This window comes from Pygocentrus nattereri, chromosome 19 (assembly GCF_015220715.1).
Source record: "Pygocentrus nattereri isolate fPygNat1 chromosome 19, fPygNat1.pri, whole genome shotgun sequence".
Lineage (NCBI taxonomy): Eukaryota > Metazoa > Chordata > Actinopteri > Characiformes > Serrasalmidae > Pygocentrus > Pygocentrus nattereri.
In genome coordinates, this window is record NC_051229.1 from 24,605,748 (window position 1) to 24,677,836 (window position 72,089).

The 72,089-nt window shown below is 41.0% G+C and overlaps 1 protein-coding gene and 1 long non-coding RNA gene across 2 annotated transcripts; both read left to right on the top strand.

Moving 5' to 3' along the window:
* Positions 1-19,171: 19,171 nt before the first annotated feature.
* rpp40 (ribonuclease P/MRP 40 subunit) lies at positions 19,172-34,897 on the top strand. The gene is made up of 8 exons (XM_017699284.2): positions 19,172-19,424; positions 23,682-23,826; positions 23,925-23,993; positions 30,418-30,513; positions 31,999-32,124; positions 33,357-33,555; positions 33,638-33,772; positions 33,886-34,897. Exons 1-8 carry the CDS (start codon positions 19,308-19,310, stop codon positions 34,082-34,084), a joined length of 1,086 nt encoding a protein of 361 aa, XP_017554773.1. The 5' UTR covers positions 19,172-19,307; the 3' UTR covers positions 34,085-34,897.
* Positions 34,898-69,659: 34,762 nt separating this feature from the next.
* On the top strand, positions 69,660-70,547 carry LOC108428273. The gene is made up of 3 exons (XR_001857915.1): positions 69,660-69,931; positions 70,019-70,067; positions 70,144-70,547. It is a non-coding gene; the product is annotated as an uncharacterized LOC108428273 (long non-coding RNA).
* The last annotated feature ends 1,542 nt before the right edge of the window (positions 70,548-72,089 follow it).

Here is a 72,089-nt window from a genome sequence, read left to right on the forward strand (position 1 = left end):
TACCATTTAAAACTGAAACAGAGTTTCTAGGTGAAAGTTTAAGAATTTTAAAGCAGATTCCCTGCGTGACAGCTGAGTGTCCTGCTGTGCCATCATTGATGTCAGTTATAATTTGAAGTTTTGAACATCCCGCCATTCATTCTTATGAGAGGTTTTTAATTTTCAACTTAATTTCATAAAAACCTCCAATCTGATCGACTCCAAAAATACATAGCACAAGTCACAGCACTGAGACCTTTGAAATGCAGTTTGAACGGAGTCTGTATGTTAAGTGGTTCTGGCTGTATTAATCGCAGAAAAGTGTGGAAGAACAATAGGAAGAAGTATGAGATATAACAACCCAGACAGCACAAATACGTTGTTACTACGTCACTGCTCTGTATTTAGAATGGTCGGCATTATGTAGCATTTAGGGCTTTTGCTCATTGGCACTATGTAGCTCTAAACACCCTCTAAAGCAGGGGTGGGCAAACTACGGCCCGTTGGCCCTTTTGATCCGGCCCGCGGAAGATTGGTACAGAATTATTCAAATCAATCATATCATAATTTTGACTGCGTTCGTTTATTCTTGTTCTGTAATGCCTGGCGTTCCACCAGGTGGCGCATTAGGCACAGCGATACATTGACTTGATTTTACGGAGCCAGGGGCTACTCTCCTTCATTACTCTGCTTCTGCTCTGAACCCATCTGTAACGATGAGTGGGCCAAAGAAAAGAAAAGTCGACAGTGAGTGCCGAGTGTTCAATAAGGAATGGACAACTAAATACTTTTTCACTGAAGTCCGATCAAAGGCTGTATGTCTGATTTGCCACGAAACAACCACGAAGGCGAGTTATTTGCTGGCATTCAAATTAGCAAAGACCAGCAAGCCTTTCTCCAAAGGGGAGTTTCTCAAAGAGTGCATGGTAGAGACAGCAGATATCTTGTGTCCTGAGAGCAAGAACAAGTTTGAAAAAATTAGCTTATCACGCAGGACAGTGACTCGTCGTGTTGAGCTAATTGACGAAGACTTAGCTAGCAAGCTAAACAAAAAAGTGGAGTCGTTTACATTATATTCCTTGGCACTGGACGAAAGTAATGATATAAAGGACAATGCTCAGCTTTTAATTTTTATCAGAGGGATAAATGACAGTTTTGAGATAACAGAGGAGTTTTTGGCCATGGAGTCCCTAAAGGGGACAACATGGGGAGAGGACTTGTACTACAGCGTGTCGGCCGTCATGGAGAGGCACAAGCTACCTTGGAGAGCGCTCGCCAATGTTACCACAGATGGATCGCCAAATCTGACTGGAAGAAACGTCGGGCTGCTCAAAAGAATCCAGGACAAGGTGAAAGAGGACAACCCGGAGCAAGAGGTGATTTTCCTACACTGCATAATCCACCAGGAAGCACTGTGTAAATCCGTATTGCAGCTTAACCACGTAGTGAAGCCAGTTGTAAAAGTCGCTAACTATATTCGAGCGAGGGGCCTTCAGCATCGTCAATTTATTAAGTTTCTTGAAGAAACTGATGCTGATCACCAGGACTTGCTTTACCACTCCAATGTCCGCTGGTTAAGTTTGGGGAAAGTGTGTCAACGAGTGTGGGAGCTCAAACAGGAGATTATCTCATTTTTGGAGCTACTTGAGAAAGGTGACGATTTTCCTGAGCTGAGTGACACAGACTGGCTTTGTGATTTAGCTTTTGCTGTGGACATACTGACGCACATGAATGAGCTGAACATGAAGCTACAAGGAAAAGACCAGTTCGTGCATGAAATGTACACAAACGTGAGAGCCTTCAAAACCAAGCAAGCTCTTTTCTCAAAGCAAATGTCAAACAAGTCATTCACTCATTTCCCCACGCTGGCTACACTGAAAGAGGCCCCTCAACATGTGAAAAAATACACAAAATCACTGGACGACCTGTATGGAGAATTCTGCCGTCGGTTCTCTGATTTTGGAAAAATTGACAAGTCACTTCACCTGGTGTCTTGTCCGTTCACACAGGACCCTGAAACGGCACCACAGGAGTTGCAGTTGGAACTGATTGATCTTCAGTGTGACACCGTCTTAAAGGAGAAGTTCAACTCTCTTAAACTGGATGAGTTTTATGCTTCATTAAGCACAGACAAATTTCCAAACATCCGGAAGATGGCACAGAGGATGTTGGTGTTGTTTGGCTCTACATATGTGTGTGAACAGACTTTTAGTGTGATGAACACCAACAAAGCACCCCACAGATCCCAGCTGAGTGATGAACACCTCAGAATTGCCACAACAAAACTAACACCAGACTTCGATGCACTGGCAAAAAAGGGGGATCAGCAACACTGTTCCCACTAAAAGTGACTAAGTTTTAACACTGTTATGCCTTTTATATGTTTATGTTTGACATGTATGCACCTGGAGCTGGCCCGGCCCGTCTGTCAAATTTTAGAAGTCAATGTGGCCCCTGAGCCAAAAAGTTTGCCCACCCCTGCTCTAAAGGATGTTCATCCGATGTTTCTCCGACGCGTATTCCAACATACTGACTTTAATCCTCCCTTTCAGTGACGTAAATTCTGCACTTCTTGGTTTTCTATGCATAGTAAGCCAACTAATTTCTATCTTTTCCATGTTTTAACGATTAAAAAAACTGAGTTCAACTTGTTTGTGAGAGGGATACCATCCATCCATCCATTTTCTAAGCTGCTTCTCCCTCAGGGGGGTGCTGGAGCCTATCCCAGCAGTCATCAGGCGGAAGGCAGGATACACCCTGGACAGGTCACCAGTAGAGGGACACACTTTTATTAGAAAAATTAAATGGACATTAAACCTAACATTAAAAACCAGACAATAAACATTATAAACATTTGATTAATCTCTGTGTGTGTGTTTCTGTGTGTGTGTGTGTGTTTTTCTGTGTGTGTGTGTGTGTATTCAATAAAAATAAAGGAAATAAAAGATTAATTAAAACTATCTGTGCCTTTTTAGGAGCCTGTCACTGGTCGAAGCCACTCTTAAAAAATCTTTTCTGCTTTGGCCTCCATTTGGGTGGGGAGCAGCGGGTTCCTCATTGCTGACACTGAAAAAAAGAAGAAAAGCTGATTAGAATACTATTGTGATTCATCATAAACATCATAAATCCAAATGAGTAACAGAAGAAATTGTTCCACAGTATTAAATATATCAATGTATCTTTCTCAAATGAATAAAAGTAAGAATGCAGGTACGTATTTCTTTACTCTAGCAAACTGAGTGAGACGGCAAATTGGGAGACAATTTGGGTCAGAAACAGAGAAAGAAACACCAAAATAAAATCTAGACATTCATTAGGTTTAGCTGGTACTTTGAGGGGAATTAGCAAAAGTTAAAGTAAAGTTATCAACTAGATATGCCGCAGAATCACCCACAAATATGAGATGAAATGAAATGGACCATAAACGTCTAACCAATTAGAAGTGTGTTTCCCAAAAGCTCTGTAAGTACTCAGTTAACTTGATTTAAGAATGTTGATTAATCAGAGAGTATTTCCCAAAACTCTTTTAACTTATGTAGGCTTGCTACATACACTAGCTCTTCATTCTTAACGATGACCTCTTTCTTTGGATTGTGCCTGCAATTCTTCACCAGAATGCCAGAGGGTGCTAATTTTAGCTATATGTATATATATTAAAAAACATAAAATTTTAAACTTTCTTCATTTTCTGTTTAGTTAATTATTATTAAAAAGAGTGTAATAATAATAGTAATAACTTTAAAATATAATCTCTGCTAATTACCATTATAATATAAAATATTGTATCATGGTTCTGTTTTATTATTATTATTATTATTATTGGTGTTATTGTTGTTGTTGTCCCATATATATTTTAATTTTGTCACGATTGGCTCCTCCCACTCCATGTGCCTTTTTGTTTTGGTTTGTCCATGTGCGTTTGTTTTGGTTTTGTAACTCCGCCCTGATTGTGTTCACCTGTCCCTCGTTACCCTTTGTTATTTAAGCACTGTGTTTGCCCTTAGTGTTTGCTGCTCTGTTTGTATCGGTCGTTGTCCTTGCCTTGTATGCTGTATTGGTCTATGTTTGTGTGCTTAAGTCTGTTTATAGTTTGTTTGTCATGTCTGAACCCCGATCTGTCCGTTTTGACTCTTTGACCCTGGACCGTTTTGACCACGACCCTGGATTTGCCCTTAATAAAAGTCGCTTACCTCTGCACATGCGTCCGCCTCATTGCTCCGCGTTACAAATTTCCCATTTTTTCAAATGATTAAATAGGCTATTAATGAAATATGTCAATTAAATTGAATGTTAATAAGGGGTGTTTTAATCAAAATGGATGACGTTTAGGGTAGCAATTATTTCCATCCATCCATCCATCCATCCATTATCTTCCGCTTCTCCGGGGTTCGGGTCGCGGGGGCAGCATCCTAAGCAATGAGGCCCAGTCCTCCCTTTCTCCAGCCACTTCCACTAACTCTCCAAGGGGGATTCCGAGGCGCTCTCAGGCCAGCTGGGCGATATAGTCACGCCAGCGTGTCCTGGGTCTTCCCCGGGGTCTCCTCCCAGGTGGACTCCCGAGGGAGGCGTCCAGGAGGCATCCTAACCAGATGCCCGAACCACCTCACCTGACTCCTCTCGATGTGAAGAAGCAGCGGCTCTACTCCGAGTCCCTCCCGGATGATCGAACTTCCAGACACCCTGCGGAGGAAACTGATTTCAGCTGCTTGTATTCGTGATCTTATTCTTTCGGTCATTACCCAAAGCTCATGACCATAGGTGAGGGTGGGAACGTAGATCGACCAGTAAATCGAGAGCCTTGCCTTATGGCTCAGCTCTTTCTTTACCACAACAGGTAAACTATGAGTGCAAAAAGTCCAAAAACTGAACACCACTCAGGTTCAGATCAGAGAGGCCATTCCTCCCAATCACACCCCTCCAGGTCTCACTGTCATTGCCCACGTGAGCGTTGAAGTCCCCCAGTAGGACAATAGAGTCTCCAGGAGGAGCACTTTCAAGCACCCTTTCCAAGGACTCTAAGAAGGGTGGGTACTCTGAAATGCTGTTCGGTGCATAAGCACAGACAGCAGTCAGGACCTGTTCCCCAACCCGAAGGCGTAGGGAAGCTACCCTCTCGTCCACCGAAGAAAACCCCAACATACAGGCACCAAGTCGAGGGGCTATGAGAAAGCCCACACCTGCTCAAAGTTCCAAAAGCGCACCAACTCAGGCTCCTTCCCCGCCAGTGAGGTAACGTTCCAAGTTCCAAAAGCCAGTTTCAGCAACCGAGGATCAGAACGCCAAGGCCCACGCCTTCGGACACTGCCCGATCCACAAAGCACCGAACCCCTACTACTGCCCCTCCCATTGGTGGTGGGTCGATGGGAGGGGGGACTCATGTAACTCCTTCGGGCTGGGCCCGGCCGGGCACCATGAGTAAATGCCCGGCCACCAGACGCTCGCTGGCGAGCCCCTCCCCCAGGCCTGGCTCCAGGGTGGGGCCCCGGTAACCCTGTTCCGGGCAGGGTACACAAATCCTGTTCTTGTCTTTTCATAGGGGTTATTATGGATCACACTTTGTCTGACCTGTCACCTAGGACCAGTTTGCCATGGGAGACCCTACCAGGAGCTTTTGCTCCAGACAACATAGCTCCTAGGATCATTCAAGCATGCAAACCCCTCCACCACAATAAGGTGGTGATCCATGGAGAGGGTAGCAATTATTTATTAACATTAAATTCTTCAGATTATTATTAACAGGTAGTGTAAAAAGCTAAAAATGTTAGTCACTGTAATTGTACTTAATTAACTGGAAGTTTTGGTTGACAATACAGAAGAAACATTTTTTTTCTGTCACTACTTGTTTTATTGCTTATTACCTGCCCAGCCAACAAATGTGTGAAATGGGCAGATGCTGGCTCACTAACACGCTCTGGATCTGTCACCACAAGATATTTGCACTTGAGCCACACCTCTCTGCGTCAACCTCTTGATCAGCAAAGCATCAAACATTCCAACACTACTGAAATGAAGCATGCAGCCGAGCTCCTCCACTATACAGGTAATTATTTCTCAAAGCACATTTCATTCTAGATGGCAGCTGGCATAGCAAAGTAGCTGAAGTAATTGTCTGTGAACTATGTATGTAAGTATTTAGGTAACTTAGTAAACCTCTGGTTTCTGAGGAATTTCCTTTTTATGCATTTGTCACATTAAAATATGTACATATACCTCAGAAAGGAGTGCACTACTAGACCTAGCCTGCGCTCCATTTGTCTATATTAATGTATCTTGGATTTTGTCAAGAGTACAGTACTCTTCATGTGCAACTGCACATGAAGTGTGTATTGAAACTGATTATTGATTGATTTTATTTCAGTGGAATTGAAATTAAAAACGAAGTGAAATGCAGTTATTTTTCAGTAATTAGAAGTAAACTTGAATTACTAACATAAAAGGGGAACGATCATCTTTAATCATGACTGTAAAAGCAATTTTTCACATGTTACTTGCTACCGGAGTCGTTCTAGTGAGCCCTGTTTGCTCTGGAACTGCAGAAAACCTGAGCTGATTTGCTTTTTTCTCCCTGTTGTGAATTCCTCTTGTTTTGCAAAATCAGCACCTCTTTCACAAATTATGTTTTTGTTCATCTCCATCTGATTTTTTTAATTGAGCTTGAAAATTAGATGTGGTTAAAAGTGATACTTATCGCCAGTGTAACCTTATATAAGATGGAGATCCTTAGGATCTGAAGGCTTTTGGTGTTCCGAGGCCTCTGAGACCAAGCGACACAGGAGGGTACTGGCCCAATAAGAGCATTGAACACAAGTAAAGCTTGAAACTGGATCCTGTAATGAAGAAGGAGGCCGCGAAGTGATGTGATCCCTTTTGCTGGGAAAGCTTAACACAGCCCATCCATCCATCATCTTCCGCTTCTCCGGGGTTCGGGTTGCGGGGGCAGCATCCTGAGCAATGAAGCCCAGACCTCCCTTTCCCCAGCCACTTCCACTAGCTCCCTGGGAGGGATTCCGAGGCCCTCCCAGGTCAGCTGGGCGATATAGTCACGCCAGTGTGTCCTGGGTCTTCCCCGGGGTCTCCTCCCCGGTGGACTTGCCTGTGACACCTTCCAAGGGAGGCGTCCAGGAGGCATCCTAACAAGATGCCCGAACCACCTCAACTGGCTCCTCTCGACGTGGAGAAGCAGCGGCTCTACTTTGAGTCCCTGATGACCGAACTTCTCACCCTATCTCTAAGGGAGAGTCCAGCCACCCTGCGGAGGAAACTAATTTCGGCTGCTTGTATTCGCGATCTTGTTCTTTCGGTCATTACCCAAAGTTCATGACCATAGGTGAGGGTGGGAACGTAGATCGACCAGTAAATCGAGAGCCTTGCCTTATGGCTCAGCTCTTTCTTTACCACAACAGACCGGTAAAGAGCCCGCATCACTGCTGACCCAGCACCAATCCGCCTGTCCGCCACCCTTACCATTGTAAGTAAGTGGAGAGCCACTCATAGTGTGTCAGCAAAATAAACAATAAACTCTGATTGAAATCATTATGAAGAAGAAAAATGAATAAAGATGGTAAAAAGAGAGGGCCTGCTTTTATAAACTTCTCATTAATGTGTATGCAGAAGGAGAATAGAAACAAATTTTCTGTTGTATGGCACAACAAATACTTTCCTGTTAAACTTCTGAAAATTTGCAAAATTCAGTGGCCTCTGAGAGCTTGTCTATTAAGTAGATGCCAAGTGTGGCTGAGGAAACTGGGTATTCAAAGAATGATTCTTGTTGGAGAAAACAAGCATATGCAATGTAAATCTCATTTCCGTGTAAAAAAATATTTCTCACTCTGGCGACTTTGTTACTGGTGTAAATAAAACTGTTGGCTTCATCTAATTTTAGAGAGAAACTCTTGTGTTCTCAGTTTAAGGTACTGGTTAGCTGTTTGGATAGACTGGAGAAGAGGGCCACAGACATGCTGTTTATATAACCCCATTCTTTTCCTGTTTTGATTCAGTTGTTTGGGTCTCTCTGACAGTCTTCTGACAACTTGACTGAGTGGGCAGCCAGGTTTTCTAATTAGCTTCTTCATCTGATGAAGGAAAGATTCAAATTTAAATGCACTGAAATTGCCATGTGTGCCATGTGTTTTGATGTCTTGTGCCAAGTGAACAAGGTTGTGTATGTTGTAGGACATGGATTTTTCCCCATAGAGCTCTTGAAAGTGTTTCACAAATAAAAGCAAAATATCATTTGCATACTCAAGATAGTCTCTGAGTAGCTTCTTGTTGGATAAAATAAACACCACTACAAAAAGTAAAAGAAAATTTTGGTATGTTGTTATGTTTAGGGTGTTGTTTAAAAGAACAGGCCCAGTGTAAAACAAAATCTGTCGGAACTCAGTAGCTTTCTATCTGTTCAATTCTCTTAGAGTCCTTGGTCACTGGGAGAATTCCATTGGAACACTTTTCTGGGTTTGATCAAGGCTGTTTGAAAGGCTGTCAACAGCAGAGGCATACAATCTGCAGTACAAGGGGACCCGAAGCCACAACAAGAGCAGCCTGCACATAACACCCAGGCATACAAGGTGCATGTAGTCTAAAGGAAAGCCTGTAAACATTTTTAATGATGTCCGCTGCAGTGATGTTGGACCACAATGATGTTCTTCACCTTGTTGAGCCCTGAACGACTCTCTGTTCTCAGAGAAGCATCAGTTTCAGGAAAAACAACTATATTGTCAATATATTTGCCCTCCTGAGCACACTTCCTTTTATGTTCTTTACAAAGGCACATGCTGGAGCATCACAAACTACTGTGCATAACCTTAAGGTCAGGGAGTCTCCTTTGTAATCAAAGCCTTTTTCAAGAGCAGAAATGTCTGACACAAAATCTTTCAGGAAGGCATCCAGTGATCCTGGTTTTTGGTTCCCACAAAACAAACCAATTATAACTGGGTTCTGGAAGATTTTCAATAATTCCTAGAATAGGCCAAAATTGTGTTGTGGAACTCTTCAATAAAGGCAAGCCATCAATGTTGACCTGGAGGTCCAGAAGGTGTGTTTCTTTCACAACATCCTTGTGTTCTTCTAAGAGATATGTAATAGATTCAAGCACACCAAAGTGATAATACTGACCCCCAACTATATCCTTGCATGTAATTTTGATTGAACGAACTGTTCCAAACAATGTCCTTGCATCATGAGGGAGCTCTTGATGGTAATCTGAAAGGATCTTTAAGGGACCATTTAACGCACAATGTGTAATGTTGTTCTCGAGGAGACATAACAAGAGACATACAATAAAACAAGTAGCTTAAACAGTATTCTACTCCATTTTCTGACATTTGAATGGGTACTTACTGGATGCAGATCAAAAAGTGAGATGTTCACAGAGAATTAGGAATCTGTAAGGTAAAGTAAGATGTTTTGTCTTTTCTGAATCATAACAGGTACTAAAGATACTATAGTATTACTTATTTCATTCAAGCTCAGCAGTAGGGAAAATGTATTATCAAAGATTAGTTGTGTGCTTGATTACATGTGTTTCTATAGAAAAGAAGTGTGGCTATAATTGTGTTGCTTCTAAACTATTTCTTCCTCATCAGATATTTGCTGTTCCTCTAACAGTATACTAGTTAGAAATTTGGACACACCTCATACATCTCATAAACACATTTCAATCTAAAGGCTTGCACTTAAAAGCTTGGGATTTGTTTCTTAAGTGAATATAAACCATGATTTTTATAAATGAAAGGCTATTTTAAACAATCAAAAATGTCAAATTTACACTACAATACATATTTTGATTTGGCAAATTGAAATATTTCATTTTAAATTCTTCTAAATAAGTGATAAGTAGATGGAAGGAGTAGAGGTCATAAAGGTGGATGACTTCAAATATCTTGGGTCAACCATCCAGAGCAATGGCCAGTGTAGAAAATAGGTGAAGAAGAGGTTGCAGGCAGGATGGAGTGGGTGGACGGGCTGGTGTGTGACAGAAGGATAGCAGCAAGAGTGAAAGGGAAGGTTTACAAGACAGTAGTGCGTCCTGCTATGATGTATGGTTTGGTGACTGTGGCTCTGTCTAAAAGACAGGAGGCTGAGCTGGAGGTGGCGGAGATGAAGATGCTGAGATTTTCATTGGGAGTGACAAGGCTGGACAAGATTAGAAATGAGCAGAGAGGCCAGGTTGAGATGGTTTGGACATATGTTGAGGAGGAATAGAGGATATATTGGGCAAAGAATGTTGGAGATGGAGCTGCCGGGTAGAAGGAGAAGAGGTAGACCTTAGAGAAGGTTTATGGATGTAGTTAGGGTGGACATGGAGATGGTTGGTGTGAAAGTTGAGGAGGCAATGGATAGGGCAAAATGGAGGCAGATGATCCGCTGTGGCGACCCCTAAAGGGAGCAGCCAAAAGAAGAAGAAGAAATTCTTCAAAATATCCCCTTTTGCCTTGATGGAGCTTTATATAGTCTGTTATCTAAAGAACCTTCATGAAATGGCAGTAACTTCAGTAACTACAGGGACTTCCATGCTAACTGGCCATGCTAGCTATTCTTAGGGTATAGAACTGTGTAATAAAACTTTGGGCCCACTGATGGGCCCTGGCCATTTAAGGGGTTAAAGCTTTGTTATGTAAAAAGATTCATATATAGGCATCAGCTCAACTATTTATATATAATAGTATTAAATATGGCATTTTTTACATGTGCTGAGAATAAAAACATACTGGAAAAAAAACATAAAATATGTCATAACTTTCAAATATATTCAATTTTTCCAGTACATTAAATGCAGCAAAGAAACAGTAATTTGTGCATTTAACATGTAGAAGTTTCTGGAGAGGATGTGTTAACTTATTTTCACTTTGAAATGCAATAAAACATCATTTGACCAAGGGCACACAAACTTTTGCATGTGACTGTATATGCTATATTAATTTTTTTATACATGAAGCCAACATGGCATACTTTTATTTTCTCTACTTATTTTTTTTTTTTTTTTCAAATGTCTTTTTGCAGTAGTCTAAGTTTGTGCATGGTTAAGGGTTGAGGGTTTATATTTCTGATTAGAATGAGATTATTACATTAGACATGCCTTGTTTAATTTTTCTTGGCATCATGTACAGTGTTTTACTTCAGGGCTTAAATGAGAATTTTTTATTTTTCTGCTTAATTAAAGTGTCATGATGTCACAGTGATTTAGAGTGGTTTGATCTAAAAGGCTCTGTTCTAGGGAAACTTGCTGAGTCAGAATCATACTTAGTGATGGTGGTAAGGACCAGGTGTATGAAGAGTTGTAATGCCTCTAAAAGCTAGATCACAGAATGCTATTACATGAAATGATTACAGATACTTAATGCCATGCCTAATGATTTGTTATACCATAATATAGAGATAGATGATTGAAGATTTTTGTCTAAACCTATTTTTACCTATTCATGGCAGAAAGATATTTTTTCAGATTTTTTCCACTATTATCATCACTCTGTATAAAACTTATTAGACACATGTAGGTTCATTGGTGGTTTTGGACAGTAAATAAAATTGCTATTAATTTGCGTTGTAGACATTGCATCCCCTGGCTTCTATCATCGCTGCTGTAAAGAAATTTGCATTAAAAAAATCTCTACAGCAGTGCCCACCAACCCTCCTCCTGGAGATTTATTTCCTGTAGAGTTTAGATCCAACACTAATACATCTGATCCAGTCAATCAAGGACATGCAAAAAAGTTAATTAGCTGGAGCAGGTGTGGCAGATTGGAACTAGACTCCACTGGAAGGTAGATTTCCAGGAACAGGGCTGGTGACCACTGTTCTACACCATTTCAAACCTCTCCGAATGACTTTGTATGCATCTTCTCAACCCTTGAATCATGCAATATTAAGAAAAGAATGTGGGATTCCCTTGAAGTATTTATGTCTGAATGCCTTAGACTAATTTAATGATGTCTAAACTATACAATTAGAGGGCTTTATATGAGTGTGGTCTACAAGCCAATGGGTGTGCAGAACGAATTTGAAAGTTGCTCTGCCCATACACCGCCTGACGTTACACGAGGTTGTGCACGGGGTGCATTGAGCAGTCTACGGAACATGCAAGAAGTTTTTTTTAATTAAATGCCGTTCATTGTTGTATTTAATGTTTAGGATCATGCCAAAGATAAATTTTACTTCAGTTGATCGTCAAGTTTCAGGGATAGCACAAATCTGTTTAACTTAGCTAACCAAGTTTGCTAACGTTATCAGAGTGGCAGCAGGTCCGGAGGCTCGGCGACTGGCGGCAGGTCCGGAGGCTCGGGCTTGCCGTGGGGTGCAGCCACGGGATCAGGCTTGCTGCGGGGTGCGGCCATGGGATCAGACTTGCAACGGGGTGCGGCCACGGGATCAGACTTGCCACGGGGTGCAGCCACGGGATCAGGAACTCCGGCTGCGGACAGCTGCTCCAACCTGGAGGAACAGACACAGAACCCTAAGTTGTGAAAACCGCATCTTCAGGCTTTTGAGGTCATGAAAATGGACGCATTTACCAATATACAGCTATTTGGCCTTCAGCAGTTTAGCTCTGCCATTCACATGAAGCTTGAAATTTGGCTTCGACCCATAGTGTTTTTAAATGAGACAGAAAACAGGACAGCCAGTTAGGATAAAGGTCTTCTACATATGTTCTAAAGGCACAGTAACACAGTCTGTTTAATTTTGAGGGATAAAGAAGGGGCTGGAAAACAGCTGTGTAAAAATTATGACTGCTCCTTTTATTTGTTCCTCAGTTATGACTGACTCTCGGGGGTAATAATAAAATACAATAAATGTAGGATGGTCCATTTAACACTGGCTTAAGCCCAGTCACCCAAAACAGAGCTAACTGTCTTCTTTCTTTGTGTAGCTGAATGGCATGATGCTGATTGACTTGATCAAGTGTTCCTTCCTGCTCACCTGCTCACCTGCCCACCCTGACTCATTTGACAACCTTAGAGCCTCCTGCAAGTCAATTTACTCTCTTTCTGTGCAGAAAGCCTTACCTGCATGCTCCATTCACCCACTTGAATGCTTACCTGGTCATAACATGCCCTCACAGCAATCTTTATTCAGATGAGCATTCTTTTTTAATGGCCTCTAATGGGTTTCTAGATTCTAATATTTTTGATTACCTTTGCCCCGCGACCCTGACGGAGAAGCGGCTTAGAAAATGGATGGATGGATGGATGGATGATTACTTTTGCCTAATTAGCCTCACTTCTTTATTCACTAGCATATATTTCTCAGATGCCTCTTCACTTATTACTCTTATTGCTTGTTCTTCTATCTGGTGTTGACCAGTGGAGGATGGGTTCCTCTTAAGTTTTCTCCCTCTGGCACTGTGCGAGTGGTTCTTGTCACTGTTTTTCTTTGCTTGGTCGCTTAGGGCTTGGACATGGGTTTTTGTAAAGCTATTTTGTCAGTGTCTTGTGAAGTGCTATACCAGTCCATTTAATGTATCTGATCTACCCAGGTGTAGCCACTGGAACTCCAGTTAGACTTATGTTGTATTTAAACCTTATTCTCTTAAATGTGGCAATGTCTAAACATTTCTCTCAGTACAGTTATTCCTGAACATTAAAGGTGGCCGCTGTAACTACATGCAGGATCACATTTAAGTGTCATATTTGGCATGATATATGCCCAGGATGTACTCTTCTATTTCAGCTAGATCAAAGTTTTTTAAAATAAAGATCTTTATTTATTGTAAGATGGTTAACCTCCCCATTTTTATATTTATTTTTAAATGACTCTACAAGTTTCCATGTAATGATGACTTCTTGGCACCACCTGAACCTCCTGTTATCTGCACCTACTTTTTTTGTAAAGCTCAATGTTGAAGTGATGGAAATTGTTAAATACTGTAAATCTGTTTTGTTTAGTGTTCTTGCTAAAATGGTTAAAAACATTGTATTTCTAACTGCCAAAATAAATGTACTGGACATTTGTTAAAGAAAGGACACAAACTTGTGGTTAGCTTTGAAAAATGTCACTGCGTTTGATTTTGGTTGCTGTGGGATAAATAATGCAGGGATATGTCTTGAGCTGTTTAAGAAATGCAGAATTACAATGAATTAAATGGTTGAAAATGTTGGTTCTGGTACTGTTCTTTGTGGTTTCTTAGGTGTTAAAGTGGGGATTTCAGTGCTTTGCTCAGCACAGGGTGAGGGTTTTTTTTGTTGTGTAAAACAATGCTATAATACAGGTTCAAATAAACACGATCAAGATAAATGAGCCAGAAAAGGGATATAAATGTGATCTTCCGACGTTCCGCAGACGCATGTTCAGCAGAAGAGCAAAAAGCGGCTGTTCCACATTTTCCCTACGAATATCTTATGTCTCAAAATAGAAGGTGATGCATTTTCTCCACTTCGATGTTTTACCGACATTCTGCCTCTGTATGTGTCCTGTCTGGGAACTCTAATTAAGCAAAGTACAATAACAGCTCTGATAAAAAAACAGTGTTTTTCATTAGTCCAAATTCCACAAATCAGTCAAGATTTACTTATACAACATGTGTTGTCACAAAGCAGCTTTAAAGAATATCCGAGTCCAAGCCACAAAAGAGCAAGTCAAGGGCGACAGTTTCAAGGAAGAAATCTTGAACAGGACCAAGGCTCAAACTAGGAACCCACCCACTTTTTGTAGACACCAGATAGCAAACAACAACATAACAGCAATATGAATAAAAAAGTAAGATTTTACCAAAAAAAAAAAAATAATAATAATAATACAATATTCAATATAGCCAAAAAAAGCCTGTCAATGGACAGAAGTAACCTAACACAACCTATTTTGGCTAAATAATTTTTTAAATATTGGAATAATTACAATAGTTTTACACAAACAACAAATACATCTTTGGTACAAAAGAACACAAACTTTTTAGCACCATTCATGTACAATTGCACTGAACATTATAGGAAGTGCAATGTTACAGTTTGCCCCATGAGTGGGGTTAATTGTAACACAGAAAAGTAACCAAAAACCGTTGAAAAAAAATTACTTACATGCCTTGAAAACATTCTTCACATCTTCTTTAAACGCAGACAAATGGGCCTGAATTTTCGTGAGAGACAATGGCTAGGAAATGTGGTAATGTGGCCAAAAGCACATGTTGCCAAGGCGCATAATTCTATAACAACATAAAAAGTGTCTTAAATTGTGCCCCGTGTTAGTTTATTCCTCATGCTCTATGCTATCATTAGTTATGAAAAACAGATCTATGAAAACTAGTTACCGTTACTAGTGAAAACCTGTGACTCTTGTTAGGAGCATATCACAGTGAAAATTCAGAGGAGTTACATCCAGAACATCATTTACTACTGTTAGAAGTCTATCATGATGGATTTGTAACATTAACTGGAAGACACAGCTATTGCACAAGTCTATTAAAGAGCGTTAAACCCACAGGTATGCCGTACATAAGCTCAACATTACTCCAAATGTTCACTGTAAGCCTCAGTGATGTCCTGCCTACTCCGCTGTCAGCTTTGGACTTGTGTCTGCTCTTTCTCAGATCTCAGCCCCAACTGACTCAATAATTCATAACCTGCATAGAACACAGATATGGGCTAGCCCCACTCTCAGATTGAGATTCCTTATAGAAAAACCCCATCGTGAAAGCTGTAGAACACATTAACCTAACCCAAACACAATATGTATATATTGTGTGTATTTTGTCCTTACTGGAATTTTGTGAAGCTGCTTTGTGACAACATCAGTTGTGAAAAGTGCTATACAAAGAAATTTGATTTAATAAGTATGAATATGTGAAGAGCTATGGAGGCGCTGATGACGTCCTGTGTAAATAAAAATTATGCGTGGCCACGACTTAGTAAGGTGTGGGGATGAGATGATTAAGTCATGGCAACAACATAATCATGTAATTCCCATACCTTACTAAGTCATGGCCACACATTAGGATCTTGTTCCCACGCTTTAATAAGGTGTGCCCATGCGTTATTTTTATTTATATAGGATGTCACCAGCAGGGCTCCTTAAAGAGCTCAGTGGATTGTGAGGCAGGTGAAATAATGTCTGTGTTTAAGTAGCTGTAGTTTTAGTCTGTGCGGGCACCTCTCTCATCAGGAGAGTCAGTGGGGCATGGGGATGAAGCTTTTTTGCCTAGCAGGGGACTGATTGGACATACAGGGAGTTCCATGGTGGTAGAACTGGTCCAGAAAGCAGGCAAGTAGGGGCACCCAATCAAGGCAGATGAAGCAACAGCATCAGTCTGCACATGATTCTTTAACTCGGCAAAGAAACATAGTTCTGTTTGCGGTAACAGGGCCCAATACAAAGTGTTAACAGAGTAAAAGTAGTGACACCCGCAGGCCTAGATATTATGGCCTAACTCAGTCAGGAGGCTTTTATTCTATGTACCCAATGGCAGTCCAAATTACAAATTATGTTCCTCCAGGAACAAGGTGCAACATGGAGCAAAATAGACAGTTCAAAGTGCAAATGTAAGTGCAAAAAATTTTAACTAGAAACAATACAATAAATACGATAAATAAAACAGAAATTAGACACAGTAAACAGACAGGACAGTGCAGCACTGATATAACACTCATTTCTGAGCAAGAGGTAGAGAGAATAAGATGCAAAGATTATTTAACATGCTGTGATATCTGAATTTATGCAGTCAGATAACATATATGTGAGCACAGCAGTTCCTGAGATAGGATACACACTGTAATTGAGTAAATAAAGTGTGAGCACAGTGTTAGCAGCAATGTTCCAGATAGTGCAAGTAAAGCATCAAAAGAGGAGTGTGTGCATATGTGTGTGAGTGTAGAGTATGTGTGTGAGAGGGTGTGTATTAAGGGAGAGCCATAGCAGAGAAGTGAGTTTTGGTATACAGTGAAGGCTAAAAGAAGTGTTTTATTTTTAATAAATAGGCTTGATTATGTCTAGTAATTTTTGAGTAAACTGATAGGATTTGGATCTAGCATGCAATTAGAAAGTTTGGAGAATGGAAGTAATTTAACAAGCTCTGAAAGTATGGTTAACGATTCCAGCCTCTCAGCAGTAGCTACAGGAATTTTTTACTTAAAAGTTTGTATTTTATTATTAAAAACGTAAAAATGACATTGTTTGCAGCTGTAGGCTGATGATACCTGGAGTTCAGTAGCTGTTTGGTTCTTCCCAGGAAACATGCCCATGTAGGTCCAATGTGGGGCCACCACAAGCTGCCCATAGTGGGACCCCAGTCAGTCATGAAACCAGCGGACAAATGCAGGGCCCCATGTGACGGCTGGATGTAATATCTGTTCTGAATATTGAATGTTGAATATTGATCAAATATAAACACAACTATACATTTTTTATTAAAAATTAAACTGTTACTTGTAAAATATAATTAGGATAAAAAGCTTGAAGTGTCCACAGATCACCAAGAAGAAGCCTTCTAACCCCACAAACCTTAACCAAACACATGCTCACAAATACTATGAAGGATACTATGAACAGTTTATCTCTGCATCCACAAATTCAAGTTAAAACTTTTCAAAACAAACTGTTCATAAACAGGACCTAGAAACACCGCTGCTTACTCTGGTCATGAGTTCATTTAAAATGGACTGAGGCGAAGCGAAAAAGTGTCAATCAACATTTGAATTTTTTTTTTCTTTTAAAAACTCTAGCAACACTGCTGTGTCTGATCCACTCAAACTGCCCACATACCCCATGGAATGATGGCATGAAATTGGGCCAGATGTGGTTGCCAGAACCCAGCCTGTTTACTGCCATTATAGGGCCACGTCTCAGCCACCTTTAAACCACCAGTACCAGAACTGACCCTGAAAAATGAGGTCATTACAAAAAACTGCCCTGTTGGGTGGGAATGTTGCACAGTACTATGAGGCTCAGGGAGAGGTAGTGTTTAACACTCTTGGATTACCAGCTGCAGGTGACTATAGTGTTGATTGGAACTGAACTCATGATTTCCTGATAAATGAGCAAATGCTTGGTCCAGTGCACTACTCAGGTACTTCTGTTCACAAGCCTATGTCTAAAATGTGTACTACACCAAGAAAAAGATTTGTTTTATTTAAAGTGAGGTGTCTGACATGATTTTAAATGTTTAAGTTCAGGAAACCTCAGATCGATTTTGTTTGTTTAATGAACACAAAATTTTGAGCATCCACAAATCAATGTAAACAAATCTGAATTAATCTAGGGTATGTGGAAATGTATCTAGTACTGAAGCAGATTGTGTTGAATTAAGTAAAATGAGCATTTTGACCTGGTATTTCTCTTTTTTGTAATAACAAATAAAATATCACAAAATCTAAATTATTTTAGGTTGGATGTTTTACAGTGTACTGTGCCATATATGGCCAAGATCTGACTGTAAACTATGCTCCCTCAAAGTCCTTTTAACCCCAGTTTAAAATACAAATGATTATCATGTAGCATATATCAGCATTGGCAATGCTTGTCAGAAGTGGCCCAGATCTGCTTTGGGACATGTGGGCCATATGAGCATTTTAATATGTGGGCCACTTTTAGTTCACATGTAGTTAGCCGGTGCTGACCATGTCACGGCCCACATCTGCATGCTATCTGGGAATAGTCTGACTCTATGACCAACTAATAAACTTGCAACATCATTGCAATGGCCCAATACAACCAAAAACAATTGTTTTGATTTTGCACAGCCCTGAGCTGCACAAAATTTATACAAATCTTTATACAGTCCAGTCTTCTGAAAGTTATGACAGAGAACCTGGAAAAAGGAGGACTACCACTCTGCCATATCTTCTAGGTTTCTCAAACGTTAGATGGCGCTCATGAGCGGGTCCAGAATGAATTGGTTAAGATGGAGTAATTGAGCAAAAACACAGTCTATAAATGTTTAGACATTTTAAATATAAAACAAACATTCAATTCATTATATGAACCCCACTAATGACAACTGTATAAATAAAAACGTGTGTCAGCGCATTATTTTTGTTGTAAAAATTATTATCCATAGTTCCTATCACCAGCATTGTAAAAAAATATCCAAGTCAAAAAGATTCTCTACAAGGCACCATTTCACATCAACACGTTCTGAACGGCTTTGATTACACCTCAAACAGTATGCAAATATTTAGAAAAATCAATGGAATTCCCGTTTTGGACCTTGGCCTTCCGTCTCCATACTAGGGAAATGTTCTCCTCCAGTGCAGTAGGGGGTGGTAATGCATTGTTTTTTCGAATGCCCACCGCCATTAAATAAGAAGAAGAAGACGTTTGTGCAGAAAGAGCAGTATTGCTAACAAAAAGGCTTTCTTTAATTGCACTAGGTACAGTAATGACACATTTACTTCATTGATATTAAAATGTCGCCAGACTTGGGGAAGTGCTCGAGAAGCCTATTAACGTGCGAAAAATCGAACTTCCTGAATGAGCAATCACGTCATGAAGTGCACGTGTCAAGACACTGTTTCAACTATAAGGTAAGCTAAGGTTGCAAGTTGCAGTTAAAGATAACTTGCAAAGCGATTGGGCTCGCTGGCAATTCAGAACCCGTTAACTAGAAAGCTTTTGAAGAGGAAAGTTATATTTGTTTATGGAATTGTGTTTTGCGCATAGTTGCTCACTGAAACAGTAAAATAGCCTTTGCATTAATGATGCGCTTAACAAGCTCAATAGTATTTGTAAAATTTTTAAAATCCTGTTGTTTTTTTTCAAGTACACCAACCAATTAAATGCAATTTCTATGTTTAAAATTTCTGACTGTAGCTCATTGCCACTGGTCAGCCTACAAACCTTAATGCAAAAAAACAGTGGGACAGTATGTTAAATGCAAATATAGAAAGGAAGTCCACTTTGTATTTAAAAGAAAGGTTAAACATTTTAATCTCTGACCTTCATTCAGCCTGCAACTGTTTTATTTTATCGTAGTTCTTTTTCTTATATTTCATTTTACTTATTTTTAAAGATTTTTTCTTATTGTGTTATTTTTTTTTATGCTCTTTTGCTTGCTATGTTTTAAATTACATATTACTTTTATATTTTATTTGCTTTATGTTCTTTATTTACTTTGTATACATTTTGCACATTCATATCTTTAGAGCCGTAACACAGGCATGAGTGCCGTAGGGGCAGTCCGTGGATTTTGGCATCCTCTCGGTGTCCAAGTACAATTTCCCAGGGGTGAAACACATTCATAACATAGATATGTTTTATAATAAAACATATAGTGCTTCCATTTAAATGAGAAGAAAAAATCCAAAGGAATTGTTGCATATCTTTGATCACATCAATAGAAAACATGAGAACATCTATTTTTAATCATAACCTCATCGTTATGTTTTCCATGTAGTAAATACCCTCAGCGTTTTCCCTCCATATTGTTATTGTGGGGGGCTGCAGTCAGGACACTGTGATTATCTTCTAAGCAAATAGACTCTCATGACATTATTTATCTTGTACATCTTTTGGTAATATTCCTTATAAAACGTATGATGGAATAGGGGTAGCTATACATTACAGCCTTTATTACATTTTATATGTTTTGCCAGGATTTTGATCATATTGACATTCCCAAAATGTGTGTGTGGCTTTCTGCTAGGCCACTGCCCCTGCAACACTGATCCAAGAGGAGTCCTGAAGAATTACATCTTAACTTTTCATTCTGTTTCCTTCCACGTGGGGCTATTAGTTATTTTACGACCCTCTCTGGATGACAATTTCCAGTTTTTGTCTGAAATTATGTTGTTCATCTTCAATTCACATTTTTCTCTAAAAGCCACACTGTTATCCATTAGCTTTTCTTGTAATACTGTATCTTCTATTGGTTGCAATATAATTTTCTTCTTCTCAGTAGTCTCTTTAATTGTTAAAACAAATGTTCTACATTGGATGGAGAATTACAGTATTTTGTCCTGTTCTTTGTGTCTCTAAGTAATATCTCAGCTGTAGGTACAGTCTTCTTCTTCTTCTTTCGGCTGCTCCCTTTAGGGGTCGCCTCCATCTTGCCCTATCCACTGCCTCCTCTACTTTTACACCAACCATCTCCATGTCCACCTTCACTACATCCATAAACCTTCCCTGAGGTCTACCTCTTCTCCTTCTGCTCAGCAGCTCAATCTCCAACATTCTTTGACCAATATATCCACTATTCCTCCTCAACACATGTCCAAACCATCTCAACCTGGCCTCTCTGGCCAAACTGCTCCACCTTCACTGTCCCTTTGATCTGCTCATTTCTAATCTTGTCCATCCTTGTCACTCCCAACAAAAATCTCAGCATCTTCATCTCCGCCACCTCCAGCTCAGCCTCCTGTCTTTTAGACAGAGCCACAGTCTCCAAACCATACAGCATAGCATGACGCACTACTGTCTTGTAAACCTTCCCTTTCACTCTTGCTGCTATCCTTCTGTCACACATCAGCCCTGACACCTGTCTCCACCCACTCCATCCTGCCTGCACCCTCTTCTTCACCTCTTTTCTACACTGTCCATTGCTCTGGATGGTTGACCCAAGATATTTGAAGTCACCCACCTTTATGACCTCTACTCCTTGCATCTTCACCTTTCCACCTGCCTCCCTCTCATTCACACACATGTATTCCGTCTTGTCTGTACTGACCTTCATTCCTCTCCAGTGCAAACCTCCACCTCTCCAGATTCTCTTCCACCTGCTCTCTACTCTCACCACAGATTACGGTGTCATCTGCAAACATCATGGTCCATGGAGCCTCCTGCCTGACCTCATCTGTCAACCTTTCCATCACCATTGCAAAAAAGAAGGGGCTCAAAGCGGATCCCTGATGTAACCCTACCTTCACCTTGAAATCATTTGTCACTCCAACTGCAAACCTCACCACAGTCTCACTATCCTCATACATGTCCTGCACCACCCTAACATACTTTTCAACTACACCTCCCGTACTCATTCCTCAATACCACAGTTCCTCTCTTGGCACCCTATCATATGCTTTCTCTAGATCCACAAAGACACAATGTAGCTCCTTCTGACCTTCTCTGTACTTCTCTACCAACACTCTCAACGCAACAATTGCATCTGTGGTACTCTTTCTGGGCATGAAACCAAACTGCTGCTCACTGATCTGAACCTCTCGCCTTTGCCTTGCTTCAACAACTCTTTCCCATACCTTAATGGTGTGGCTCATCAAGTATTCACTATCCAAATAATTGAATTCAGGTGTTCCAATCACTTCCATGGCCACAGGTCTATAAACCCAAGCACCTAGGCCTACAGACTACTTCTACAAACATTTATGAAAGTATGGGTCTCTCTCAGGAGCTCAGTGAATTGCAGCATGGTAACATGATTGCATGCCACCTGTGAGTGGTATTATAACAAAGTGGAAGCGATTGGGAACGACAGCAACTCATCCATGAAGTGGTAGGCCACGTAAAATGACAGAGCGGGTCAGTGGATGCTGAGGTACATAGTGCACAGAGGTTGCCAACTTTCTGCAGAGTCAATTGATACAGACCCCCAAATTTCATGTGGCCTTCAGATTAGCTCAAGAACAGTTTGTAGAGAGCTTTATGGAATGAGTTTCCAAACCCGAGCAGCTGCATCCAGGCCTTACATCACCAAGTGCAATGCAAAGCATCGAATGTCATGGTGTAAAGCACCGCCACTGGACTCTGACTGCATTGTGCCAAGTGTAAAGTTTGGTGGAGGGGGATTATGGTGTTGGGTTTTTTTCAGGAGTTGAGCTCGGCCCCTTAGTTCCATTGAAAGGAACTCTTAATGCTTCAGCAGACCAAGAGATTTTGGACAATTTTATGCTCCCAACTTCATGGGAACTGTTCGGGGATGGCCTCTTCCTGTTCCAACATGACTGCGCATCAGTTCACAAAGCAAGGTCTGTAAAGACATGGATGAGTGAGTTTGGTGTGGAAGAACTTGACTGACCTGCGCAGAATCCTAACCTCAACCCAATAGAACTCCTTTGGGATGAATTAAAGCAGAGACTGCGAGCCCGGCCTTCTCATCCAACATCTGTCTGACCTCACAAATGCACTTCTGGAAACACACTCCTAAGCCTTGTGGAAAGCCTTTACAGAAGAGTTTAAGCTGTTATAGCTGCAAACAGTGGGCCGACATCATATTAAACCCTATGATTTAAGAATGGGATCTCACTCAATTTAATATGTGTGTGAAGGCAGACAAGCAAATACTTTTGCCTAAATAAGTCATTGGCTGGCAGGTTATGTTTATACTGAAGCTGTTTAAAAGACATCAACTCTCTTCCTTTAAATATCAGATTAAACATGATTAGACTACAAATTTTCTGAAAACATTTTGGGTATAAAAAGAGCATCCAGGGAAGGCATAGTTCTTCATAAGCAAGCATAGGTTGAGGCTTACCGCAAGGATTTTTAGGTATTTCACTCTCTGAGTATTAAACACTAACAAAAGAATCTGGGAATCTGGAAAAACCTTTGTGTGTAAAAAGCACTCTGAATTGTACTCATACAAGTCTTAATCAAATGCATTTGTGTTTTGGGACCTTCAAAACTAGAGTTTGACACATTTGCATTAATCGTTATAGTTTGATAACTGAATATCTGTGGTAGTGTGGTCCTGTGACAGTACATGCTGTTGTTAGTAAGAAACTAGCTAAACTAGAGTAAGGACATCCCCAAACTGTTTACAGGTATATTTTATTCAGTGAGTATTCTCGTGCATTATAAAAATAAATTGTGGTGAAATGTTTTCTAATTTTCAGATTTCTTTACTGTTACCTGAATGTGAAGTGCTACCTGTCAGGGTAGAAAACGTGATCCATAATTTTAGCTCATATTACCTTGTACGAGATCTGCCAGTTTATAAATTCCTGGAAGAGAAATGGCTTGCAACAGTTGTCAAGAAAGGTAAGAGTAGAGAGATGGACACTAAGCTGCTTCACCTTTGCATTGATGCTTTTCACTTTGGTTTAGACCTGACGACATTTATCATTCTTTTATTACAGGCAGTTTTTATGCACTGTCTTGCAAAACCAGAATCGATGAAGACAACGTTTGTGCACTTTTGCCCAGTGGTGAGTATGTTTAATAATCTCTTTGTCGTGGAACAAAAAACTTAATTGGATTTTGTGGTAAAGGTCAACAAGGTCATACAAAACAACATATCTATGAAATATTATTTTTAAATACAGGTGCATGTTTTAAATACATATCCAATTGCTCTCCAGGCGCCGTGGATAGGGCTGCCCACTGCTCAGGGCAAGTGTACTCACTGCCCCCTAGTGTGTGTGTTCACTAGTGTGCATGCATGTGGGTTTTTCACTGCACAGATGGGTTAAATGCAGAGGTTTAATTTCACAGTGTGCAAACACAGTGACATTGTTGTAAATTCTAAATTCTAATGTTTTATGGTCGTTTTCAAACTGGTCCTCAGGGACCTCTAGACAGTCCACATTTCTGTGCTAGGTTGGAGCAAAAACTGGATAGTATGACTATGTATTGAAACTATATAAAGCTATTTACTTATTTTGGTGTGTAATAATTGTGTAAATATACAGGTTTTTTTTCTTTTCAAAGTTGGTATTTGGAAGAATTGTAAGTGAAAATTGTACATCTAAAAAACTGTGGTTCTGATTTCATCAAAAATCGTGCAGCCCTAATTCGAAAATTTTATTTTTGGCTTTTAATCCTGTGATTAATATGACAAGGAACATTAAATAACTTGGTAAAAAAGATACATTTTGATTTCAGTTTAACCATAGCCTCTTTCTGCTGAGAGAAGTGAAGTTGCTATATTATAAACTTAGAACGAAAAGTAAGGAAATTTGTTGTTTGGTAAATTATTACTTTGTTGTAACAATGCTTCTTGGCAATAAATCTTATACTGTTGAAAAGCCTGCTAATTTTCCTTTTAAATGGTGCCATATTTGTAAGGAACATGCATTTGTGGGATGAGCAGTAGAGCTGAGGATATGGATTGCACCCATGAAAAATTTGCCAAATCTTCTCTGCCATTGCCAAACAGCTTATTTTGCTGTTACTGTTGACACTTGTTTTGAGCTTCTGGTATCCCCAGGTGCTGCCAATCATGGGCCCTGCTACAGTGGTCAGTAGGTGTATGCGCCAAGAATCGGCATGCCACATTTGACTGATCTGGATAGGGCAGGTGTTCCGCCAAGTTCCATATATAACGGGGGATGTCAGAGACAGGCCATAAAGTGGCCTCAACCCCATTGAACACTTGTGGGATCAGCTTGGGAGTTGCTGTTCATGCCAGAATGACCAACACAACCACGTTGGCTGACTTGCGACAAATGCTGGTTGAAGAATGGGATGCCATCCCACAGCTGTGTGTGACCAGGCTGGTGACCAGCATGAGGAGGAGGTGCCAGGCTGTTGTGGCTGTGTATGGTTCTTCCACACACTACTGAGGCTCCTGTTTGTTAAATGAATAAATCGTTAAATTGCCAGTATGTCTTGTTTCTTCAAACTTCAATCATCCAGTCCACCAAACGAGTCAATGGCAGAATAAGCTGTTTGGCATTAGCAGAGAGGATTTGGCAAATTTTTCATGGGCGCAACCCACATACTCAGCTCTAATGCTCAACCCACAAATGCATGTTCCTTACAAATGTGGCACCATTTAAAAGGGAAATTAAAAACGCTTTCTAATGGTATAAGATTTCTTGCCAAGAAGCATTGTTACAACCAAGAAATAATCTGCCAAACACAAATTTCCTTACTCTTTGTGCTAAGTTTATTATATTAGATTATATTAAAGCTTTGCAACATGACTGTCAGTGTTGTGATAACTTCATAATATGTCATTTTTATTTACTTTTCTGAACATAGTGTAGATATTGTGACTTTACAACTGCATGCTTGATTATAATCGGAGCATTATTAGTCCTATTTGTTTGGATTTTGAACAGCAATTTGTGAAATGTTGAATATAAATTGGATTCAGAGTTTTTGATAGTACTTTTTTTAATGTGGTGCTGCTGCTTATCATACTTCAGTAAAAGTAAGTGTCATGACATCAGATATTGTAAAAAAAAACTTAGTAATGCACTGTTTAATAGTTTTGCCATATTGCTAACCTCATATATTATATTATTAACGTATATTGATGGGCTTAAGTATGGAATAATAAAATATCTGAGCTGAACACTTGCTTCAGTTACAGTTAACTTGCCTTTAACAAGATTCCTTACCCATAGAATTTGTAGTTTGATAATTGTGATCTTATGGGTCATTCCACCGAATGGGTGCCATTTGCCTGCTGTAACTCTTCCAAATTAAACTTAATTTTGTATCTTTTTTCAACTCTGAATCTAATAATACATATATTTAACTCTTCAAAACATGTATTGGTCAATCTCAGGCTGCTTTATTTAATTTTTTACAAGGTTTCTAAGCTGAAGATGGTTACATTTTTCTCAGTCCTGTTACTAAAACTCATGTGACATTTAAAAAGCATATTTAATAGAATGGCAACTAATTCTTTTGATTTTCCCTCAAAAAAGTGTTTATTTTAAAGAAATGATTGACTACATGTTCAAATAATTGATATTTATGACTAAAAAATCACTAAATATGCATGCACGTTGTATTTTTCTAAAACATGCAAAGCCATTTTTATCTTTTCAAGAAGACTCAAACCTAAAATTGATCAAATTGTTTGTCATGTAATTTATTAAACAAATGGATAAATGATGGACCAAACATAATTGGGAAAAAGTGGTTTATGTTTTTTTTTTAGAAAAAATCATGTAACAGGAATGAACACTCGGTAACAGAGACATGTGTCGTGTGTGTGTGTGTGTGAGAAAACAAACTTGTCAGGCCTTTTCTAAGAGATCTTCTCTAGTGTGGCCCAGAGCTCTTTTTCGATTTCCATATAGCGTCCTGTGACTGGCCTCAGGGGTGGGATGATACACAAAACATCCTCAAAAAGGTACCAAAGCAAGTCTTCACGAAAATCTGTTGACCCCCATTTTGTGCATGCAACGGATCTCAACATGTGTTTCACTTGTATCTATGATGATGCCAGGGTATAGGTCACCCTCATACTTCACCACACACCATTTGCCAACAACTTCAGCACTTTGCCACCGAACTTCGATGGCTGTGGGAGCCGTCTGTTGATGACTGAACGTGAAATGCTTTGCATTACAGCAGTCAAAGGTCAGGTTTTGCTTTGTTGTGCACAAGCAGCTGAAGTCCCTGTAAGTCAGTTCTCCTTGGGCTAGGGTCACTGCCTGATGCATCCTCATGGTGGATGGAATTGGTGGCACATCATTGGGCATCTACAAAACTGCTTTCTCAACTGCTTCCTCGGTGACAAAAAACAACTTGATTGTTGTTTCTGCCTTTTGCAACACGGCATACAGCTCTGAAGCATTAGGAATATCTGTCCCTTTGCTGACCAGACTGTCAGCTCTCCTCTTCAGGGCTCATCCCACACCATCTGGGGCACCCTTCCCATGGCTCACCTCAAAGAAGTTCCATGTCCCTGGTATCGTCTGAACAGCTCAGTACAAAACATGAAAAAATTCCCTCACTGTCTATACTGAGTGCATGGGCCATCGCTGTAAAAATGGATTGTGGAGACCTCTGGATGTGCACTCTGCACGTAATTAAGCACTGGTGACAAGTGCTGCCAAATTGCTGGTGGGCCCTTTTGTCTTGAGGGGTACAGAAGGACATCGGGCGGGGGGATATATGTACATAAAGCACACCCGTGTGCAGTGATGCTCCAAAGTGGACTGCCTGTATTTCTGTACTATACTTGCAGAGGTAATTTTCGGAAAAGTCAACATGAATTAGACATTCATGTGCTTTCAAGCCATGTCTCAGTGCCCTGTAGTGGCTAAACTGATTATTGATGTTATAAGTGTGTCTCTTAAACCTATGCAGTTGCAGGTTCAGCAGTTCTAGCAGTTCTTCTTTTGTGGTCTGGAACTCTTTTTTTTTTTATTGTGATTTTAGATGTTTTGCCAATGGGGTCATTCTTGTGTTCCTTATACACTATTGCCCACTGCAGATAAGTCACTTGACTCTCTGCATTGTACTGGCTAGAGACTGGGCAAGAAAGGTCCTTGCATTCAGAACATTCTCCGTACATGCACCTAATGTTTTCTGTGTCACATGTGATGACTTTCACAAGGTCAGGCAGATTGACTGTGCTGATCACTTTCAAGTGGTGCAGCTTCTGCACAATAAAACCCAGATTCTCATGCATCTTGCACATGCGTGTGTCCCGGTCACTCAGAGTTGGATGAACAACCCAAAAAGGTCGAAGCAAACAGAAGAGTGAGTAAAAGATAGAGCTTTCTTCTTCAGCCAAAAACTTTCTTGTACAAATTTTTCATGGTATCCAAAAGGAACCGTTTTTGCTTTTTGTTTTTCTTCCAAGTGATTGTCTGCCTCTTTCCAGTTGTGATGCGACTCACATCATCCCTCGAGTAGAAAGCTCTCATTCTGCTTAACAAACTATCTCTAACCCTGTTGTTCTGCTTTCGCTGGTAGGTGTAGTTAATCCTCCCATTTTTCTCATTCTTCCATCTTTTCTTTGAAAAGCCCAATGAATTTTGAGCCAATCGTTGCAGCCTGTACTTTTTCAGAACTTTTCCTGTTGCTATTTTTGAAATTATTTGCCTTTCCCTTTCCCCCTGTGCTGCTTTGTATTTATTTCGGATGTCCTCTACCAGAGCCTCATGAAACAGAGTCTTCTGAATGGCCGCACGTGGCAGGTGTCTCATCTGCCTTTTTACTTTTGTGCGCGGAGAAGCATTATTCTTTTTAATGCGCTGGACTTGTTTCTTGTACTTTTCTATTTTTTTGGGTTTGTTTCTTTAACAGAACCTGTAATTCTTGAATTTGCTTCTGAAGATTCTTTTGTGTTTTTCGTCTTCTTCTCTGCCCTTGATTATGTTGCCTAAAACACACATGTGAATCACATTAATTAACACATTGCAGTTGTTAAAATGTACTGTTACGTTATCTCTGTGACCCGGTAAGTAGAATTTCATACTGTAATGCAATCATGTCTATTTCTATTAGCTAATTTCTAAATACATTCTAACATTTGGTTGTTGCACGACTAAGTTTGCAAAATTAAAAGTTGGAAACTTTCCATGGGAATTAACTGGAATAAACTAGAAATTTGCAAAGTTGTAGGTTAGCCTTTAACAGGGAAATTATATGTAGTTTAATTCCTCCCGTGCACTGGTCGTTTCTCTATCACATGCATCATTTCTACAATCCTGTTCACTACAATCAGAATACTGGCCTTAATATTTTTTATATATTTGATCTATGGCATTAAAGTTTAACCAGCAAAAAATAACTCAATGTATTTATACAAAGGCTACCTAACAGAGATGTTAAATGAAAGCTAGCTAACGCCATTTTATTGACAGTTTGAGTCTGGTTCTGCTTGAGGTTTCTGCCTTCAAGGTTTGCAACCCTATGCACAACACTTTATTACATTGCAACAAACTCACACACATGCTCTATTGCCTCCCTTGCACACTTTACCCATTTCATAAACTACACCTGGAAGTGCTTTAAATCTCAACAACTTCAGTAATTTCAACTGTAAAAGTTAAAAAGGTGAATATCATTACATTGACTAATATTCACACTAATAAATTAATAAACCAGAGGTTTATTGTTACTGGCACTCAGTCCTGTTACTCTTTATATGAGTAACAGGACTGAAAGTAACAGGACTGAGTTTTTAGCATAGAATTAGCAAAAACATGAAATATAGCTACATGGCGGCTATGCTAATAGTATGAAGACACTGAGCACATTCTAGTGATTTTCCCAAAATATGTACTTTAAAAATAAACAAATAACATCTAAGAATGAATTTAGGTAACAGGACAGAACGTTGAGATTGACCTCCTCAGTCATAGTTACAATATGATCAAATATACAGAACAATAAAGGAGGGAACTTACTTTTGGTCTTCCCATGGCCTTCAGAAGATCCAACTGATGCAACTTCCTGTTGAACATGTGACTTGTGGAATGTTCCAGATTTTTCAGATGGGGTAATGTGTTAGGACACAACTAAAATGTGTATTTTAACTTAGATATTATGGATTTCTTATGAAAAAAGTATTTTTGAAGCATAGATGGGATTTGGAGTCACACAACAATACAAAAAAAATTACATCTCTGAAGGATTTTAATAATTATATTTCATGGTAAAGTGTATAGTTAGAGAGCGGGGACAGGTAACAAATGCTATTTTTTCAGTGTTCTTGGTAGTTTTTATTAATGTTTTTAATTATATATCTTAAATTTGCAATTAGGTCAAAGTACAAGACACTATGCTTAATAATAAAATGTATTTTACAGTTAATTTTTGTGCACATTTATACATGTAATTTCCTGGGGACGGAAATGGCACCGATTCGGCGGAATAGCTCTTATGCAATTGTTGAAAAGGTGCTGTAATGGGTTCTGATTTTTTTTTTCCTTCCAGGTCAGTTGATACTGTCACTGGACAAGGACACATATGAGCACCTTGGCTTGGAGGGAAGACCATCACTATACAGTCATAAAAAGGTCATGAGATATGGTATGGCTTTGGCAACCAGCATTTGCATTATCTATTAAATACAGTGTTTGTAGAAACCTGCATATTACAGTTCTTCGTTTTATGGTCCTGTTGAACACAGTATCTGGCATAAATATTCACACAGAATAAATAAAATTATTTGTTGTGGCAGAAATAATGTCTTGAAAAAATTAAATGAACATATTTAAATGTAGCCAAGTTAATTTGTTTTAACACTAATACAGTGTACTGAATGATAAGCATATGGTACCTTGCAGAGCTTCTTTAGAAACATTTGACTTTCGGCATCACAAAGGAAACACAAAAACATTTGTGACTCAGCATCACAAAGAAAAATGAACACAAAGGAAAAAATTTTATGTTGTTAGAAGCAATGTAATAACACAACAATATGTTTCTTTTGTGACGAGTATTTATAGAGACACACATTTGAAGAAATAGTGTTGTTCTGTCATTGAAACATTTCTTTCACAGTACTGCGAAGAAATATTTGCGCCTAACCGAATTTCTTCTATTTTTGCTAATTTATCAGATGTAGGTGTTTCAGATCATCAAACTAATTTTAATATAAGATAGACAACACAAAATATAGCTTTTAAATGATCATTACATTTATTGAAGATTAAGATTATTTAAAACCTGTATCACCTGTGTGAAAAAGTACTTGCCCATCCTAAACCTAATAGGGCCTAATAATGCTCCCCCAGGAGTTGCAGATAGGACTGCCCACTGCTCACTAGTGTATATGTGGTGTTTTTGCTGCACAGATGAGTTAAATTCGGAGGTGAAGTTTCCCCATTGTGGGACTAAAAAGGGTCACTTAATCTTAATAATATCTGGTTGTGCCACCCTTGACAGTAACAACTGAAGTCAAAGATTTGCGATAAACCTTAATTTTGTTTCTTTTGAGCCATTCAGTGGTGGGCTTGCTTGTGTGCTTTGAATCATTGTCTTGCTGCATACCCAAACTGCGCTTGAGCTTTAGGTGATGAACTGACAGACAGAAACATTGTCAGGATTTTCTGACACAGACCAAAATTCATGGTTCCATTGATTATGAGTCATCTAAGTCAGATGTAATGGGATCTATGAGTTATCAATGCACTCTTGGTGATGTTTTCACCAAAACTTTTGTTTCATCTGTTTGTTTCTTCTGCTGTATTTAAATCTCTTTAGAATTTGGCATTATGTGATGCTTTGAGACATTTTAACCTACTTCACATTGCCAGAAAGATTTTATCTAAATGTTTAGATTCAGCAGGTCAATTTTAATTGAAGGTGTCATTCTTGTAGTGTTTTTGTGCAATGTTGACATAAGTAGCTTATGACCATAGTTTTACCCATTTGTCTGGCAAACGGAACCATTACAGAACATAGTGATGCGTTGCCAATTTAAACTCTGTAGCAATATCAAAAGATATAGTCGTGTAATAGCATTTAGTTACACACTGCACTACTTGTCTAATTGAGTGTCTGTTGTTTCAGTTGTTTCTGTGGACCTCACAAATAAATCTTTGGTCCCTGGCACAAAGCGTTACCAGCAAGTTCTACTGTGCTTAAAAGAAAGGGTGATGCTGAGAAGTGACTTCCTTTTGACAACATGCCACCCAGGTTTGTAGCAGTAGTTGGAACAGCATGTGAAATGCCATGAAACTGTTTGACCTGTGTTAAATTGAAAATAGTACAAAAACACAATATTTTATCTATTACCTTGAACTTTGTTTTTTCCAAATTCCTCTTACTGACACAACTATAAATCCTTCACTCACAGAAAGATCCAATTTCTTAACATACTTTACCAGTTCACCACTAACCAGACAGACCTGACTTCCACTTTACAAGTCTTCAGTTGTCCAACCCTATGAAGCAACAGGCAGGCAGCTCTAGTATCTGCACTGTGATTATGCATCTATGCTGTTGCAGTACATGCAGAATATTTATTGGTGTAGTCATGTTGAAATGAGCATCGACAGCCTTAAAAAAGATGGTGTTTAAAAGGCAGCTTAAAAGTGCTTTCATGGTTAACCACTGACACATCCCCATACCAAGACAGACCCTGGCTTTTTAACCTTAATAACAGTGTAGATGATCCTTTGCTTTTTTTTTGGCTTAGAGAATATAAATTATTTCCATAAACATTTTGAAAGACCACACAAATGGGTATCCATTTTGGAATGAGCATATTTTTTATATTGGGGGCAGTCGTGGGCTGGAGGTTAGGGAGCTGGCCCTGTGACCGGAATGTTGCCGGTTCGATCCCCAGGGCCGACAGTTCATGACTGAGGTGTCCTTGAGCAAGACACCTAACCCCCAACTGCTCCCCGGGCGCCGTGGATAGGGCTGCCCACCGCTCCGGGCAAGTGTGCTCACTGCCCCCTAGTGTGTGTGTATTCACTAGTGTGTATGTGGTGTTTCACTTCACGGATGGGTTAAATGCGGAGGTGGAATTTCCCTGGTTGTGGGAACAAAAATCACTTATTTACTTATTTTTGCAAAAAATAAAAAAAAAGGTAAAACACTAAATATCTTATATGAACTGTTTTGTTTAAATATCTGTTTGTATAAAAAAGGTTTTGTTGTATTTAATGTAAATTTAATGGTATTCTGTGAACATAAAATTTGTGATCTTGTTATGGCCCAAACCACTCATAAAAACATTGTTTTAAAAACAACATTGTAAGTTTGTTGTTAATAGTTTGACACCTAGTCGTTTGTCATTAGTTTCACAATGTGTTCTCCTGATGGTGTCCTGCACTAAATCTCTCTACAGTTGATTTGTATTACTTTTACTGTATGTTAATTCAGATGCATTCTGAAGATGTGCTAATGTGTGCCATTCTCAGGAGCAGATAAAGACGGAGCTCTACATAATCTGCTGTCTCAGTACACATATGAGGAGTGTAGACCTACACTTCACAGCCAGACTCTGAAAAATCTATTCTGCCCGTCACTTCATCACTCAGACCTGCGGGGAAAGGGTCTTTCCTGTACTCCAAACCAATTCCTGGAGTGGCTAGGAGCAGTGAACTTGAATATCAGCTGGTGAGTAGGCAGTGGAACTCAATGTTTAGGTGTTAATGGCTTGAGGACTATAAAGGCCAATGCATTGCTTATTTTGTTGCAGTGATAATTCAGCTGTCAGTTTCCTGTCTACGTATATGTGCCCAGAACCTAGAGCCCCTGTGAGTCAGTCTGTGCTCTGCACAGTCACTGGGCTCATTCCTCCAAAAGATGTCTGTAGACTGCTGAAAGAGCTTAGGTAGGCTCGCATTATTTAACATTGCATTTCTCTGTTCCACAATGTTCTTGGTTCTCAAAATTCACTAACAATTAAAGAATAATAAATAAATAAATCTCTCTCTGATCATACAGATGCTATTTTGCTGAGCCAAACTTTGCAGCATGGGTTTCACTTACTGTGCATGGCTTTGTGGATTGTCCTGTATCCTGGGGAGCTGCAGAGCATGGATTCTTTAAAGGTGGAGAAAACCTGTACAATTTTGTTTGCTTCAAGAACCAGGACTACTGGTTATACAAAGCTACTGGTTCAGAAGATGCTTGCCCTCCCTGATGTACTGGACCTTGATTGGAGAAAACTTGCATTTTTTTTTGTTTGTTTTTTGCTTAACTTTATCTTGTTCCTTTCGGCTGTTTGTGTCTTGTGCAAATTGTCTCCTGAAGGCTGACTATATTATATGTATACATTGCTTTTTGTTAAGAAGCATATGCTCCTTTTTTCTGGATATCTTAATGTTATTAATAATAAATGAGTGAAACTTTTGTCAACAAAAAATGTACATGTGCATATTGTTAGGGTTCATAGAAATCAAATCCAGTTGGAATGAACCCAGTCCCAAATTTAGCATAATAGCTACAAATGAAAAGGGTTTATCTCAGCTATATTATTTTCCAGGCAAACAAGTGGTTCTCAGTGGTGTAACTACTGTCCAGTTTTTCCTTCCTCTTAATCATGATTCATCCGATCCATGGCAACCATGTTAAAACAATTTTTTACAACCTGTTTATCCTTTAAACATTAACCAGCATAAATATGTCTATTTTCTAACTGTCTAAGCACCATATCATCAGGAAATCGCAAGTTCGATCCCTGGTGATGCTACAGGCGTTCGTGGTTGGGAATTCAGGTCACGCTCTTTCTGGGTGGGTAGGATGCCCCCCCCTCCCCCATCCCCCAACCCTCCAAGTCTATGTGCCTACAGTTGGAGAACCAGTGGGCATAACAAATGGGCGGAGACACTGTCAATCAAAACTTGCATTGGCCAATCACAAGTGTGTGTGTGTGTGTGTGTGTGTGTGTGTCCCGTAAGCTACTTCCAGTCATCTGCGTTGTGTGTGATGCTGTAATAAAACTCAGGACACCGGATATCAGCTTCAGTTTGTGTGTTGTCACCTGCATATAAATCATTTAGAGCAAAGCAGAAAGATATATCAATGTCAATAGCTTCTCAGAAAACCTCTGTCAGGTTCACTGCAGACTGAGTGCACCAAAATTTAATTCAAGTTTATTTGTATAGCACTTTTTACAACAATGTTGTCACAAAGCAGCTTTACAGAAGTTTGAAAACACAGTTATAACATATCTCCCAGTGAGCAAGCCAGAGGCGATAGTGGCAAGGAAAAACTCCCTCAGTCTGGAGGACGAAACCTTGGGAGGAACCAAGACTAACAAGGGGAGACCCATCCTCCTCTGGTCAAACAGTATTTACAATTTGATAAGCTAAACACCAAATAAAAGCTAAGAGGATCTCTGTTTGAACACTGGATGGTAAAAGCTTTAGAAACTGCACTGGTAGAGGCAGTTTCTGACTGAGTCTTTATAAAAAGTGGGAATAAGCTGAAACAGTCCCATCCTATCTCAATGCTGATACATCTGAGTGGCGCAGTGATGTAATTGAGGGTGTTGCAGTTGGCACAAATGAACAAGAAAGTAGGTTGGTGATGGTGAGGAGGAGGCCCTGATGGTGAGTCTTCAGCAGGATGGGAGGGCAGTCATTATCTCAGGAAGAATAAAGAGACAAAATTAGTTCTGCTCAGGAGTATGACTGTAATAAATATGATTTCCCCCAGAGTGTGGCTGGTGACTCCGGCAGATCTAACTATAACAGCATAAACTGAAAGGAGAGAACCAGAAGGTAATGTGGTTATGAGAGTACCCTGAGACACTGGGATCCCCCCACTCCACCATCAACAAACCTGTGTGATGGCGTGAAGTAGTGGTTCAACAGCACCAACATCTCAGTTTACCATAAGCCTCTATGCCCATGAACCCCTGGCCTTTATCTAAAGGGGAAGGCTAATTATCAAAATCTAAACTAAACAAGTTTTCAGTCTAGACTTAAAGGTTGAGACTGTGTCAGAGTCCCGAACATTAACTGGGAGATTATTCCACAATTTGGGGGCTTTGTAAGAAAAAGCTCTTCCACCCATTGAAGTCTTCTGAATTTTAGGAACCAGTAGAAAACCAGCATCCTGGGATCTGAGTAAGCGAGGCGGTTCATAATGGGAAATAAGATCTTGCAGGTACTCCAGTGAGAGACCATGCAGGGCTTTATACGTCAATAAGAGAATTTTGTAGTCAATGCAGAATTTGATAGGAAGCAAGTGTAATGCTGATAAAACTGGGCTGATGTGATCAGGTTTCCTGGTTTTAGTGAGTACTCTAGCTGCAGCATTCTGAAGTAATTGAAGTTTATTTAGGTTCCTGTTGGCCCGCGACCCTGACGGAGAAGCGGATTAGACAATGGATGGATGGATGGATAGGTTCCTGTTGGAGCATCCTGACAACACTGCATTACAGTAGTCTAGCCTTGAAGTTATAAAGGCATGTACCAATTTTTCAGCATCATGTAGGGATAACGCATTTCTTAACTTTGAAATGTTTTGGAGGTGAAGAAACGCTGTCCTTGTAATATTACTGTAATGATCGCAGAAATGGGCATGGGAGTGAGTTGGGAGGCGGGGTGGACCTCCGGCGCAGTGCGTGCAAGTAGTACGGACACTATAAAGCGGGGGACTTCCGCTGTGTAGGGGAGGCAGCAGTGTGTTTGTTTGCACGCGCGGTTTTAAGCTATTGGACCGAATGGCTGCGGTAGTGGCTTTTGATGATTGTGAAGACGACCACGGAGACGGAAAAGACCGAATGGCTGGCGGTAGTGGCGTTTGATGACTAAAGACGCCCACTGAGACGGAAAAGACTGTTGGCCACATTGATTGAAGCAAATATAGCGCCGAAGCGTTGCTGGTGTGACTCACTGCTGCTCTGAACGGGTGGCCTGGGGCGATTGCCAGGCCACGTGTGACGCCGGTCAAGGTTGTGGGGTTATTAGAGGACAACTAAATGCCGGGACAGTTTGCTCCTTTTTAGAGATATTATTAATTGTAGGCCAGTGTCACCTCTTTCTAGAGATTTTGCCTTTTTAAATCCTTCCAACCCTGGTGTAACTGTATTTGTATCTTCGTTCTTAAATTTTAGTGGCTACCTTGTTGATACATGATACATGGGAAGCTGTAGATTGCGGTGTGGTGTTTAGTGTGTGGTATTGTTTTAAGGCTGTGCTGTGGAGCATGCTGTGTAGATTTGGATTTTAAAGTATTGGGGTTTATGATTTCTTATTTGTTTTTTTCCTTTGCTTTCTATTTGTCTTGGCTTATTTTAGAGTACTTCTGGTGATTTGTCCTCCCAAATAGAAAGTGTTTTTATCCAGCCATTTGCATCTGATTATATTGTGTGAGTAAAATCTTGATAATATATGTTTATGTTGCAAGGCGTGGTCTTAATCCTGTGAACACTCAGTTTTGCCAGACCTGACTGGTTTAACAAAGGTGGTGGCAGCAGGTACGCTACCGTAGACTAAAAACACTCCATTACCTATGTGTTGATTAAACGTCAGATCTGAATCAATCGTCACAGCTATTGAACCAGGTATTACAGAGAAGTCAGCAAGATTTAACATTAAATCTGAGCATTTATTCCGAGCAGCCTTTGGACCAAGAAGGAGAACTTCTGTTTTAGTTGGGTTTAAAAGAAGGAAATTCTGCAGCATCCAGTTTCTTATATCTTTTACACAATCTTCTATTTTATTTAATCTGGATTTATCATCTGGTTTGGCTGATATCTACAGTTGTGTATCATCAGCATAGCAGTGCAAACTAATTCCATGTCTATTTATAACTAAGTCTAATGGTAACATTTATATAGTGTGAATAACAGAAGACATAAAACAGAACCTTGTGGAACTCCATATTTCATAAACTGAAACTGGTCAGTGAGGTAGGATGTGAACCAGGATAATGCTATTCCTCTAATTCCAACCATGTTTTGTAGTCTGTCTGAGAGAACAGAATGATCTATAGTATAATGTTGTTCTTATATAGACAGGAACAGAGTTGCTGGGCTACAGCTTTTTCTAAAATCTTAGAAATAAATGATAAGTTGGAAATAGGTCTGTAGCTTGACAGTTCGCTGGGGTCAAGATTTGGCTTCTTTAGCAAAGGTTTAATCACTAGTTTGAATGATTTGGGTACATGACCTAGGCTAAGAGAATAATTAATTATTGTTAAAATAGGTTTAATTATAGCCGCTAGTACTTGTTTAAATAAGTTTGTTGGAATCATGTCAAGTGTGCATGTTGCAGAATTTGAGTAAGATATATTATTTTTTTTCTAGTTCTGACTGCTGAAGCGGACAAAATGTTTCCAGTCTCTCTTCTACAACCACATTTTGTGTTGTTTCAACCAAACCAGATGATGGGTAGGTTACTGGTATTGGTTGAACTTTTTGTCTAATATTCTCGATTTTGTTATTTAAAGTCCATGAAATCATTGCTGCTATAGTTGGCGGGTATTTGAGGTTCAGATCCTGCCTGGTTTTTCGTAAGTTTTGCGACTGCGCTAAATAAGACTCTAGGATTGTTTTTGTTGATTTCGATAAGTGAGGATAGGTATGCTGAGCATGTTTTGATAAGTGCCTTTCTGTACCTGCTAAGGCCATCCTTCCAAGCAGAGTGAAATACTTCTAGCTTGGTTAGTTGCCATTTGCGCTCTAATTTCCATAGTGTCTGTCTTAAGGTGCGTATTTCACTGTTGTACCATGGAGCGAGCTTTTTCTGTTGCATCATTTTAATTTTTATAGGTACAATGTTATCTAAGGTTGATCGTAACATATTTTCTAGGCAGTCTGTTCATCTGTCTAGCTCTGTTGGGTCTGATGAAGGAAAAGCTACGGTTGATAAGCCTGGAATGATTTCAATAAAGTGTTGAGCTGTATCTGGCATTATTTAACGCTTCATGCAATAATGGATTGAAGTATATACATTTTCACTAAGACCTAGTTCATATGAGATTAGGTAATGATCTGAAACTACTGAAGTTTGTGGAAGAATGGTTAGATTATGTATGTCAACACCTAGAGTCAAAACTAAATCTAAAGTGAGATTACAGTAATGTGTAGGCCCTATTACATTTTGAGTAAGGCCTACAGAGTCTAAGATAGATGAGTGCCTTTTTTAATGGATCTGCTGTGTTCTCAAAGTGAATGTTAAAATCTCATGCAATTATTACTTTCTCGGTGCTCACTGCTAGGTCTGCAACAAGGCCACTGAATTCTTTTAAGAATTCAGAATAAGGTCCTGGTGGCCTAAAAATACTAATTAGGTTAAGTACGCTATTATTTGTGATTGGATATGTTTATGAAAAGAATCTCAAAAGAATTGAAAGTGAGACTGTTTCTGATTTATGTCTAATGAATTTTAATAAATTATACCACCTCCTTTGCCAGTCTAGGGCTGTGTACATAATTATAACCTACAGGGGTGGCTTCATTTAATGAGAAATATTCATTAGGTTTAATCCATGTTTCTGTGAGACATTATACATCAATTTTATGATCAATTATTGTATCGTTTACAATGAGAGCCTTTGAGTTGAGTGATCTTATATTAAACAAACCAAACCTCAGAGATGCTGCAGTTAGACACTGGATCTGATATTTTTATATTCATTAAGTTATTTAAACAAACTGATGGAGATTTTCTAAGTTTGTGTTTAATTCGGGGCAGTGAAACAGTCTTGATAGAGTTATACCTAGGTGACGTCTCAAGGCAACGAGCAGACTGTCGGTTTAGCCTGTTTGTCTGCTGCCTGGTCCCGGCTCTGGACAGTCAGCAACTATCTATCCTGCTCTGCCGACTAACTAACAGACTATGGGCTATGCTGCACGATAGCAACGTGGCGCCCTCCTGTGTGGGGTGAACACCATCCCCCCCTACTAGACCAGACTTCCCCTCAAACTTGGACCAATTATCTATAAAGCCCACATGATTTTCTGCACACCACTTGGACATCCAGCAGTGTAGTGCCCAAAGCCTGCTGTAAGCTTCAGCACCCCGTCGTCTTGGAATATTACGGCATCGGACATCATATGGGCTATTTTGACCACCTCTTTAATATTACTCTTAGTGATTTCAGACTGCCGCATACGAATATCATTGCCACCTACATGAACCACTGTCCTTGAAGATCTGATGTCGCACAATAGAACTTCCTATAACCAGAGCACCTCTGACAGGCTCGTGAATTCACGTGACACGTGAATAGGTGGAGTGTGGTGCTCAGGTGGGCTAGCTTTAGCTTTTGCGCACCTTTAACTGATTCACCTTCTCCACCAGAGTAGAAATTAACTGGCACTTCTCACAAACTGAACCACAATTGTTATCACTAGTGGTGGAGAGAGGATAATCACTATACATGCCACAATCCACACAAGTGAAGACAGCCATAGTAGAGGATAGAGGTACTTACTTCTTCACTGGATTTAAATCTTACCACCAGCTTTTGTACGAAGCTAAACTGTAGTCTTCACTCTGTAGGAGGTAATACTGTGAAAACAGCCTGTAAGGGTCTACAGATGATTAGTATACAATAAAAACAGATTAAGCAAACAGATGAAGCAAACACTCAGAATGAATACTAGAAGATCACAGAGCCACCGATCCACAAATCTGGCCAATCACCAGCCTTGCTTAGCTTCCAAAATACATAGATATAATAGTATACATATCTTTATATCTATATATACACATGTAGTCATTAAATTGACTATAATGCCTGTGTTCAATTTATTATGTCACAATTTCTAATTAGTAACAATGTATATTAAAATTACATTATATTACCATAGAATACATTCTGATAGATGCATGTAACTGAGCATATACATAATAAAATATATAAGTGCAAACTCAGTAGTTTTTCTTAATGTGACATTGCAGAGGTTTTGTTTGTTTCTTGTAAATTTAACATTAACCAGCTGATGAATAAATGAATCTAGCATTATTTATTCAATAGAAAAAGGGAAAGAAAGGGAAAAAAATGACAAAAACCCTCACATGGTGTCTGCCACACAGTATATCCCCTGAAAACAAGCACATCATTTAGAGCAAAGCAGAAAGATATACTGGCGTCAATAACTTCTCAGAAAATGCCTAATACGAACACAAGCCACAAAGGCAAGGAAGCAAAACACCCATCAACTAGAGGTGTGCGATCCTGGGAATTTTGGTATCGATCTGATACCAAGTAAACACAGGGCCAGTATCACCAATACTGATACCGATACTTTTTAATATTTAAGCTTCATAGATCCAAAGGATCCAAAAGACCTAGGAAAGAATTTCACAAAACATTGTATATGACAACAAATACTTTATTCTAACAATCAACATTTTGTTTAGAAACAATGCAACAGTAACAAACCAAAGTTTGCCTTAACATTAGGAAAATAAATCTTTTTTGAGGTAAAAACAACCTAAAACAAAATCTCCAGAGGTAGAGGGCTGACAAACCACAATGCAAAAAAAGTAACACACCACAACAAATACTGTAAACAGTTTCAAACTTATTCTAACAATACAATAAAATAATACAAAAAATAAGGGATTTCTTCCATTCAGTGCACTTCTGGCTTTAAACAAAATAAAAACAATAAGTGAAAATTAAATAAAGTATAAATGAAGTTTTTTTCTTAAATAAAGAGTGTAGAAAATATAACAAAGCTAATTAAAAAAAACTAATTTTTGGGTTTCAGTGCACATCGCCTGATGCTCAGTAGCTGTCCTGCCTTTGAAAAAAGCCTCTCAGCTGGCACTGAGGTTGCAACAACCCCTAAATGTCTCTATGCAAGTTTTCTCAGACGGGAATGTTGGTGCATTGTTTTTCTACCAAAGTAGTGGATCCTGGTCCCTGGTAATAGGCCTTTCTTCTGTGTATCTGCGCATTTCAATTAGCACATCAGTGCCAGCTCTCCGATGGTGCTGAGACAAACGGACTTCCGAGTCAAATTCTGCCCAAATTCCACCTTTTGCTGCAGATGTAGAAGTTGCAGGAGCTGGAGCAGAGCTGGTGGCAGAGCTAGTGGCATAACTAGTGGCAGTTGAAGGTCTGACTCATTGTCTGCATCTCTGTGATAAGTCGAGCCTTTACAGGCTCAACATTTGATGAGTCACAGAACCCCATGTTTTTGAACCTGATGTCCAAGTGAGTGCTGACAGCAAGACCATAAAATGTTTCAGTGGTCCTGAAACGGCGTTGACATTGTGCCGACAGCTCAGCAGCTAGCTTGCTGCCTTCTCGCTCAGACGCAAATAGGGTTCTTTGAAGCAGTGACACCAGGGGTATGACTTTTGAAATGGAAACATGTTTTTCAGACGATATTTCCCTGGTTACCTCCTCAAACGATCTTAGTGCATTCAGGGAAAGACTGATTTCAGACCATTCTTCCTGAGTCAAGCAAAGAGAGCTTTTGCCAAGCAGACAGAGGACCATGATAACTGCATCTTTTTGCTCGGTCAGTCTCTCCCACATGTAAAATACTGAGTTCCATCTGGTCTTGACTGATTAAAGCAGTTTTTGCTCAGGAAATTTCTGCTGCTTTTTGAACTTCCTTGAGCTTGGATGTAGCAGTGTTGCTGTGGTGAAAGAAAGAAACAATTGCACTTGTTTTCTTTTGGATCTCAACCAAGTCTGGGACAGCTTTGAGTGCGTCTTTTACAACCAAGTTTGAGGTGTGAGCAAAACACGGGTAATGTGCCCAACCTGCCTTGCGCACAGCAGCAACCATGTTGGCACCATTATCTGTTATCACTGCCACAATCTTGTCCTTTATGTCCCATTCTTCCACAGTTCTTGTGAATTGGGAACAAATATTGTCAGCTGTGTGTTGACCGGGGAAACCACATGTTTCAAGTACATATGCTTGCATCTACCATTGCTGATTTATAATGTGGGATGTGACTGTTAAATAACCTTCTGTGGCTCTTGATGTCCACATGTCAGTTGTCAGTACATTATCCACTTCACTCAATGCCCTTCTAACCTTGGAAGAGCAGTCTTTATAAAGAGCCGGCAGTTTCCCCTCCATTAAAGATTTCCGACTTGGAATTCTATACCTCGGGTCAAGGGTCTTCACAAAATCCTGAAAGCCCTCATCTTGCACAATGGAGATTTTTGGTTGCAAGTCCCTCACTATCAATCCTGCCAGGCTCCTGGTGATCTCCTCAGCTCTTGGGGAATCGGCTGAGGGAAATAATAATATAGTAAGTCTTTAACCTGTATGTAATCATGTGTTGTTTTTTTTTTACCTCTGTTATGTTTAAATGACTGTGCAAATATTCCTTGGAGATAAATTGTTCTGTTCATAATGTTTTTTCTAGTCAACTCTTATGTATCTTTCAATCCTTTTGTAATTTTGTTTCCACTGTGTGCACTTTAATTCTATAAAATTCCCTGTTGTGGGATAATTAAAGCTTTATCTAATGTTATCTTAGATAACACTTTACAATGGAATAAATGTACTAGGCTATTTCAGTATCTAAATTATATATTTTTTTTAGTTGGCTCCAGTAACATATGACTTAAGTAACCTGCACTTTGAAAGTTGATATGAACTGATGCTGAAGATGACCACTCTATATCTACCTGGATATTCTCTGCTGTTAGACTGAAAAGCCTCTGCCAGTGACTTCTGTCTCTGGGTCGAGGGTCTGGGTCTGTCTGGGCCAGAGAATGGGGGATTCGTTTCTGCAGCTCCTTGTTTTCGGCATGTTTTTTCATGTGTTTGTACAGGTTTGCCTTATCGCAAACTGTACAGCTTGCTGTATTTTCATTCTCTGCACTAAAATACAGCCAAACGGGGGTCGCTATGGAACCGCGAACCAAGATGGCAGCTTAAAGTGGATGCTCTGTGTAGCCTGCATCGAAAATTCAGAAAAATCCAGGATTAGAAAAGTAAACTGAATTGGAAAATGTCAAAAACGACTACCCTCAAGGACTGTGATATTTTCACTCGAAAACGCGGTCCCCAAAAACAAACTAAAACCGACATTTCGACAACAGATCACGACGAGGGGGCCGCTAGGGCTAGCAGCATGATCGATCTTAGCACGGTGTTAGCTGAACTTCAGTCACTGCGTTCCGAGTTCAGTGGATTCGGAACCAAGCTGGACAGCATAGATAACCGTATGGGTGAAATGACGAAGTCAGTTGCTGCTCTGGAGAAAAACATGACGGAGGTACAACAAAATGTAGCCACTAATGTTACACGACTGGAGGAAGCTGAAAACAGAATCATGTCGGCAGAGGAGCTCTTGGAAAAGAGCATGGCCGATCTTAACAATGCCATGAAGCGAATATCCCACTTGGAAGCAAAGACTGACGACCTAGGGAATCGGTGTCGAAGGAAGAACCTGCGCCTGTTTGGCCTCCGGGAGGGCGCCGAGGGGCAGCAACCGCTGCTGGAGTTTGTACGGTGGCTGGAGACCGACAGATCCTTCATCATTGAGAGGGCTGACCGTACCCTGGCACCTCCAAAGCCAAACCAACACAGAGCTGTCCTTATCCGATTCCTGAACTTCCAAGATCGGGAGTTTGTTTTTCGCTCCACAAAGCAACGTAACATTGAACACGACGGAATCAGACTCTTTTTCGGCCGAGACCATCCGACCAGCGAGCCGAGTTCAGCATCACCAAGAAAGTGTTCGTTGAAAAGGGGATGTTCCGCGGGTTTCAATATAATCCATGTAAAATGAGGATCCTCCACGATGGGAAGATACACCTGTTTCGTCTCCAAAGGAAGCCGAGGATTTCCGCCGTAGACATATTGGACAGGACTAGCTGTAGCGGTGAGAGTTTCACCTCCTGAATTATAGATTCAGCTGCTCATAACTAATAGCAGTACTTTAAGTTATGTGTGGTAGCGGAGTCATAATATTCAGTCTTTATTTTTTTCTCTCTCTCTTTCTTGTTAATTTACTTATTACTTTATTAGACATAGCAGATAAGAAAACATTTTTTTTTTCATTTTACTGACTTGCAAGATATCTTTTATAATGTTTTAAAACGCCGCTAAAAAATATATATATACATAGATGCCAGGTGATACATAGAGGCCAGGTGATACACGCATCATACAATAACTATGCAAGAGGTGTAATTATTTTGATTCATAGGAGCATACCATTCCAAATGATAAAAACAATAAAAGATCCTGCTGGTAGATATGTAATCGTTCAGGGTAACATTCTTTCGATTACATTAAATTTAGTGAGTTTGTATGGACCAAATGAAAATAAACCAAAATTTTTTGAAGACCTATTTCTTACTGTATCTACTTTGCAAGGACTTTATATAATTGGGGGAGACTTTAATTGCACTCTAAACCCGGACATAGATTGCTCAACAGGATCAGATGCCTATAAAGCCCAAACTAGACAGTTAATAAATCAATATATATTAGATATCAACTTGGTGGAAGTGTGGAGGGAACAAAATCCTGACAGAATAGAATTCTCTTGTCACTCAAGTGTACTTAAGTCCCGCTCACGTATAGACTACTTTCTTGTTTCAAGAGAACTTTTATCAAAGATCAAACAATGTCAGTATGATAGCATAGTGATCAGTGATCATGCGGCTATCTCACTGAATGTTCATATAGAAAATTTTATCTGCAACCCCCCAAAGTGGCGATTTCAAGCAAGATGGCTACAGAATTCAGATTTTGTTAAATTCATAGGGGAGAAAATAGATAACTACTTTGAGTTAAACACAGATCAAACTTGTGCCTCAGTGAGATGGGAAGGATTTAAAGCATATATTCGAGGTGAAATTAGCTATTCGAGTACAAAGAATAAGCAACAAAGAATATGAATGGAAACCCTGGATAAACAGATTAAATCTTTGGAGTTAGAGATAAACATCTGTGATGATTCAATGAAGCAAAGTAAACTGTTACGTATGAGAACTGAATATAATACTATACTAAAACTATACTGACGCAGCAGCAAAAAGTCTAATGTGGCTGAGGCAATCCTATTATGACCAAGGAGAGAAAGCGGGAAAACTCTTGGCATGGAGAATTAAGAAAATGCAGAGTGAAAGAGCCATTAATAGTATAAAGACCTCCTCAGGGAGGATAACGGTAGATCCATCTGAAATTAATGATAGTTTTAGACAATTTTATGAGAATTTATATAAATCAGATTGTTTCCATGCCTCGGAAGAACGAGACATATTCTTGGACCAACTTCAGTTTCAGACACTCACAGAAAACACAAAACAAGAGTTAGATAGAAATCTAACTATTGAAGAAATTTCACAGGCTATCAAAAGTATTAATAGTGGTAAAGCTCCTGGGCCAGATGGCTTCCAATAATTCCACATTTTAACGTTAAACATTTTAAGAAGCGTTTAAAACTGAGGCTCTTCCACCCACTCTGAGGCAGGCAATGATCACTTTGATATTAAAACCCGGTAAACCTACCACAGAGTGCTCATCATTTAGACCAATAAGTCTGATGGGGGTTGACAGTAAAATACTTTGTAAAGTTTTAGCAAAAAGATTAGATCCCTATATTTCATATTTAGTTCATAATGATCAAAATGGTTTTGTACCAAAACGTCAAGAATTCACAATATCAGAAGAGTTCTAAATATAATTGATGAGAAATTTGATGCTAAAGATACAGCTTTACTATCACTCGATGCTCGCCAGGCATTTGACAGAATAGAATGGTCATATTTGTTTAATGTTCTCCTGAGATATGGATTTGGAAATAACTTTCTCAAGTAGGTTAAGCTTTTGTATACAAATCCTAAAGCTAGTGTTTTACAAACAACACAGTTTCTAAACCTTTCACATTGGAACATTCTACTCGCCAGGGTTGCCCGTCATCTTCAATGTTATTTATTCTGGCTATAGAACCCTTGGCAATGACTATTAGAATGCGAACTGATTTATTTGGTATCCAGATAGGAGATCACGAGCATAGATTGGCCCTGTATGCTAATGACCTGATAGTTTTTTTGACAAGACTGTCCATTAGTATACCAAACTTAATGCGACAAATGGAGCTATGTGGCAGAACAACTTGAATTTTTATATCTGTTTCAATCACTCCCTTTGCCTCTTCCAAAGCTATTTTTTGATGAATTAAACAGTATTTTTACTAGATTCATTTGGAATAATAAAAAACCTAGACTAAGACTTCGCTTGTTGCATCTGCCATATGAAAGGGGGGGGTTGCAACTCCCTAATCTTAAATTGTATTATTGGTCTGCACAGCTGCGTTCAGCTATGTTCTACTTTTCAAATGAGACACCACCGGCATGGATGAATATTGAACAAACATCAGTAACAAACCTTCAATTAAATCAGTATTCATACTCTGCAAGCCCAGCAAATTTAAAGAAAATGACAAAAAACCCTTCTTAAAAAACACAATTGACATTTGGTATAGGGCGCATCAGTACGTGGGAGATACTCCTCCCATCTCTCGCTTTTCACCTATTTTGGGCAACACATTTTTTAAGGCAGGGAGAGCTGATGTGGGTTTCAAAATCTGGGCAGATAAAGGTGTGCAGAAGCTGGCAGACCTTTACAAGGACGGCAACCTTCTTACATTTGAGCAATTATGCCAAATATATAACATTCCAAGGAAATATTTTTACAAATATTTACAAGTTAAACATTTCATTATGTCAAAATATAGGCCAATCGAATCCGAACCACCACTGTCATACCTAGAGAATACCGTACTGCAAAATCTAGAGAAGAGAGGCCATATTTCTTTATTTTATACCGTTTTATTAACACACGATAAGGAATCCACAACTGACAGGTTGGATGCATAGAGATCTGACATTCAAGAGGAGATACAGGAGACGGACTGGGAAACTACATGCTTAAAAGCCCAAAAGCAATCAATTAATACAAGAATGAAACTTCTCCAATATAAGTGGTTGATGAGAAACTATGTAACTCCAGTCAAATTGAATCGTTGGTCTCCTGATATTCCAGATAGTTGTAGTAAATGTTTAGCTGGAAAGGGTACTCTCTTTCACTGTGTATGGGAATGTCCAAAATTACAGCAGTACTGGAAATCAGTCATGCAGACTTTGTCTAAGATTGTTGGAGTAAATGTACCTGTTGAGGCAAAAATATTGGGTTGGGTATATATCCAGGTATATAAAGTGTTGGGTATATATCCAGAGAACTGTACTTTTAGTTCCAGACAATTAAAACTGATTGACTTTGGTCTCCTGCAGGCCAGGCGATTAATATCTTTGTACTGGAAGAAAATGGATGTACCCTCAAATTAAATGTGGGTGAAAGAGATGGCACCCTGTATTGTATTGGAACGACTCACTTATATTGTCAAAGGAAAGGGGACAAAATTTGAAGAAATATGGTCACCGTTGACTGAGTTTCTGAGACATTATGAAGGAAATTAATTAGGAAAATGAGTGAATTAATGAGGAAAAAGTGCTGAGTGCTTTTGATTTTTTTATCTATTTATTTATTTTATTTAATCTTACTTTATTTATATGTATATGTGTATGTGTATGTATATATATGTGTATATATTTATATATATGTGTGTGTGTGTGTGTGTGTATATGTATGTATATATATATTTTTTTTTTTTTGGGGGGGGGGGGGTGTTGGGGATTATGTTGTTTTTATTTTATGTTTGAAAGGGTTAACTCTGCTCCAACTCTGCTCTAAGCAGACTTTGCAGCAAGCATAGCTACTGTCCTTGGCAGTTTGCACAAACAACTTGCTCCTCTTATCGGGACAACATTCTGTCCAGAACCATTTGTTCCCTTTTGTAGGTAAGATTATCGTACACAGAGCAGAAGCCCCCCTCCTTTGGGCAGTTCCGGTGGTCCGTGAGTGTCAGCCTAGCATTTCATGACTGTTAGACAACTTATTTGGGTCCACCCTGTTTGCTTGTACGCAACAGGGCAGGACGTGTTTGTATAAAAGAAGGAGTGCCCTTCTTTCTTTGTGCAGAAGACTTAATAAACTCTTTGATTGATTAAGAGAGTCGTTCTGTCTTCCTGCACCGAGCGCTCCCGCTGCAACTGAGACTTTTCACAGGACAGGTGATCCACTCTCTGGTTCCTCTTCATGAACGGACCAAAAACGGCCGGTCCTTTCAAATGGTGACCTCCGACGTGTTCTCTTCACCCAGGTAAGTCCAATTAATAGTTTTTGGACCTCTACCTGGTTGTCGAGATCACCTGGGTGTTCAGAGCGAACCGACCCAGCCCTGTCGGGTGGGCGGGAGTACGAGAGTGAGAGTAGAGAGGGTACATTTAAACCTAAGCGCTTAGTGGGAGACAGGGAACGTCCTATAGTGGAAACTCTCAGTACAGCTCTCACTGTATTTTTCCATACTGGGCACGTCGTTCCAACCAGAGCCGGAAGAGACACCGGCTGCATGGATGCGTAGATGTAATTTGGGTTTGTCCAACCTAGCTGGTTGGACTGAAGGTAATCCGCAAATACCCGCATACCCCAGGGAGGGCACTTTCGATGTGGGCTATTTGGGTTCCGCACATCGCATGATTAATGAGGGCATAGGGGATCCTGGATGAGACCTATCTTACATGAATGAAAGCTATAAATCGTGGTATGACGTGAAAAAGGTGTGGGGTGAACCGAATAAACTCTCTTTATGTGTGTGAAGTTTGGTTTTACGCCATCTGCGCTCAGCCTTTCTGCATTCTCTCTTTTGGGTCTGTGTTGCTACAGTGATGATATCAGCGGTACTTGTTTCCAAAACAAGCATGGACCCTGTGTCCAAATTATCTTTCCCATTCCAGTTCGCATCAGAAGCAGAAAGAACAAGGAGTTTAGGTCAGATACTGTGAATACATCCAACCTGCAGTATGTTGGAGGTAACTCACAGTCTTTGAAACAAAGTGCACAGGTTATTAAGTTAGTTCTACTGAATATCAGATCTCTTACAAATAAGTTTTATATAATTAATGATTTAATTACAACTCACAGGCTTGATTTCACGCTTTTAACAGAGACATTAAACTCATATAGTGCTGATATTGTGTTAACTGAGAAGGCTCCACCAAACTTTAACTTTTTAAATGTTTCACGCACCGGCAAGAAAGGCGGAAGTGTAGCAATGCTGTTTAATGATACTTTCCAATGCAAGCAGTTACCACTTGGTGATTTCACATCTTTTGAATATTTAGATGCGATTTTAAAGGGGGCACAAAGAATATTATTAGTAACTGTCTACAGACCTCCAAGGTACAATGCTAATTTTATTGATGACTTCACAGATATGTTATCTTTTATTTCTACTGAATTTGATCATTTTGTTATTGCTGGTGATTTTAACATTCATATTGATAATCACATGGATAATTACGCCAAAGTACTCTATGATGTACTTGAATCTTTTGAACTTTCTCAGCATGTGACTGGAAGCACACATTGCCATGGTCACACTTTGGATGTGGTTATCTCAAAGGGTCTTAACATTTCAGCCTCTATTAAGGATGTTGCATTGTCTGATCACTACTGTGTATTTTTTAAAATATGGACTTCAATCCACAGCAGTGCCAGGCAAGTTAGGTTTAAGAAAAGACAGATAAATAACAGGACAGCTGCACTTTTTGTTACCAAAATGTGCTCTTCACCTTGCCAACCATCTGAATCATGACCTTCCTGTTGTGTCTCTCAATGTATCTGGTGTTGATTATAATTTTCTCATTGATACCGGCGCCACGCTCTCTTCGCTATGAGGGGCCTTTATCATCTAGAATCACTAGCTCTGTGGGTATTACAGGACAGCCCTTCTCATCTCCGTATACGCCCCCACTTCAGGTTGTATGCGACGCAGTGCGATTTACTCATTCTTTCGTGTTCATGCGAGATTGTACCTTTAACCCTATGGGGCGGGATTTAATGAGTAAACTTGGTCTATCCCTGTCCTTTTCTGGTTCGCGCATGACCGTGTCCACGGGAGATTTCAATCGCAATCTCAACATCGCCAATAAATCCTTTAAATCACCTGTGTCTGCTCTGCTGTCTGTCTCACACGCCACAGAGGTTCCTGAGCCTCTGCGTTCTATACCACACACTGTTTGGGCTGCACATAAGGATGATGTTGGTAGGGTTGATTGTAAACCATATGAGGCTACTCTAAAAAGCCCCACTCCTGTTTATGTTATACAATACCCTTTGCCCGAGCACAAACTGTGTGGTATAGACTCTATTCTACAGAAACTTCTTTCTCTAGGTGTGGTCGTCCCATGTCAAAGTGCGTATAACACACCGATTAACCCAGTCCCCAAGCCGGACGGTTCTTGGCGATTCACTCAAGATTTTCGACGCCTTAATGACGCCATCGTGCCTATCGCCCCAATTGTGCCTGATGTCTTTTCGATATTGACCTCCATTCCGTGTCAACACGCATTTTTTACTGTTTTAGACGTTAGTTCTGCTTTTTTCAGCATTCCTGTTGAACCTGACACCCAGCCGATTTTTTCGGTTTTACTCATCGCCAACGCCAATACACGTGGTCTCGTTTGCCGCAAGGTTTCTGCGACTCGCCTGCGGCGTTCGCCGCGTCGCTCCGAGACCTCATTTCTGACCTTTCCCTCCCCGGGGGTGCTGTGCTCCTGCAGTATGCAGATGACCTTCTGATTTCGGCCCCTGACAGCTCCACGTGCACTGAGGCATCTAAACTGGTCCTCATGCGCTTGGCTACCCTGGGCTTCAAGGTTTCACTAAAGAAACTGCAGTTCTGCCTACCCCGGGTCCAATATCTGGGTCATGAACTATCTCAAGGTCAACGCCTCCTCTCCGCTGACCGAGTGTCATGCATCACGCAGCTTCCCAAGCCCGCCACCAAGCAGGCTATGATGTCTTTCCTCGGCCTCATCAATTACTGCAGACAGTGGATTCCTGACTGCTCCGCGCATGACAAAACACTGCGTGCCTCCTTCACTCACGAACAGGCCATGACTCATCGCCTCACATGGACTACAGCCATGAACTGTGCATATTCTGCTCTACTGTCCTCACTGCAGTCTGCACCAGCCTTGGGCCTGCCCAACTACGCTCTGTCATTTCACCTGTGGGTGTCGGAGTCGGGGGGCACTGCTGCTGCGGTTCTGGCTCAGCCCCACGGGGGAGGTTTGCGCCCTTGCGCATATTATTCTAAAACATTGGACGTTACGGCCCGAGGCCTTCCGTCCTGTCTCCGAGCGGTCGCGGCGTGCGCACTAATGGTACAGGATGCTGAAAAAATCGTCCTAGGTCATGACTTGACCTTACACACCTCTCATCAGGTCTGTCAGCTCCTAAATAACTGTTCTACACAGCACTTGTCTGCTCAGCGGCGTGCAGGCTATGAGAACATTTTGTTGAACACCGAAAACCTCACTGTGCGTCCGCACTCCTCACTAGATACTGTCTCTTCCGCTTTAATGCGTTTACTTCTGTTACCACACAACGCCTCCAGTCCCACTCTAGACGTGCATGACTGCGAGACCCGTCTGGCCGGTGAAACTTCTATTCGCCCTGACGTGTCTTCCACCCCGTTGCCTTCTGGCCTAGCATTTTATGTTGATGGATCATGTTCCGAGCCATCATCGGATGGCTCAAGACCAAGATGTCACTATATACACGGACAGCCGTTACGCTTTCGCCGTAGTTCATGATTTTGGGGGAATCTGGCATCAACGCGGTTTCGTTACTACTGATAACAAACCCATTTCCCATGCGTCGCTTATCGAGGACCTGATCAGGGCTAGCTTCCTGCCCTCCCGACTGGCCGTTGTTAAAGTTCGCGCTCACCAGCGTAGTAGTGACCCTGACTCTGTTGGTAACAATACCGCCGACTCTGCCGCAAAACGCGGAGCTCTTCATGGCCCCACTTGCCCTTTTATGAATTCGGCTTCCTTCTCCTGTGCTGCACTCACGGTTGACTTACTTCCTGGTCTTGATCTTGACTGTATTCAGGCCACCGCCTCGGACTCTGATATCAAGCATGTCATCGGGCTACGATCCAGCCGTCAAACCGCTGCGCGACGCCCGCACATTGTGTTCTGTTCCTCGTTCCCGATTTTCATGGTATTTCGCATCGGGAACGAAGAGGGGTAAAGCATGACATGTCCGAATTGTTTTGCATTCACAATTTGAACTCTGCTGTTGATCGCATATTAGACCGTTGTCTTACATGTGCACAGAATAACCCAAAACCGGCCGGACCGCACCAAGTTCTTCCTAAACCGGAAACACCTTTTCAAGAATGGCAAATCGATTTCACACACATGACGACTGTAGGGCCGTACAAATATTTACTGGTCTTAGTAGATAAATTTTTCGTTGGACAGAGGCGTTCCCATGCAATAAAGAAAATGCAAATACAGTTGTGACAAAACTATGCCAAGAAATCATACCACGTTACGGTGTCCCCTTAGGAATAGACTCCGACAAAGGCACACCGTTCACCTCCAAAGTCACACAGATGCTCGCGAAGCACCTGAGCATAGACTGGGCTTTCCACATCCCCTATCACCCTCAATCCTCGGGTATGGTCGAAAGGGTTAATCGGACTATAAAAGGGCGGTTATGAAAGGCCATGCAGACGCAGAACACTACTAATTGGGTGAAGGTTTTACCTGTAGTTTTGGCCAAACTGCGGATGGCGCGCACAGACACTCTGGGTGGTCTGTCGCCGTATGAAATTGTCATGGGACGTCCGTTCCCCCTCCCATGGCGTCAGAAAACGGCTCTGGGGGGAACGGCGGACTTGGATGTGCGTCGCAGCGAGTACACCGCAGGGTTGTTAACTGTTCTGAATGAATACTGGGAGAGGGTCAACCAAACTATCACAGACCCTCCCAAGGTCTCAACCCATGCTTTTAAGCCGGGCGATCAGGTATTGGTCAAGAAATTTGAGAGAAAGGGTTTTTCAGACTCCCCTTTCTCTGAACCCACTACTGTACTCGCTGTCACACGCACGGGGGTATTAACCGATCTTTTTCCACAGTGGATTCATGCCTCCAGATGTCAGTCAGCCCCGCAGTGATGTATATACATGTTAGACGTCTAAATATTTTTGTTTCCTATCTCTAACCTGTCCTGTGTTACAGAAGTTGCAGCTAATATTAATCTTGTGCCTGGTGGAACGTGCTGGCGGATCCCCCATGGATAACGTTTTCTGGCAGTATGCTAACTGGACTGCCAAGCAGTACACCAATGACTTCTGCTACGTGTGTCACCTGATGCCCTCCAGTGTGAACAAGCACTCCATGGTCACGGCCCCTCAGGATCTCTCTGCTACTCTGCAGGCGGTAGCATACACCTGTCTGTCTCCTGACTGTTTGAATGTTACTCATTATGATTACCCTCACATTAATTATTCTCTTTCTCTATCACAGGATTTTTGTTCTAAAACTCGCAACACTACAGATCTTGCTACATGTTTACTGTACATTCTTAAATATGTCCTTACTAACTCCTTACTAACTCCTTATTAACTACTTACTCCTTATTTTGCCTTGGCTGTCCCCATTATCTGTATGGTTTTGCTGTTGCTGTGTTTGGGTCCTTGTTTTTTTCAGATGCCTCATGGAAAGGGTCTACGCGCTGGCCTCTGCGATGCGACCCCTGCGGCCCGTATACCAGCCTCTCATCTCCAGCACCAACCATATGTATGTGTGTACTCACGCACCACTGTGACTCGCCCTGTTATGCCTCACCAGTTTGTGAGGCATAAAAGAGGGGAATGAAAGGGTTAACTCTGCTCCAACTCTGCTCTAAGCAGACTTTGCAGCAAGCATAGCTACTGTCCTTGGCAGTTTGCACAAACAACTTGCTCCTCTTATCGGGACAACATTCTGTCCAGAACCATTTGTTCCCTTTTGTAGGTAAGATTATCGTACACAGAGCAGAAGCCCCCCTCCTTTGGGCAGTTCCGGTGGTCCGTGAGTGTCAGCCTAGCATTTCATGACTGTTAGACAACTTATTTGGGTCCACCCTGTTTGCTTGTACGCAACAGGGCAGGACGTGTTTGTATAAAAGAAGGAGTGCCCTTCTTTCTTTGTGCAGAAGACTTAATAAACTCTTTGATTGATTAAGAGAGTCGTTCTGTCTTCCTGCACCGAGCGCTCCCGCTGCAACTGAGACTTTTCACAGGACAGGTGATCCACTCTCTGGTTCCTCTTCATGAACGGACCAAAAACGGCCGGTCCTTTCAATGTTGGTTTATTATTTGCTTGTTTTGTAATATTGAAAAACAATAAAAAGACAATGGAAGCTGAGTGGGCGGGCCAGGCTGAGCCTACCTGCATGGCTGGCTGGGTGGCGCCGCTAAACCACGTGACGGTGACAAAAAACGAGAGAGAGAGGAGGGGTAGAGGAGGGGAAGAGGAGGGGGAGGGGAAGGGTAGAGGAGGGGAAGAGGAGGGGGAGGGGGAGGGGAAGGGTAGAGGAGGGGAAGAGGAGGGGAAGAGGAGGGGGAGGGGAAGGGTGCGCTGCTCCGTGCTGTGACACAGCGCACTGAGCGCAGCACTGACAGAGAGTAGACTTTGATGAATCCGCGTACGCAGCAGTCAGTGCGTGCGGGAGAAAAAAAGCTTGAGTATCGATCTTTTTACACGAGTATTGATCAATATCAATACCAGCGTTGGTATCGATATTATCGATATTTGGATCGATCCGCCCACCTCTACCATCAACTACCACTGGGGAAAGCTAAAACCATATTATCACTCTGCTCAAAGAAAAAAAAAAACACATTTTAAACCTCAAAAACGTTATTTGCACCTCTGTAGTTCATATCGTCATATTCATAGTGGTAAAATACACAAATTTACTTAAAAAAATAATTGTAATATAGAATTAATTATCTTAAAACACTAGAATGAGTTATTTGGACAGAGCACGTCACAAACACACCTCTCTCAGTCAGGTTCATTGCAGACTGAAGAAAAAAATTGCGCCAACACGACAAAGGGAGAAAAACTACGGGTGCTAAGAAAGGACAAAATACATACCTACTCCCATAAGCCATAAAGAACAGTTATGAACTTGGAAGGTGGAACTTAGCAAATAAGAAATAAGCGATTCAAAACACACACATACACACACGAACACACACACACACACACACATATATATATATATATATATATATATATATATATATATATATATATACATATACATATACATACACAAACCGGATTCCAAAAAAGTTGGGACACTAAACAAATTGTGAATAAAAACTGAATGCGATGATGTGGAGATGGCAAATGTCAATATTTTATTCAGAATAAAACACAAATCACAGATCAAAAGTTTAAACTGAGAGAATGTATCAATTTAAGGGAAAAATATTTTGTTTCAAAATTTCATGGCATCAACAAATCCCAAAAAAGTTGGGACAAGGCCATTTTCACCACTGTGTGGCATCCCCGCTTCTTCTTACAACACTCAACAGACGTCTGGGGACAGAGGAGACCAGTTTCTCAAGTTTAGAAATAGGAATGCTCTCCCATTCAAGTCTAATACAGGCCTCTAACTGTTCAATCGTCTTGGGCCTTCTTTGTCGCACCTTCCTCTTTATGATGTGCCAAATGTTCTCTATAGGTGAAAGATCTGGACTGCAGGCTGGCCATTTCAGTACCCGGATCCTTCGCCTACGTAGCCATGATGTTGTGATTGCTGCAGAATGTGGTCTGGCTTTATCTTGTTGAAAAATGCAGGGTCTTCCCTGAAAGAGATGACGTCTAGAGGGAGCATATGTTGTTCTAGAACCTGAACATAGTTCTCTGCATTAATGGTGCCTTTCCAGACATGCAAGCTGCCCATGCCACAAGCACTCATGCAACCCCATACCATCAGTGATGCAGGATTCTGAACGGAGCGTTGATAACTTGGGTTATCCTTGTCCTCTGTGGTCCGGATGACATGGCGTCCCAGTGTTCCATAAAGAACTTTAAATCGTGACTCATCTGACCACAGAACAGTCTTCCATTTTGCCACACTCCATTTTAAATGACCCCTGGCCCAGTGCAAACGTCTGAGCTTGTGGAGCTTGCTTAGAAATGGCTTCCTCTTTGCACTGTAGAGTTTCAGCTGGCAGTGGTGGATGGCACGGTGGATTGTGTTCACTGACAATGCTTTCTGGAAGTATTCTTGAGCCCATTCTGTTATTTCCTTGACAGTGGCATTCCTGTTTGAGGTGCAGTGACGTTTAAGGGCCCGGAGATCAGGAGCATCCAGTAGAGTTTTACGGCCTTGACCCTTACGCACAGCGATTGTTCCAGATTCTCTGAATCTTTTGATGATGTTATGCACGGTTGATGATGATAACTTAAAAGTCTTTGCTATTTTACGCTGGGTAACACCATTCTGGTATTGCTGCACTATATTACTGCGCAACAATGGTGGAATTGGTGATCCTCTTACCATCTTGGCTTCTGAGAGACACTGACACTCTGAGAAGCTCTTTTTATACCCAATCATTTTGTCAATTGAACTAATTAGTGTTAATTGGCCTTCCAGCTGTTCGTTATATGCTCAATTTCCTTTTTCCAGCCACTTATTGCTACTTGTCCCAACTTTTTTGGGATTTGTTGACACTGTGAAATTTTGATTCAACATATTTTTCCTTTAAAATGTTACATTTACTCAGATTAAACTTTTGATCTTTCATCTATGTTCTATTACGAATAAAATATTGACATTTGCCGTCTCCACATCATTGCATTCAGTTTTTATTCACAATTTGTTTAGTGTCCCAACTTTTTTGGAATCCGGTTTGTATATATATATACACATATACATACATACATACATAAATACACACACACACACACACACACACACACACACATATATATATATATATATATATATATATATATATATATATATATATATATATAGGCGATAGCGCTGTCGCCTCACAGCAAGGAGGGCCTGGGTTCGATTCCCCGGCTGGGCGACCAGGGTCCTCTCTGTGTGGAGTTTGCATGTTCTCCCCGTGGCTGCGTGGGTTTCATCCAGGTTCTCCGGTTTCCTTCCACAGTCCAAAGACATGCAGTCAGGCCAATTGGACATGCTGAATTGCCCCTGGGTGTGTGTGTGAGTGACTGTCTGTGTCTGTCTGTCTGCCCTGCGATGGACTGGCGACCTGTCCAGGGTGTATACTGCCTTCCGCCCGAAGACTGCTGGGATAGGCTCCAGCACTCCCCCCCGCGACCCTGACGGAGAAGCGGCTTAGAAAATGGGTGGATGGATGGATGGATTTATATATATACACACACTGCTCAAAAAAACAAAGGGAACACTTAAACAACACAATTTAACTCCAAGTAAATCAAACTGTCCACTTGGGAAGCAACACTGATTGACAATCAATTTCACATGCTGTTGTGCAAATGGAATAGACAACAAGTGGAAATTATTGGCAATTAGCAAGACACACTCAATAAAGGAGTGGTTCTGCAGGTGGGGATGTTTTGGTCACTTTTGAATGTTGGTGGTGCTTTCACACTCGTGGTAGCATGAGACGGACTCTACAACCCACACAAGTGGCTCAGGTAGGGCAGCTCATCCAGGATGGCACATCAATGTGAGCTGTGGCAAGAAGGTTTGCTGTGTCTGTCAGCTTAGTGTCCAGAGGCTGGAGGCGCTACCAGGAGACGTGGGGGAGGCCGTAGGAGGGCAACAACCCAGCAGCAGGACCGCTACCTCCGCCTTTGTGCAAGGAGGACCAGGTGGAGCACTGCCAGAGCCCTGCAAAATGACCTCCAGCAGGCCACAAATGTGCATGTGTCTGCACAAACGGTTAAACACCGACTCCATGAGGATGGTATGAGGGCCCGACGTCCACAGATGGGGGTTGTGCTCACAGCCCAACACCGTGCAGGACCCTTGGCATTTGCCAGAGAACACCAGGATTGGCAAATTCGCCACTGGCGCCCTGTGCTCTTCACAGATGAAAGCAGGTTCACACTGAGCACATGTGACAGACGTGACAGAGTCTGGAGATGCTGTGGAGAGCGATCTGCTGCCTGCAACATCCTTCAGCATGACCTGTTTGGCAGTGGGTCAGTAATGTTGTGGGTGGCATTTCTTTGGAGGGCCATGTGCTCGCCAGAGGTAGCCTGACTGCCATTAGGTGCCATTGGCCCGCTTGTTCCCCAGACCTGAATCCGATTGAGCACATCTTGGACATCATGTCTCGCTCCATCTACCAATGCCACATTGCACCACAGACTGTCCAGGAGTTGGCGGATGCTTTAGTCCAGGTCTGGTAGGAGATCCCTCAGGAGACCATCCGCCACCTCATCACGAGCATGCCCAGGCGTTGTAGGGAGGTCATACAGGCACGTGGAGGCCACACACAATACTGAGCCTCATTTTGACTTGTTTTCAATCAAAGTTGGATCAGCTTGTAGTGTGTTTTTCCACTTTAATTTTGTGTGTGACTCCAAATCCAGGCCTCCATTGGTTAATAAATTTGATTTCCATTGATTTGTGTGATTTTGTTGTCAGCACATTTAACTTTGTACAGAACAAAGTATTAAATGAGAATATTTCATTCATTCAGATCTAGGATGTGTTATTTGAGTGTTCCCTTTATTTTTTTGAGCAGTGTATATATAGAGATAGATGCTCACCGGTCACTTTATTAGGTTCAATTCTGTTCTGTTCTGTTCAATTGCTTGTTAACACAAATCGCTAATAAGCCAGTCACATGCCTGCAACTCAATGCATTTAGGCATGTAGAGGTGGTCAAGACAGTCAGAGGAGAATGGGCAGACTGGTTCGAGATGATAGAAAGGCAACAGTAACTAACCAAATAACCACTTGTTGCAATCATGCAATGCAGAATACCATCTCTATATGTACAACACGTCGAACCTTGAAGATGGGCTACAACAGCAGAAGACCACACCAGGTGCCACTCCTGTCAGCTAAGAACAAGGAAACACACTACAATTCGCATGGGCTCACCGAAATTGTACAACAGAAAATTGGAAAAATGTTGCCTGGTCTGACGAGTCTTGATTTCAGCTGCGACATTCAGATGGTAGGGTCAGAATTTGGCATAAACAACATGAAAGCATGGATCCATCCTGCATTGTATCAACAGTTCAGGCTGCTGCTGGTGGTGTAATGGTGTGGAGGATATTTTCTTGGCACACTTTGGGCCCCTTAGTACCAATTGAGCATTGTTTAAATGCTGCAGCCTACCTGACTATTGTTGCTGACCATGTCCATCCCTTTATGACTACAGTGTACCCATCTTCTGATGGCTACTTCCAGCAGGATAATGCACCATGTCACAAAGCTCATATCATCTCAAACTGGTTTCTTGAACATGACAATGAGTTCATTGTACTCCAATGGCGTCCACAGTCACCAGATCTCAATCCAATAGAGCACCTTTGGGACGTGGTGGAATGGGAGATTCGCATCATAGATGTGCAGCCAACAAATCTGCATTAACTGCTTGATGCTATCATGTCAATATGGACCAAAATCTCTGAGGAATGTGTCCAACACCTTGTTTGAAAGTATGCCACAAACAATTAAGGCAGTTCTGAAGCCAAAAGAGGGTCCAACCTTTTACTAGCACGGTGTACCTAATAAAGTGGCCAGTGAGTGTGTGTGTGTGTAGTTTTTGCTTAATTAGTTTATTTCTTAATTCGTTTTTTCATGTATATTTACTTAAGTATTTTTATTTTGGGAGAATTTTTTACTTTAACTACATTACATTTCAAAGTCATATCTAATTTTTTTACTCCACTACATTGTGTGAAATCTGTCATTCCTTTTGGTTTATGTGTGCATGTGTACATGCTTATATGTTTACGTCTCTTTGCCAGGTAAAGCAGGATGGAGTTCATGTAAACACTGACTGACCCAGTGGCGCAAAAAGGGGTATGCAGCGTATGCGGCGCATATGGGCGCTGCACTAGAGGGGCGCCAAAACGATGCCGGAAAATTATTTCTAGTCTGCATTTTCTGTAAGAGCTGTTTGTTCAAGTATGATAATACACATCAAAAAACAGCACAGCACTAATCAGGCGCCCATCCACTCCGTCCCCTACCCTCCTGTCATTTGCTCCCAAACACAGGCGCTTGAGAACGCGCCCCATAGGGAACGCGTCAAGGCGTGTGTTTTTTTTTTTTTTTTCAAAACAGAAAACAAAACAGAAAACGGAAGAGGGAGAGAGAAAAAGATGTTGTAGGGATGAAGAAAAGCTTCTCAAAGTGGTTGAAAGACAGCAGGTTGGTCAGTTTATGCGCTTTATTCACCTACGTCACCTTTGTCTACCAAAACGAGACTGTAGGGTACGAAAGTAGCGTTGGACCACTGGGTTCTAGCAAAGCTGCCTCACTGCTGCGTTCCCAAATGCACTTATTCAAAAATAAAGGAATCTAATAGAGGTCAAACCTTCCATAGTTTCCCCAAAGACCCCGTACTTCACCGTGAATAGATTCACACAATCAGAAGAGATCGCCTTTTCAGTTTAAGATGTATGTTACTGTGCTAGCTAAGGCTAGCCATATTAATATTACCCAGCCAGCCAGATGAATGATAGCAGTGAGGCAGCAAGCTAACGTTAAAGCTAATCTTGGTTCTCCAGCTACGACCTGATTAACCCTGAACTGGTTATTTTCTCGGTTTAACTTCAAAACGAGTGACATTAGTCAAGCCATAGCTCTTTATAGTAGCCTGTTTAGCTAGCTAACCTAGCTAGTCAACATTCTAGTTAATATCCTAACCGTGGTAGCCTGGTCTAAAGCTCAGCTCGCTGGTGTCACTAAATCATCTTAAACTCTTAGTTTCAAGCCACATTCAGACACATTCAGCCTGTAACTGTTTTAGTTGAGTTTTCCTTTACATTTTTATTTATTTTGTCCTTTTATTTATTTAATTTTCTGTTTTACCTTTTTATTTATTTTATTCCATACTTTTCGCCTTTCACCTTTTTATTTCATTTATTTCTTCCTTTTATTTATTCTGTCTTCTGTTTTACTGTTTATTTTATTTCCATAATTTACTTTTTTATATAAACTTGGTGTTTTAACCCTCTTTCTTTGTGCTTATATTTAATTATTCTAATTATTAATCTCTATTTTATGGCGCCGATAATATGTTTGCATCCACCTCAGAAAGTATGTAGTTGCACCCCTGGACTGACCATTACACATAAAAGCAATAGTGAAATGATGGGACATGCTCTTCCTGACTTTGTGGGTAAATACATGAACACAATATAGAAATATGTGCATGTATGCAGTTCTGACTTGCATGTGTCTTTTTCTGAGTTCATACAAACACTGTTTCTACCTAAACTTTGCTTGTTCACAAAAAGCTAGTCCATAGTCACTTGGTTCCTGATGGAAACTGTTTGACTTTGGTCTCCGGTCTGCAAAATTTCCCCTTCTCACAACATCTAACTAGATTATACGCTAACGTTTGGCTGCTTCTGCTGAGCGATATCATCACTTAATTCATTGTTCGTTCATAACTCAGCCAGAGGGTTCCATTTAACCTGTCGAAAAAGTCATAGAACCCATTAAAAGTGTCTGTCGGTTCCTGGTAGTTTTCAGTAGTCGCTAATAGTGTTCTGTGTTGATATCGCAGTGATTCAAATAATTTGATTGGGTGTTCTGGGACTGATTCCATATACAGTTGTTTGTTTCCTAATGGTCTCTAACTGCAACCATCAAGCCAATTCCCGTTAGGAAGCAAAACAATCAGGTTTTATTCCTAATGGTTCTAATCGTCTTCAGCATGGCTTTCATGAGTTTCAGCAGTAGTGTGTTTGTTTTTTTTTCTGAAAATGAACCCAACATTGTTTATAGTCGTGGTTTTATTTTGAAAGTTTCCCTATTAAATTACCGTATGACAACGTTAATATTGATTCAGTGTGACTCTTGCTGCCCAGCAACACATGGTTCATTGTTCATAAAACCAGTGTCAATACTGTTTTAAAGCTGCATATCCAAAAATGATCTATGATATTACACAAAGTGTGCTGGTGCCAGAGAAGAATATATGAGGCGCCTTTCAATAAAAAAAAAATTTGACAGGTGACCTTTGACCTTTCCCCCCTCAGAGGTCACCAGAGGTCAAATACCCAATGCCTTTGACACTCCATCACAATAACAAAACCCCCAGGTAAATCCCCTCAAACCCCGCCCCCAAACACACCAATCTGAAGATTGAATAAGAAAAACAAAATGGTCAGTTTCTAGGGATAAACAGGAATAGTCACTTACAAGAGAGTTAGATTGAAGTTCTGGACTCCTGCCAAACACAGCTGCAACTTCAACTCTCCAAACTTCATCAGCATGAATCCTCTTTCAGCAGGTAAGAACTGACTTGTATGTCACTTTTTAAAAATCTTTGTGACATAATTCGAAATAAAATGTATACATTATAAGAAAATATACTTGAGAAGTAAATGTAGAGATCAAAATAATATGTATCTCTACTTATTTGATATATGTTTATTGTAGGATCATTAGATTTGATGTCAGCATTAATGTGAGTAATATTATTTTATTATTAACGTTTATTTTAAATTACATCATCTAATAACACTAAATATGAAAGTAATAGTTATTACATTAAGCATATTTGTTGTAATGTATATTCAAAACTAAGGTTAACTTTAAATGTCTAGTAAAAGTCTAATAGGCCACTTCCGGTTCCGGTTGAGAGTACGCTGTGCGCTTTGTTTGCTGCCGCTTCTCGCTGGATCTTCTTCTATTTTTTCTTTTTTCACTTTTCTGTCTGTTATACTATACAAAATTGACATCGTGGCTGTCAATTTTGAATTGACTTTACCTCGACTGCTCTGGATTTGGGTTTTCTCTGGACACCTGTTTTGATCCGCTGCTGCAGCTTTGCTTGTGCTGTGGTGACATTCCTGGCTTTTTGGTTGCACCGGCAGTTTCATCGACTGTTGTTGCTAGCTGCGCGCCTGCCTGCACGAACCACCCCTGTGGCTCTGATGTCGAGCGGGCGGCTAAATGGGCTTGCGGTGTGTTTACTTTTGCCTTTTCTCGGATTATCATTTTTTGATCGGGCGATGGAGGAATTAACTGGTACTCCGAGCCTTTATCCTATATACTCATACTCCAGCGAGGACTTACAAAGGCTGCGTTCTTTCCGTCGGCTTGATGCTCCCACTTACAATCTTTGCTGCTCTATCAGCATCTCTAGACGACCCCGACATATACATCGTGGCTGTAAACGTCAGACTTATCCAGCACCTCAGGCACTGTGCATCAATCATCCCGCAGTACGGATTACTGATCGTTGCTTTAGGCGACGCCCTGAAAGAGCGCATCGTGGAGTGAACCATAGGTTTCTACTGGAGGTCCCTCGTTCTACATCGTCGCATCAGTCTGCTCCTTCGATCTCGGCACATCTAACCTGGCGCTACTGAACTGTCGCTCGCTCACAGATAAGGCTGCATTAGTCAATGACCTTATCGACCAGCATCAGTTGGATCTATTCTTTTTAACTGAAACGTGGCAGGTACCGGGTGACTTTTCTTACCTGAATGCTGCTTCTCCCCCTAATTTTAATTATCTGCCCTCACCTAGAAAAACAGGTAGAGGTGGGGGACTGGCGGTTTTATTCAGGGACAATTTTGAATTGACTTTGGGCTACCCACAAGATGTTTCCTCTTTTGAAGTCATGGTTCTCAAGGCTCCTGGGTGTATCTTCTTAATGATTTACTGCCCCCCGAAGAGTTCTCTGACTGAATTTTTGTCAGAATTTGGGGAGATCTTGGCGTTTGCCAGTTCACTCTCCTCTTCCATCATTGTTCTTGGCGATGTTAATATCCACCTTGACTCTAACTCTTCTGCCTCTTCAGAATTCCTGTCATTGATAAGCTGTTTTGATCTAATTCAACACGTTGACTTTCCGACTCATAAGAAGGGTCATATTCTGGACATAATCTGTTCTACGGGTGGGATTATTACTAATATAACTGGACATTGTGTTGGTGTGTCTGACCATATACTAATCAATGCCTCTTTCACTCCACCTGTTCCTAAACCTCACTCAAAATCTATACTTATCGTAATGTTAAGGCTATTGCCTCTCTGGAAACGTTTAATTTTGCCCATCTTAGTTCAATGCAATCCACTGATGATGCTGTATCATTCTATAACTGTACTCTACGTGCTTGTCTTGACACCTTGGCACCGATGAAAACTAGATCTGTGCCTTCTACTCATAGATCGCCTTGGTTTACTCCTGCTCTCCGCAATATGAAAACAGCTGGAAGACGTCTAGAACGTCTTTTTAAGAAATCCGGGTTGCAGGTTCACTATCTAGCTTACACTGATCATCTGGCCTCATACAAAGTAGCACTAAACAATGCTCGTGCATCATACTACGCGGATGTTTTCAGTGCTGCTGGTCAGAATCACAAGCTTCTGTTTTTAGTGGTAAATAAGCTTCTGCGACCCCCATCAACTCCAAATACTGCCTCAACTGATCTATGTAATGCCTTTCTGAAATTCTACGGTAACAAGGTGTCAACCATCTATAAAGACCTGTTGAATACCCCTGCTGACTGCCATGGGCCTATCGTTTTCTCTCCAACTCTGTCACTTTCTTTTTCAAATTTCTCTCTGACTGACTCAACTTCTATTGTCAATATTATAGCTAACTCTAAGACTTCATCCTCTCGACTGGACCCTGTTCCTACCCATCTTCTTCAACGCTGTGTCTCTATCTTTTCCGAACAAATATGCCACTTGGTTAATCTTTCACTCACTTCTGGATATGTTCCTGTGTCTTTAAAAACAGCAGCTGTCACACCTATTATTAAGAAATCTGACTCAGATATAACAATTTTGAGCAATTACAGGTCTATTTCAAATCTCCCATTCATCTCTAAAGTTCTAGAAAAGGTTGTGGCTTCCCAGCTGCTTGATTTTTTGAACACTAATGATTTATTTGAAAAATTTCAATCTGGTTTTCGTTTGCATCATAGCACCGAGACTGCTCTTCTCTGTGTCCTAAATGACCTTCTCCTTTCCGCGGATACAGGTTGCATCTCCATTCTTTTGCTTCTTGATCTCACTGCTGCTTTCGACACAGTAAATCACAATGTTCTTTTAACTAGGCTCACTGAGATTGGTCTCCCTGGAACCGTACTATCCTGGTTCCACTCGTATCTGACTAACAGGCTTCAGTTTATTTCAATTGGGAACCATACGTCTGACACAGTGCCCATTGAATATGGTGTCCCTCAGGGTTCCGTCCTTGGTCCCCTCCTTTTTATAATCTATATTCTCCCCCTCGGTCATATTTTTCGTAGGCACAATTTACATTTTCATTGCTATGCTGATGATACTCAGATCTATCTCAGCTTCAAACCAGCAGCACTGTTTCCCCCACCCCAGTTAAATAGATGTCTTATTGACCTGAACTCCTGGCTTAGGGCAAATTTTCTTTCTTTAAATGCACACAAAACCGAGTTTATAGTTACTGGCTCCAAGTCCACTGTTAACGTTCTCAAAAATCTTGCTCTCACTGTAAATGATATTACAATCACTCCATCTGTCACTGTCCAAAACCTAGGTGTTCTTTTTGACCCTTCTTTGTCTTTTGAACCGCACATCAAGTCTCTGTCTAGGTTGGCATTTTTCCACCTTCGCAATATTTCACGTATCCGTCCTTTACTGTCCCCGGCTGCAGCTGAGTCTCTGGTCCATGCTTTTGTTACTTCTCGCCTGGACTATTGTAACTCATTGCTTTATGGGCTCCCCGCTAAGTCACTTAGGTTGTTACAAATAGTGCAAAATTCTGCAGCACGGATTCTCACATACACTAAAAAATCTGAGCACATTACTCCTGTTCTTCAGAGACTTCATTGGCTGCCCATTACTTTACGTATTCACTATAAAATTCTACTTCTCACATTCAAGGCACTTCATGGCCTGGCTCCTGCTTAGTTACTCGACCTTCTAATACCCTACAAGCCCACTCGTAACCTCAGGTCTTCGGAAGCAGGCCTTCTATTGGTCCCTAGGTTCAGGCTCAGCTCTATGGGTGGTCATTCCTTCAGTGTTGCGCCCCCCTTGCTCTGGAACTCTCTGCCTCTCTCTCTTCGCTCTACCTCTTCTCTTTCTCACTTCAAATCTTTATTGAAATCTCATCTTTTTCTCCTTCATTTTTCTCCTGCATCTTCCTCGGGCCTTGTGTAATGTGATATGCATTTGTAAAGCGACCTTGGGTTTTGTGTAAAGGCGCTATATAAGTTCAACTTATTATTATTATTATTATTATTATTATTATTATTATTAAATGCGCCTTTGAGTCTTAGGGTCACGTTTGGCTCCTCCCACTCCATGTGTTTTTTTGTTTTGGTGTTCCATGTGCATTTGTTTTGATTCATGCCCCTTGTTTTGTGACTCCACCCCTGATTGTTTTCACCTGTCCCTCGTCTTTCTGGTGTGTATTTAAGTCCTGTGTTTGCCCTTCATTTTTGCTGGTCTTTGTATTGGTCTTTGTTTGATGTTTGCTTTGTTTCGATCTCTGTCAGTGTTGTTGGTTTATGTCATGTCTGCCCCACGATCTATCCATATTGGCTCTATGACCCTGGACATTTATGACCCTGATTTTGGATTTGCCCTCAATAAAAGTCGCTTACCTCCGCACATGTGTCCGCTACCTCGCTCCTCGTTACATAAAGGCCAGCCACCAAAGGATGCAGCGAGTAAGCGAGATACTGGCATGTGGCTGTTCCGTTGGGATGAAACTCTGGCTGTTTCCACGAAGCCCCAGTTACCCGCGTCCCAACATTACCCTACCAGTGAGAGCAAATCCCCTGGCGCTGAGGGTACACGAGTGTCTAGCCGGTCCCAGAGGAAGACGAAGGACTAGCTAGGACTGGCTAGACAGAAGGAGCAAGCAGAAAACCCTTACTGTGGTACTCTGCTCATCCTCAAGCGCCACTGCGAGATGCCAATTCCTCGAGTGGGCTTTGAGAACCGCCGAGTGGGTCCCGTTTCCGTTTGTTCCTCCAGGTTGGAGCAGCGGTCCCCAGCCCGAGTTACTGATCCCGTGGCCGCACCCAGCGGCATTCCTGATCCTGTGGCCGCACCCAGCGGCAAGCCTGGTCCCGTGGCCGCACCCACCGGCAAGCCCTCACCTCTGGACCCGCCGCCATTTGCCGCGCCTCTGGACAGGCCAGTTCCTGCCCTTGCCTGTGTTTTCCCATGGGCCTTCTGTTCCTGTGTCTGCTGTTCCCCATGGTCCTCCTGTTTCTCCTGTCTCTGTTCCCCATGGGTCTCCTGTTTCTCCCGTGTCTGCTGTTCCCCGTTGGCCTCCTGTTCCTCCTGTGTCTGCTTCGGGGTCTCCTGTTTCTTTTCCTGCATTTTTGCCTTCCACTGTCCCTGGTGTTGTCTTGTTCCCTTCTGTTGTTCTGTGTCCGTTCCTGTTCCTGTGGTGGTTCCTGTTCCTATGTCTCCTTTTGTTTCTGTCCCGATTTCTGTTTGTGTGCCTGTTTCTGTTCCTGTTTCTGTCTCGGTGCCTGTTCCCCTGTCTTTTGCGTGGTCTGTGGTTCGTTCTTGTTTCCCTTGTCCTGTTGTTCCTCCGGTGGTCTCTCGTTCGGCGTCTTTTTGTGGTGTGCCTCCTCGTCCTCCCTCCGTGTTTCGTCCTCGTTCTGTTTATATTTCGTCTGTTCCTGTGTCTGGTGTTGTCTCCCGTTTCTGTTCCTGCTCCGGCTGCTGTTCATTGTTCTCTGTCTGTGTCTGCTCCTGTTCCATGTTCTTGTGTCTCTGTTCCTGTTTTGTCTCCTGTTTCAGTGTCTGTGCCCTTGTCTTCTGTTCCTTGTTCCCGTGTTCCTGATCCTGTGCCCGTTTCTGCCTCTGTTTCTGTGCCCGTGGTTCCTGTTTTGGCTTCTGTATCTGTGCCTTTCCCGTGTCCTGTCCCGGCTCCTGTTCCTGTCTAGTTTGGTTCTCTGTTTTTTGGTCCCTTGTGTCAGTTTTGTTTTGTTTGGCATGCTTCAGAGTACGCTTCAGTACCTTGGTGTTATGATTGGCTTCTCCCACTCCATGTATTTTTTTGTTTTGGTCTTCCATGTGCACTTGTTTTGATTCATGCCCCTTGTTTTGTGACTCCGCCCCTGATTGTTTTCACCTGTCCCTCGTCTTTCCGGTGTGTATTTAAGCCTTGTGTTTGCCCTTTGTTTTCACTGGTCTTTGTATTGGTCTTTGTTTGATGTTTGCTTTGTTTCAATCTCTGTCTCTGTAGTTGGTTTGATTCTGGTTTGTCATGTCTGCCCCACGATCTATCCGTATTGGCTCTATGACCCTGGACCGTTATGACCCAGATTTTGGATTTGCCCTCAATAAAAGTCGCTTACCTCCACACATGCGTCCGCTACCTCGCTCCTTGTTACACTTAGACTGCATGTATTATATGAAATAGGTTGATATTTTTCAGATCCTAATAGATCCTCATGCTGTTTTGACTACTGTGAAACTACGCAGACATTTTATATCTTTATAATTACATATGTATATGTATATTTTTAAAGGATATGAGCCGATTGATGACGACATAGGGGCAGTCATGGGCTGAAGGTCACCGGTTCGATCCCCAGAGCCGACAGCACATGACTGAGGTGTCCTTTAGCAAGACACCTAACCCCCAACTGCTCCCCGGGCGCTGCGGATTGGGCTGCCCACAGCTCTGGGCAAGTGTGCTCACTAGAGTGTATGTGGTGTTTCACTTCACGGATGGGTTAAATGCGGAGGTGAAATTTCCTCATAGTGGGACTAATAAGGGTCTCTTTATCTTAATAATTGTTGTGGATAAACATGTGGAGGAGATTATAGCACTGGACAGTGAGGATGAGAATGATGAGGGTGCGAATTTCTACACAGATCCAAGTCCTTTGAGTAAGTCTAATTTAAATGATTTTTATACTTTTCTACATCTGTCTACAAAGTCCTAATTGTATGTTTCTCTTTTAGATTTCAGTCAGGATTCCTATGAGCTTTACCAACCAACTTCTCCAAGTAAGCGTCTTTAATTCAAGACAGTTATGGTCATTATTGATATTATTTCCGTTAATTTTAGTTTACATATAATTATTCATTTATTAGGACGTGAAATAGATCAAGACGAGGGTGCGAATTTCTCGAAGTCCATTGAGTAAGTCTAATTTAAATGATTTTTTATACTTTTCTACATCTGTATATTAAGTCCTAATTGTATGTTTCTCTTTTAGATTTCAGTCAGGATTCCCACCAGGAACCATTCTGGCAGGAAGATGTCAATGACAGTTATAATTTCCGATATCTCTCAAGGGCTGTCGAATTGTCTCTACAAAAACTGAAACACGTTACTGCGCATGGATCAAGGCATTTTTCTGCCTTTTCCAAGTTTAAAGAACACGTAAATCTGTTTATTAATTATTGTAATAGATGGTAAGAATCAAATGGCTCAGAAACGCCCTGGCAGTGATCTTTTTAATGATGCTAAGAAGCCTAACATCACCCCTTTTTCAAACACCCCAAATCAGTTAGTGTCTGTACCGAATCATGATTTATCAAGTTTACAAAATACTCTTATCGAACACAACACGTCCACAACTGTGAATCCTTTTCTAATAAATGCGGTGAACTGGCTTAATGAAAGTTTGTCAGTACCTCTTGATCACAACTCTAATATAGAGTCTGTCTCACAGACCAGTACCCCAGAAAATGTACCATCTCAGGATTTTTTCATAGAACTAAACAAAAGTCTGTCAAGGTTACAAAACAATCTTCAAGAACATGGACTGTCTATTCAGTTGAACCCTTTAATAGATGTGGTGAACAGGCTTAATGAAAGTTTGTCAGTACCTTCCAAACGCAATTCTAATATATAGTCTGAGCCACTGCCGGCGAATACCTCAGAAAATGTGCCATCTCAGCATTTTTTCTTAGAACTTAACCAAATCTTTTGAGGTTAAACGATAATCTGGTCAATTTAAGTCAGAACTCATCAAACAGTCCTGTTCATGATGATGAACATAACTCTTTTATGGCTGATAATGAAATCGGTAATCCTCCATCACCTAACGCTGAAAGAGAGGCTGAACCGAATAACTTTTCTCCTCCTTTAAATAATGGCGGAAATGAGCAAATGGGGAATGGTATAGATGAAAATATCATAAATCGTCTGGACAGGTTCAACACCACAGAAATTAGAAGGCGAGTAAACTTTTCCTCACTAGGTAATGTTGATAGTTTTGCTGATTTTTTTTACAAATACTTTCTTGAGATTTTAAACAAAATGTTGGATGTGGCTAATGATGAAGTAGGACCGAGTGATGTTGGACATGTTGAAATTCAAGGTGATTCACTCACAGATGTTTCATTGCGTGTTCGGGTAGTCAATGGGATAATTGAACTGAATTCTTCTCTGTTGTTGCTCGGAAATGCCTTACAGAGTAAATTTGAAATACTTTCTCATGAACTACAACTAGTGATTCGAACTGTAGATGACCCGCAAGGGGGAGGGGGGCAAAAGCTAGCACACATATTCAATTCTGAATTTGTTCAGAAAAAGATTAAACATTTGTATGTGTTCCACAATAAAGACAACCTATGTTTTGCCTTATGCGTTTCCCAATTATTAAATCCTAATAAAAACATTTTTCAAGTAGAACAAAATGCAAGACAACTGCAACATGATGTAGGACTATCTGTAAACGATATGGTTAGCTTTGCTGACGTAGGGCGTTTTGAGCAACGTTTGAACCGCAAAATTGTAGTGTTGTACCATCCATCCATCCATCCATCCATCCATCCATCCATCCATTTTCCAAGCCACTCCTCCGCGAGGGTCGCGGGGGGATACTGGAGCCTATCCCAGCTGTCATCGGGCGGAAGGCAGGATACACCCTGGACAGGTCGCCAGTCCATCGCAGGGCAGACAGACAGACACAGACAGTCACTCACACATTCACACCCAGGTGCAATTTAGCATATCCAATTGGCCTAACTGCATGTCTTTGGACTGTGGTGTTGTATCAAGCCACTAATAAAAATGGATACTCTGTTTTTCAAATCATTGAGATGCCCCATGACAAAACCATTTACTTATTCTTGCGGATAAGAAAACCATTATTACGGAGTAAAAAATCTTAAAGGTGTACTAGGTACGTCCTACGTCTGTCCCTACGGTCAT

Coding starts and splice junctions, on each gene's coding strand:
- rpp40 (XM_017699284.2), top strand. CDS start 19,308: ATGTCGCCAGACTTGGGGAAGTGCTCGAGAAGCCTATTAACGTGCGAA. Junction 23,994..30,417: donor TTGTGCACTTTTGCCCAGTG/GTGAGTATGTTT, acceptor TTTTCCTTCCAG/GTCAGTTGATACTGTCACTG. Junction 33,556..33,637: donor GTGAACTTGAATATCAGCTG/GTGAGTAGGCAG, acceptor ATTTTGTTGCAG/TGATAATTCAGCTGTCAGTT.